At 46.6% G+C, this 68,453-nt stretch overlaps 10 protein-coding genes and 1 pseudogene across 11 annotated transcripts in view; 6 read left to right on the forward strand and 5 right to left on the reverse strand.

The window, feature by feature from the left end:
- The first annotated feature begins 528 nt into the window (after nt 1–528).
- On the forward strand, nt 529–1,961 carry LOC101767120 (annotated as a pseudogene).
- A 6,811-nt stretch (nt 1,962–8,772) lies between these two features.
- Nucleotides 8,773–15,458, forward strand: LOC101767520 (5'-nucleotidase domain-containing protein DDB_G0275467). The gene is made up of 13 exons (XM_004956810.3): nt 8,773–8,996; nt 9,091–9,234; nt 9,347–9,483; nt 9,568–9,717; nt 10,098–10,199; nt 10,517–10,681; nt 10,818–10,928; nt 11,473–11,570; nt 11,859–11,982; nt 13,335–13,424; nt 13,833–13,877; nt 14,374–14,694; nt 14,958–15,458. Exons 1-13 carry the CDS (start codon nt 8,903–8,905, stop codon nt 14,985–14,987), a joined length of 1,611 nt encoding a protein of 536 aa, XP_004956867.1. The 5' UTR covers nt 8,773–8,902; the 3' UTR covers nt 14,988–15,458.
- Nucleotides 15,328–19,916, reverse strand: LOC105913684 (protein GAMETE EXPRESSED 2). Its single transcript, XM_022824685.1, has 12 exons — nt 19,622–19,916; nt 19,403–19,547; nt 18,711–19,028; nt 18,418–18,542; nt 17,613–17,830; nt 17,265–17,492; nt 16,928–17,163; nt 16,574–16,812; nt 16,177–16,333; nt 15,897–16,024; nt 15,677–15,774; nt 15,328–15,564 (listed from the first exon to the last, which is right to left on the reverse strand). The coding sequence occupies exons 1-12, from the start codon at nt 19,667–19,669 to the stop codon at nt 15,462–15,464; spliced, it is 2,043 nt and encodes a 680-aa protein (XP_022680420.1). The 5' UTR covers nt 19,670–19,916; the 3' UTR covers nt 15,328–15,461.
- Nucleotides 19,917–22,682: 2,766 nt separating this feature from the next.
- LOC105913672 (keratin-associated protein 6-2) lies at nt 22,683–23,723 on the reverse strand. The gene has a single exon (XM_012843318.2). The coding sequence runs from the start codon at nt 23,630–23,632 to the stop codon at nt 22,859–22,861; it is 774 nt and encodes a 257-aa protein (XP_012698772.1). The 5' UTR covers nt 23,633–23,723; the 3' UTR covers nt 22,683–22,858.
- Nucleotides 23,724–26,287: 2,564 nt separating this feature from the next.
- Nucleotides 26,288–26,948, forward strand: LOC101776562 (protein TsetseEP-like; the record flags this gene model as incomplete). The annotated part of the gene is made up of 1 exon (XM_022824320.1): nt 26,288–26,948. A coding segment is annotated over one exon (639 nt), but the record flags the coding sequence as incomplete, so codon positions are not given.
- Nucleotides 26,949–29,150: 2,202 nt separating this feature from the next.
- LOC101776984 (cell wall protein IFF6) lies at nt 29,151–29,690 on the forward strand. Its single transcript, XM_004959406.1, has one exon. It carries the CDS (start codon nt 29,151–29,153, stop codon nt 29,688–29,690), a length of 540 nt encoding a protein of 179 aa, XP_004959463.1.
- A 1,536-nt stretch (nt 29,691–31,226) lies between these two features.
- LOC101768327 (tetraspanin-8) lies at nt 31,227–33,206 on the forward strand. Its single transcript, XM_004956812.4, has 2 exons — nt 31,227–31,850; nt 32,595–33,206. The coding sequence occupies exons 1-2, from the start codon at nt 31,344–31,346 to the stop codon at nt 32,907–32,909; spliced, it is 822 nt and encodes a 273-aa protein (XP_004956869.2). The 5' UTR covers nt 31,227–31,343; the 3' UTR covers nt 32,910–33,206.
- Nucleotides 33,207–36,131: 2,925 nt separating this feature from the next.
- LOC101769135 (WAT1-related protein At4g28040) lies at nt 36,132–38,276 on the reverse strand. Of its 2 annotated transcripts, XM_004956814.2 has the most exons (6): nt 37,803–38,276; nt 37,595–37,708; nt 37,123–37,330; nt 36,859–37,020; nt 36,608–36,759; nt 36,132–36,518 (listed from the first exon to the last, which is right to left on the reverse strand). In XM_004956814.2, exons 1-6 carry the CDS (start codon nt 38,063–38,065, stop codon nt 36,302–36,304), a joined length of 1,116 nt encoding a protein of 371 aa, XP_004956871.1. In that variant the 5' UTR covers nt 38,066–38,276; the 3' UTR covers nt 36,132–36,301. The 2 variants fall into 2 exon arrangements, with proteins under 2 accessions (XP_004956871.1, XP_012698799.1); XM_012843345.2 differs by having other exon boundaries at nt 36,859–37,330.
- A 102-nt stretch (nt 38,277–38,378) lies between these two features.
- LOC101768730 (WAT1-related protein At4g28040) lies at nt 38,379–42,671 on the reverse strand. The gene is made up of 7 exons (XM_004956813.3): nt 42,285–42,671; nt 42,083–42,151; nt 41,869–41,985; nt 40,641–40,866; nt 39,199–39,357; nt 38,949–39,100; nt 38,379–38,803 (listed from the first exon to the last, which is right to left on the reverse strand). Exons 1-7 carry the CDS (start codon nt 42,482–42,484, stop codon nt 38,602–38,604), a joined length of 1,125 nt encoding a protein of 374 aa, XP_004956870.1. The 5' UTR covers nt 42,485–42,671; the 3' UTR covers nt 38,379–38,601.
- Nucleotides 42,672–53,215: 10,544 nt separating this feature from the next.
- LOC101769544 (WAT1-related protein At4g30420-like) lies at nt 53,216–61,586 on the reverse strand. The gene is given in 9 exon segments (XM_012843675.3): nt 53,216–54,036; nt 54,134–54,285; nt 54,392–54,461; nt 54,463–54,765; nt 56,602–56,719; nt 56,869–56,945; nt 58,560–58,566; nt 61,349–61,417; nt 61,420–61,586. Coding segments are annotated over 9 exon segments (1,095 nt in total). The 5' UTR covers nt 61,514–61,586; the 3' UTR covers nt 53,216–53,831.
- Nucleotides 61,587–65,437: 3,851 nt separating this feature from the next.
- Nucleotides 65,438–68,453, forward strand: part of LOC101769950 (protein ECERIFERUM 3) — a 4,544-nt gene continuing 1,528 nt past the window's right edge. The window contains exons 1-4 of the mRNA XM_004956815.3: nt 65,438–65,712; nt 65,857–66,077; nt 66,177–66,632; nt 67,319–67,440. Of these exons, the coding sequence (XP_004956872.1) occupies nt 65,659–65,712; nt 65,857–66,077; nt 66,177–66,632; nt 67,319–67,440 (853 nt within the window). The 5' untranslated portion in view covers nt 65,438–65,658. The remainder of the gene's footprint in view (nt 65,713–65,856; nt 66,078–66,176; nt 66,633–67,318; nt 67,441–68,453) is intronic.

The raw sequence follows: 68,453 nt of genomic DNA on the forward strand, positions 1-68,453 counted from the left end.
CAGGAATGCTTTCATGTTGCCTGCCAATCATCCAATTGGAGGATATGTCCCTCCAAGCTACAACAAGATGAGGACGACTCTTCTTGTGCAAGAGAAGACAAATGTTGAGAGATTGCTGCAGCCCATCAAGGCAACATGGAATTCTAAAGGTGTGAGTATTGTATCAGATGGATGGTCAGATGCTCAAAGGTGCCCACTCTTGAATTTCTTGGTTGTGACGGAAGATGGTCCAATGTTTCTTAAAGCAATCAACACTGAAGGAATATCCAAGACCAAGGAATATATTTTAGAGAAAATGCTAGCTGTAATTGATGAGGTTGGGGCATAAAATGTTGTGCAAGTGATCACTGATAATGCTGCCAACTGCAGAGCTGCTGGTATCATTGTTGAGCAGAAGCACCCTCAGATTTTTTGGACCCCATGTGTCGTGCATACTCTGAACCTTGCCTTGAAGAACATATGTGCTCCTAGGGACATTGAGGATGAGCTGCATGATGAATTCCAATGGATCAGTGAGATCATTGGAGATGCTAGCTGTATAAAGAATTTCATCATGAATCACTCCATGAGGCTATCCATGTTCAATGAGTATAGCAAGCTTAAGTTCCTTGCCATTGCCGAGACAAGATTTGCCTCTGCTGTTGTGATGTTGAAGAGGTTTGTGGCTATAAAAGATGCTCTTTCATTGATGGTAGTGAGTGAAAAGTGGACTGCCTACAGGGAGGATAATCCTGGTCCGGCCCAATTTGTGAAGGACAAGATTGTGAATGATGTGTGGTGGGATAAGGTGCGCTATTTCCTCAGTTTCACTGATCCTATCTATTCTATGGTGCGGGCAGCTGATACTGACAAGCCATGCCTCCACTTGATATATGAAATGTGGGACACAATGATAGAGAAGGTGAAGAATGTGATATATCGTTATGAAGGGAAAGAGCCACATGAAGAATCCACCTTTTACTCAGCTGTGCAAGACATCTTGGTGAGCCGTTGGACAAAAAGCAATACCCCCTTGCACTGCTTGGCACACTCACTAAATCCCAAGTACTACACTGAAGCATGGATCAATGAGGTTCCAAACCGACAAGCCCCCCACAATGATGAGGAGATTTCAGAAATGAGAAATGCTTGTTTCAGGAGGAATTTTTCTAGTGAGGAATTAAGAAGGGTCAAGCAATAATATGCTAATTTCTCTTTGTTTGGACCTGAATTCAATTCATTTGATTCACTTGATAGAACTTATATGGATCCAAAGCAATGGTGGGGAATTCATGGTCATTCTGCTCCAGAACTGAAGAAGTTGGCATTTAGATTACTTGGCCAGCCAACATCATCTTCTTGTGCTGAGAGAAATTGGAGTACCTATGGGCTGATTCATAGTTCCTTGAGAAACAGGTTCTAGTTCGATCTTTTATTGCTATTTTTTTCAATCTCAATTGTTTGACAAATGAGACCTCTAGTTCGATTCCTAATTGCAAACTTGCAGTTGACTTCGTAGGCTCAATCCTGCACGTGTTGAGGATCTAGTTTTCACACACCAGAACTTGCGTCTTCTTTCTAGAAAAACTGAGGAATACAACCATAGTCCATCAGCAATGTGGGATATTGGAGCTGATACTTTTGAAGCTGATTTTGAGGGTGGTGCTGATTTCCTTGAGCATGCCGATCTGTCACTTGATGAGCCAGACCTTGAAAGAGTTCTTGAAGATCTTGGGGCACTAGGTCTGACTGAAGATGTTGGATCAAGTGACTGAAAGACTTCTTGATGATTACCAATTTGTCATGGCCAGTTGCCGTGCATGCATCATCACTTTATCTATTATCATTTTATCATTTCATCATGTAGTTGTGTGTATGTTGAACCTAAGTTTGATTGTTTGAATAATGACTTGAACGTTATGCCCTCAACAATATTATGTTATGTAATATTTATGGTCTGTGCAGTGTGCACTAATTTCTAATTTCGGTGGATTTATTTTTTATTTTTTTATATATATTGCCGTATCCCCGTATCTGTATTTTGAGAAAAATGTCGTATCGGAGTATCGTCGTATCGCGTACCGGTATCCGTATCCATGTATCCGTGCAAGATAGTCTCCCGCGGCATCGCCCAGCAATCTGCTCGCCTACTGTACTGTGAGAGAGGAGGATTTTGGTGAGAGAAGAAAGAAAGGGGAGGGAGGGAGGGAAGAACATGGTACGTGGGTCCCATGCCATGTGTCACCCATGTTAGCGAAACCACCAACCAAAACTGCTTGATGGTCAAATGTGAATGGTTTTAACAATTGGATGCTCAAAGATTCCTGATTTTGAAGTTGAATGACCAAAACCAAACTTAAGCGATAGTTGGATGGTCAAAAATGGACTTCTTCCTAATAAATTCTCGCCGAGAGAGTATAGAAATTACCACATTAATAAGAATATACACTGTTGGATTTTATGAAGATCTAACGGCCGAACATTCAACATCCAATACAACTATAATAATTCATTTCGGAATTAAAATATGAAGAATAAGTAGTTTGATTTCTATATATGGAGCGTTTGATTTTTGATGATCTAATGGACATATAAGATTTTAACTAGAGAGTATGTGTAGAAATACAACTATATATATTTGATTTCTTTTCACCTCATCCATATCTCTTTGCGCTCTATTGCTAGAAGTTTTAGGGGGTGTTTGGCACACAGGGGCTAAAATTTAGCCCCTGTCACATCGGATGTTTGAACACTAATTAGGAGTATTAAATATTGGTTAATTACAAAATTAATTGCACAACCCCTAGGCTAAATCGCGAGACGAATCTATTAAGCCTAATTAGTCTATGATTTGACAATGTGGTGCTACAGTAACCAGTCGCTAATGATGGATTAATGAGGCTTAATAGATTCGTCTCGCGATTCAGCCTAGGGGTTCTGCTATTAGTTTTGTAATTAGCTCATTTAGTCACCCTAATTAGCATCCGAACATCCGATGTGACAGGGCTAAAGTTTAGCCCCTGTCTCCCAAACACCCCTTATTAGGAACGGATGATTAAAGACACTAAGACCTAGAAATAAGATATACAAGATTTTAACTCGAGAGTCCATGTAGAAATACAGCTGTATATTTGATTTTTTTTTCATTTCATCCATATCTCTTGCGCTCCATTGCTAGAATCGAAATTTTATTAGGAAAGGATGATTCAAGACGATAAGCCCTAGAAATAATAGCACACAAGAGTGCCCCCCTGTTCCCAATGAGTCCGTGATTTGCATTGGAAGCACAAAATTTTCCTAGAATTCCCCATTATTTCAGCTGCTACAGAGCTTTGAGTGTGTTACTATCATAGCCTCACAGATTTGGCTTATGCAACGTACACGAGTAGATGGATTCTTGGTTCGTGAGGAGTTCGCGGAGTTCATCGAGAAGCAGACTGTAGAACTGAAGCTTGACAGCATTGTTGGCAGCGCTCGTGTTGGCATTGGCGACCAAGCCGATGACTGAGGGCGTCCCCAGCATGGGCAAGGTGGTGAGCAAGCCGTCACCCTCGGCGCTGTGCTGGTGCAAAATTTCATCGAGGGCATCGAGTGACTTGAAAAAGCTTATCTCTGCATGACTCCATGATGGCAAAGCCGAATTAACTGCGAAATGCTAATGTATGCATGCCACCACAAATAAACAACAATATCAAAGTGGCGGATTAAGTTTCGATGGATGATGGCGCAAGCTCTGCAACTAGAAATTCAAAAGGCGGATCAAGCGAGATGAAGAACCTGATTAGTCGCTTGACATGGTCGATGTTACTTCAACCAGCAGCCCGTTCAACTATATTGTGGCTTGATCGGAGGCTTGGTTAGGAGCGCTGTGCAGCTTGCCTGGGTGGCTGGTCATGGCAGCCGTGGTCAGCATTTGTGTGCGCGGCTGCAACAAGCAGGATTGCACGAAGGTAAAGCAATGCAAACACAGTCTAAACGAGATTTCAAGACAAGCAACATTAGAATGTTCCTTAAGCCGCTTTCCATCCTTTTGTTTGGATTTTGCTTCGAACTAGCAATTGGCCATGGCAAGCAGCGCCACTGTAGATTTGGCAATGATTCAATATCAAATTTTGCTATTGTATTTTACAACAGATTCCTCTCTTCATAAATAACACAATCGTTCCAACAAATAAATTATTCTCCTGTTTACGATTACTAATTGTCTTTACCAAGACATCCCTGTAAGATTCTTGCTTCCAATATTTACAGATCCAAAGGAAAATAAAAAATAGATTGACAATACTCACAATGATTATACGGAATTTTTGTACAAATATAAAATGGTGCATTTTACCATCCTGGCTTGAAGGCATGTAAGATAATTTTATTCACATCTATAGAATGCCACAAAAGGTGGATGGGCCAATCTCTAGCTGAGTGGGAAGCATGATGCATGCTAAAAAAGTGACGACAGACTAAGCCTCGGTAACAAGACGAGCCATGTAAATTGCACCAAATACCCTATCAGAGAAGGTGATGTTGAAAGTGGCATCAGAGAAGAGAAAAAGTAGATAAGATTGAAAACTTAAACCAGACCTTCTAGACTCTTCATGGGATCTTCAGGAAGATGTACAACACTAAAGCTGCAGGGCAGCTTAGTTATCAAAGAAGGAAGAAGAATTTGAGGAGAAAAAAGAGAAAATGATGGATAAAACTTTGGGTTCTAGGTTAATGGGCCAAAATAACTATATTGAAGAGAATCAACAAAAAAATATTTGACTACTATCACTAGAAATATATTACAACAATCTTTCCTAAAATAATATAGTACTATTACAACTAGAATTCGATCAGGCTGAGTTAGGGAAAGAAGAGGGGAAGGAGGAAGCCGAATGGAGAAGGAAAAGAAAGGTACCAGTTCAAGGGTGAGTTAGGTACTAGTGATTATCACAAAATTTTAATGGACGGTTTGGTAAAATATCATATTATAATATGAAACAAGTTGGTATGGAGAGCTTACAGAATTATCATAATCTGGGAACTTAGATAATATAATGTAGATTATAATTTGGACTTTTTGTTGACCACTTGAGATTTTATAAACTCGATTATACAATCTAGGGTAAAAAAGGCCATAGTCCATGACATACAACCATTTGCGGCAGACGCAGGGTCAGAGCACAATACGAGCTGAGCCACAACTGGGAGACACACTTGAAGCAGTAAAGTAAGCAATAAGGTACCCACATTAGGACATTGGCGATGAGGACGCTACAGAGGTGGCTATCTTCTTCATTTACAATAAGGGCGGTGGCTCATTGGAACTGATCTGCAAGTGCGGAAGGATTTGATGAAATCAGGGATAAAGTGATAGGTTTGGATGGAAGTGTAGATGAAATCATAGAATTCAATAAGGTCAACCTCTCGACATCACACCACCTGCACAAAAAGTGAAGACGCAACGCTTTGTTGCTGGAAGGGTAGATCGATGAACTTGAAAATGAATTCATTCACCAGTACAAGATCAAAAACATAAGTAAATATATGTGTGTGCACGCGCGGCGACCTGACTACATCTATATTGTTATTTGTAAAAAAGATACTATGAGCTAGCCCAGTTGGACCTAACAATTGAAAGGGCCAGCTCCTCCAAAAAACAGACTACACATAAAAACTACTAACTCACCCATATATCCTGAATAATTTTTTTATGATATCCCTTTCATCTTGAATATATATTTTGCGCCACAAAATATGATGATAAAATAAGTTGATACCTTGGTCTAAATGATGTAGACAACAAATTCACTTGAAGTAAAACAAGAGCAAAATGTTAGTATAAAAAAACTAGCTGCCCGCGCTATTTGCGTGGGCCACCTTGCTAGTTCCTATAACTTGCAAGCATGGAATTGTCATTCGACTAACCAGATAAAGATCATGGAGTCATTAGCTAGCTGCACCGAATATATATAGTACTAATTACGCAAGTGCGCATCGCAATTATTGGCCAATTACGCACGAAAATTTTATTGGGTGCACACGCCGCTACACGGTTGTAGCGAATGGACACGCGTCATAGAAGGATTCGACCCACGTGCCCATCCGTTCCAGTTCCTCCATCTCCTTCTCCAGACGCAGGCGGTGCCGACGAGTGATAGGAGGGCGGGGTGAAGCTGGCCACGGCGGGAGGTAGGCGGAGCGGACGGCGGCGAGTCGCCGTGGGCGGCGGGGTGGAGGGGGATTAGGGTTATGGATTTGGGTTTCTGGGTTTGGGGGTTTGCATGCCCGGTGGCTTTAGAGGATGGCCCTAGTGGCGGTGGTGGGTTGTGGGCGAGCTGGGCGGTGATGGTGCCGCCAGTCGGGTGGTGGAGGATCACAGGTGGGCAGTGCCGATGGCGGGGGCGAGTCACGGCAGTGGTTAGGAAGGGTGGGGTGGTGTGGCGGGCGGAGCGGGCCGCAGGCGGTGGTGGGAGGCCAGCGACGGCGGGATGGCTGAGCGCAGTGCTGTGTGTTCTTGGAAGGAACAAAGAAGAAGAAAGAACAAGGAGGAAGAAGAACAGGGATGGAAGCTCTTCGATCGTCGCTAACTGCTCGCGACGAACGCGCGCCGAGCAGTGGCACCCAATTACGCAAGATGACTACTAATCCCCGATCACGAGTCATCAACTCATCATCTATCCCACGTCGAGGCTGAGCTGGTGTCCACGGCCACTAAGGACTGCAAGCGGCCGGGGCACGCGAGTGTGTGATGGAGACCTTAGCTTGCCAGAATTCTCTGCCATGCCTGATTATTGTAGAGCAATAATGACGCCTCCATGTATGTATGTAATGCGCGGGTTAGTTTTCCGACCACTAATCCACCACCCATGCACACCGTGGCTGGTGCATCAGTGGCTGTTCAACCATGTTCATGTTTAATTATGCTATATCTATGCACGGTCTAAGTGCCATTTGGCACGAGGACGGAGATTCTTCTGATTATCAACGCGAAGAGAAGTTGAGATGGATAGACTTGTAAACCATGTCAACTTTTGTGCCTATTAAAAGGGGATCGGCTAGGCAGTGGGAGCACGCCGCGCGCGTCGCTGGGCCGCGGAATAATTGGAGCCGAGCCGGGGCCGGGAAAGAAAGCGACACGGCGGCGGCGGCGGCAGGCTCGAGGACGGACGCCTCACGCTGTCACGCACGCCGCACGTACTCGCCAACTCGCAAGGCCGCGCGGACGGCCCCGGGGCCGGGCAATTCCGCTCGGCTCGGCAGCTCGGAACGCGAACGCGACAAAGAAAAGAAAAAGGGAGAAAAAGCGAAAGCCTCGGGATCAGCGTAGTTTGCTTGGAGCATCGTCCGGTAGCGCTAGCGATGACCGTGACGACTGGCCCACCTCTGACTTTCTGCGATACGAATCTGCAAAAGCTAGTTCGCGTTTCAAATTACCTACGCCTACGCTTCGCACCAAGGAAAAAGAAAAAGGGAGGAAGGGCAGTAGGGAGAATCTCACTCAGCTCAGACTCACAGGGCATGGGATGAATACGAGAGTGGTGCGCGCGCGAGGACGGGCGGGGTCGGGCCGTCGTGGGGCGGGCAACTAGCGAGAGGACGGCACCCAATGGCCAATCATTCACGGCTCACGCGGCGTGGGCGATGGCCGCGGAGATCGCGTCGTGCGTGCGGCGCTGCAGCGCCCGGGCAGCAGGTGCCAGGTGGACGCGCTCATGTGCTGCATCTCCCGTCAGCGGGGACGCGCGCTTGCCTGCGCTTGGCTCCGCGCGGCCGCGGATCCGCATCGAGATCGCGCGGGCGTGATCACGCGGACGCGACGCGATTCGATTCGTCCGGCCCGGGCGACGACGACACGCCTCCCGTCTCGGCGGTTCGGTCAGGTCTGCCAGACGCCACGGCAGCCTAGCCAAAGCCAGCGCGGGCTTAAGCACGCGTGCGTGGCCGATCGATTCGATTCGGACCTGCTGGAGCTGGAGTGCTGGACGTAAATCCAATCAACGGACGCACGGGCACGCACGCACGCCGCGGCCCCACGTTCTGTCGGGCCTGGGCAGCCTGCTCTGGCAGGCGTTCTCTCTAGCTGCATGCCCCGGCACCTACCCCCGGCCCCGCTCGGTTGCTTATACAGACGATCCAGCACGTACGCCATGACTCCTCAGCACAGAGTTTGTTTGACTTTTGAAGCGCATACATGCATGCATGCATGCATATTCCTCGCAAAAAATACATGTATATGACTCCCGTTCGTCACGTCTGATTGCAAGATTTGGATTTACATGCACGGATGACGGATGCATACGGGCGGCTGGCCCAGGTGATGACGCCTGATCAAGAGAAGAACCCAGCCACAGCCAGCCTCCAACTTGGACGGATCGCTGATGACTGATAAGAGGCAGGGACAGCAGCATTTAGAGAGGAGACAAATTACCACTGATCGAGCCCATCGAACACGCTCTGGGCTGGCGCGCGGACACGTGGCGGGCCCATGGTCGCCCAACTCGCGCGATCGAACTTTGGGAGCCCAGTGTTGTTGATATGGGTCGCTGATGATTTTGATCCGTATCGCGCAGAGAATGGGCCGCTCAGTTACACTGTGGGCCTCAACCGACACACGAGGAGAGCACACGCTTTTATCCATCTTTCTCCCGGGCCTTTTCCGGCGTCGGTGGTCATCAACACAGGCATTTCAGGCCTCGCCGCCTCGGGGATCGCGAAAAAGGAGGCCGCGCCCCACCAGCCCACGAGCTCCCCTGAGGGGCGCCGTACGTATGGCCCCACACATCAGCGAAAGGGCTCCACGTTCCCCGCGTGTCCTTCTCCGTCGCCGCCTAGGAGAAAAACAGCCGTCTCCCGCGCCCCCAGTTCCGTTCTCCCTGCCCTGCCCTGCCCTCCCCTCCCCTCCCAACGCCGGCGACCCACCGACGAACCGAGGCCAGCTCCGATGGCGGCGGCCGCGGCGAGGCGGCTGCGCGTGCTCACTCGCCGCGGCTCCCTCTCGCCGGCGCTCTCCGCGACGGCGCCGCGGTCCTCGAGAGGTTGATCCCGAGCCGTTCGACGGAATGCCGCTGCGGGACTTGGGGTTTGACTGCTGACTGCTTCTCTTGGATTGCGTGTGCTGTTTTTTTCCAGGTCTGTGCACGCTCTCCACCACGCTGCGGTCCGGCGCCGGCGAGGACGAGATCGAGCGCATCCGCCGCGAGTTCGAGGACGCCAAGCGCAACTACCTCAGCATCCCCGCCGCCATCAAGGACATGCCCAAGATGAACCCGCAAGGTCTGGGATTTACGATTGGGCTTCCACTTTCCTAGTCGATTCGTGTTGCTCCGAGCGCCATTATATTCTCCTCAGACTTTAACATTGGTGGGGTCGGGTCGCTGATTTTCAGGCATTTACGTGAACAAGAACGTCAAGCTGGATGACCTGCAGGTCTATGGCTTCGACTACGACTACACGCTCTCGCACTACTCCGAGCACTTGCAGTGCCTCATCTACGATCTCGCCAAGAAGCACTTGGTCAATGAGGTTTGGTTGCTCTCTCTTTATTGGGTTGCACTGATGATGAACGGTGCGCTTATTGTGTCTGAGCGGTGGTGACGTTTGCTGCAGTTGAAATACCCAGAGAGCTGCTTGCGGTACGAGTATGACCGCTCTTTCCCGATCAGGGGCCTTTACTATGACAGACTCAAAGGGTGCCTTCTCAAGCTTGATTTCTTCGGTTCTATTGAACCAGACGGTTGCTTCTTTGGGCGGCGGAAGGTAAGATACTCACTACATTGTCCTTTCTCCATTTCCCTCAAATGGTTGCATCCACTTTCAAACCTAGCTCAATCATACTGAGCTCTTTTTTCACACTATATTTACTTATCTTTGGGATATCCCTTTGTTAATTTGTACTCACGGGTGATCATTGTGTTTGTGATCGATTGCTGTGTACGTATTGAATTCAAAATTTTGGCCGATGTATATAGGTAAACGTCAACAGCTGAACATATATTTACACGTGTTGACTGTTCTAGAGAATTTCTGTACTATTTTTATGCTTGTTCTTTGTCTTCTCCTACAACAATTACATTATGTAAACTATGTCTACCAGCAGCCTATGAATACAATTTCTTATCTGAATCCTTGTTAATCAGCTGAGTTTGAGTGAGATAAAAGAGCTCTATGGCACACGGCATATTGGAAGAGATCAAGCTCGCCAACTTGTTGGACTGATGGATGTCTTCTGTTTTAGTGAGGTACTTTTAAATTGATCAGAGCCTTAGTTCTATCCCCTTCTTTTCATGATGCACCTATTTACTTACAGGATAGTGACTTTCAGTGCCTTAAACTTTTGTGTGTATCTGTTCATCCTTCAAGAGCATTTAGCTGTGCATGTGTTTCTGACCTAGCACATGTGGAGTGACATTTTGCACTTATATATGAGATGTACTATCACATATTGATAGTATCATGTACTGTTTTTATTTTAAGTAATTGCTGTGACATCATATCGTGCAACTAAACTTGCATTTCCTTTGTACTTTCTTACTATGAGATGTTCACTTCTTCACAGGCATGTCTCATCGCTGATATTGTTCAACACTTTATAGATGCCAAACTGGAGTTTGATGCCTCTTACGTATATGAGGATGTAAATCAATCGATCCAGCATGTCCACAGAAGTGGTTTAATTCACAGGCAGATTCTTTCTGAGCCCCAGAAATTTCTGATAAAAAAAGTAAGCAGCACTGATTTTGCTGATTTCAATGTCTGAAGTTTCAAATATCATGATATAACCTGATTCTGCTTCTTTTCTTCTGGCATTCTTTCTGACATGTAACTCTTAAGACTGTTGCCTCATCTGTGACCTGCAGAGCCAGGTGTTTCGTTTCTTAAAGATGCTTAGAGAGAAAGGAAAAAAGTTATTTCTTCTTACCAATTCACCTTTCTACTTCGTGGATGGAGGGATGCGTTATTTGCTGGAGGTTCTTCCTAAATTTAAATCTGCTCTTATGCTTTGTCCATGCTGTTTAGCATTCAAAAGCATGATTTTAAGCCAAAATATTTCTATCCAGTCGATGAATAACATATATATTTTTTATGTGATCTTTTTCTTACTTTCTGAGATTTGACATGAGCTCCTATCTTTTATTTTTTGTGGGTTAGTTTTTGGTTGAGAATGTGAAATCATATTTTAACTGGGCACCTGCAACTTTTTGCCCTGCCTTGTCACACATTCTTGGTACTTAAGGTGAATATTGCAAATACACAATGCAACCTTCCTTTATTTCTAGTTTTCATTAAGATTTGTTGTATTCTACTTAGGCTATTTCTTGTCTACTATTATGGGGACACATTTGTACCGTGCAAGCAACATTCTTTTTATTATCAATTTTTGTGTATTTTTGGTAATGTTCTTGACTAGTACTGTATTCTGAATAGAAAATTATCATGTCAGTATATTATGGCCAGTTAATTTTGCTCACGCACATATTCTCCACTTGACTTTTTCACAATTTGGTTGAGCAGGACCAGCATTTTGATGGAAATTCCTGGCGGGAACTTTTTGATGTTGTGATTGCGCAGGCAAATAAACCCACTTTCTATAACTCAGACCACCCATTCAGGTCCTGTGGAACATCTATGTGTTACTAAAGAAAAAAGATTAAACTTGGATCCTTCCTACTAAGATAGTGTTGTTAATGTGTTCATTTTTTTTTCCTTTGCACTGATTCATTTATGTAGGTCTGTCGCTAAACTTTGAATACTAGAAGAAAGTATGTTTTAATAAGTACAGATGCATAAGGGCGTGAACTTATATTGCCACCAGTTATTGTTTCTTCTCCTGCCTTCTTCTGCACTATTATGTCTACTTTAGTTCACCATTCCTAACTATATTTGGTGGTTACTTCCAGGGTGTATGACACTCAAAAGGACACATTAGCTTTTACTGCAGTTGATAAGTTTCTGCCGGATCAAGTATACTACCACGGCTGTTTAAAATCGTTTCTGCAGATCACAAAGTGGAGAGGCCCAGAGGTTGGTTATTTTGAACCTAAAGAAAAACCGATTTCTTTATGTTGCCCCAGTATTTTCTTTTCTGTCTGAGTAATACAACTTTCACTCTTTTTTCTCCCTTAAATGTAGTTGGTAAAACTGTTGCATAGTGGAAGCTAGCAGTCATGTATTTGCATGTTCTTTGCGCTCATCAGATGCATATTTATTATGTTTCTTGCTCATTGCCTTATTCTGGTATTACTTGTTTGAACATCCTACATATTTCTTTTTCTCGAACAAGCAAGAGATCTGCGTATCTTTGTATTAAGAGAAAACAGAGTAATCCAATACAGAGGCAACCGCATCACCTCATCAACTGAGGCTTTAACAAGTTGCAAAGATAGAATGACATGATCCGAACAACAACATAGACCAAACAGCTAAGACCTAGACCACTAAGGCCCTGTTTGTTTGATCTTCCTGGCAGCTTCTCAGCGTGAAAAGCCAGAAGCTCAAACAAACAGCGAACTTCTCGTGTAGTTTCTGGAAAGCCAGAAGCTCAAAAAAGCTGAATTTATATGGAAAGCTGAAAAAGCTCAGTTTTCTCAGCTTTTCATAGCTTTTTGAGTCCATGAAGCTAAAAACATCTTCTAAAAGCTAGTATTGGCTTTTCAGAACTAAAAAGCCATCAGCAGCTTTTCAGAAAAGCTTAAGGGGTCCTTTGGATTGAAGGAATTTTGTGGGAATACTGTTCATAGAGGAATGCTTCCTATCCTATCCTTTGGTTTGCAGGAAACGTGAATAGTATTCCATAGGAATTTACTCCTTTGCATGCTGATTCCAAAGGAATTTTAACATCCACTCAAACCTCTTGGTAAAATTCCTATGCACGAAGAACTAGAAACTCAATGTTGTTGGTGCTAGTTAATTGCTGTCCTTGTATGTGGAGCTCAATTGTTGGTGTATACTTTAGACATGTCTTATCAATTAGTGGAAAACAACAACTTCATCATGGCTAAAACTCCTTTAGGATTCCTACGTTTTTCCTGTGACCTAAAGGGTCATTCCTTCAAAATTCCTACATTTTCCAATCCTATGTTTTGCATCTACATTCCTACAATATTCCTTTGTTTTTCCTATTTCCATGTTTTTCTTTTCCTTTATTCCAAAGGAGCCCTAAAAGCTGCAGCTCAAACAAACAGGGCCTAAGACCTCTAGCACCTGTGAAACACCTGAAGCGAAACTCTTCTTTGGCATAATGACCCAAAGACCAAAGATATAGCTTTTGACTTGTCTTCACTTGCACTAAAATGTGCACTGCCAAATTATAAATTTAATAAACTTTTCATTTGAATTTCTCATCTTGGATGGATCTTTTTTTGGCAATGTGTTAGGTGATATACTTTGGTGATCATCTTTTGAGTGACTTGAGAGGACCTTCAAAAGCTGGTTGGCGAACAGCTGCTGTAATTCGAGAACTCGAGGTAGATGCTTCTCGTTTTACTTGATTTTACACACGTGAGACATGGCTGCATGAAATTCAAGAACCACCAAATTTAACATTTTTTCATATTTTACCTATTGACTATAATGTCTCAGTCTAAGGTTGCCTTGATCCTATTGGAGTGTTGGCACCTAAGAAGTTTTGAGCTGAGAAAAGATTATAGAGGGGGAGATGTAATGAAATGTTCAAAAAGTAATATCTTGTGCTATCTTGATCTTGAATCTGTTGGATACGCTCCTAGATAACATGAACATGCTTTTACTCTCTTTTTTTAAGACCTGAATGATTCTCTTATTATAGGTTTGTCTTGACTGTATCTGACTGTCTCACACTATTTTGTGGTACAAGATATACCATATTACAATGATCCATGCTTGGTCACTTGCAGGATGAAATAGAAATACAGAACAGTGAGAACTACCGGTTCCAACAGGTGTGTACTGTATCATATGCTTCTCGTGTTTGTGATATGTTACTTGATTTTATGTTCCCCTTAGGCCTTAAGCTCTGTTTGTTCTTAATTGACTTTCAAAAGTACTTTTGAACAAAATTGTGCCCAGCTAAATTTGTAACAAATATTGTGACTCCAATAATGGAATTGAGAGAAGGAAACTACTCATGTTGAATATGATCAGTACTGAAATGCTGACTGGTTCAGGCGACTCACTTAGGCTGTAGGCACTTTTGCAGCTGCTATTGCTTTGTGAAGTGCAGTAGAGCACTGTGGTTGCTAAATCTTACACTCCATCCTCCTGGCTATCAGTTGTTATTGTTACCAAAAATTGATCTAATAGATTGATGATGGCATTTACCTTTTCTATTTGCTATACACGATCTTTATTCCTCTACCACATATGCTGGTTTTTAGCCCCTGATTTTCCATCCACATAAATGCCTATCGATTTACTTTACTATATGCTGCATTGCAGGCAAAATTGAGTATAATACATGATCTACTTGGGAAAGTCCATGCAACCGTGGTTAGCACTGAGAAAGGACAAGTTTACAGAGCATTGCTTGATGAGTTGAATGCAGAAAGGCGACAATGTCAATCTGGGATGCGAGATCTGTTCAATAGCTCTTTTGGCGCTACTTTCCTTACAGACACTGGAAGGGAATCATCATTTGCCTATCACATTCATCAATATGCAGATATTTACACGAGCAAGCTTGAGAACTTCTTATCATATGCCCCTGAATCTTGGCTTCATCCACCTCATGACATAAAGATCATGCCACACAATGCGAAGGTAGTTTAAATCCTCATTGCCAGAATCTAATTTAACCTGTTTAGTTGATTCCAGTAACTGCTTCCTAGAAGCTCAAGATATAATTAGCTGGTTGCTTTACTCTTCTAAGGGGACCAAGCTAGAAATTTCACTGAAACTGAAACACTGCTTATCAGAAAATTGTCTCCACTGTGATAGTTTTTGTGTTTTTTTTTCTTGGAAACGAATGCTGATATTGCAAAATATTGAGTTAAACTAATGATTTTGGACATTTCATGTTGTAGGTCCCAGCAAGCCTGTTCAGTACCTCCTAGTTCATTCTATCCTTTTCCGTTGGAGAACCAAGCGGCAGTACCCACTATGGTTTCTGTGTGAGACTATGCGACCGGACCTTGAACTGCTGCCTTCGCTTGGTTTATGAATAAAGCACCGGATGATGCATCAATCCAGCAGACCAAGCAGCAATTTAGCAGTCATTGGCCTGGCACCCTGGCTTGCCATGGAAATGGCAGCCATGTGAGTAGGCGACTGTTTTGCCTGTATGAGGAAGCTTCTATCTGCCGCTCACAGAAGAAAAAGAAGCTTCCGTCTGAGAAGCCGTTTCCTTTTGTTCAACTTCTATTCTATGGGTATTCTTAATATGCCCAGGAAACCTGAAATCCTAACAATCTGTAATGGCTGTCAATAAGAGTTACATGCAACCCATCTTGTCTTCCAATTTTTATTCCCATTGAACAGAAAAAAAAATACTTTGGGTTCGGAACATTCTAGGGTAAATTATCAAACACCTATTCGTCCTTGTCTGCTACAGGAATGCTATCTTGATTTCCGTTGTTTCTGATCTCGGAGACTGGCTGGAGTTCCAGTTCTTGCTTGCGCGACCGTGAAGACCTAACATCACATGAGTAACAGCCATTAGGGACTAAACGCAAACAAATCCCAGCAGAGATTTCTGATAACTGAATAACAACACAAATTTCTGATAACAAATGACAGTGTTTACCTCTGACGAAAACTTGATCTTCTTGCACCAGATGGGACCGCAGCTGCAGCTGCAGAGCAACGTCCAACGTTCTCAGATTGTGGTGGTGAAGCACCCCTCTTTTTTTTCCCAGAAGTATACAAGCAAACATTAGAAAGGGATGAAAAAAACGTCAAAACGATGGATAAGCAAAAACATTAGAGAGAGAGAGAGAGAGAGAGAGAGAGAGAGAGGCACTCACATGCCGACGAACCCTTCGCTCCCTTCGCTCAACCTTCAAATCCTTAATGCATTTGAAGAGGAAATACAGGAGAGCAACGCCAAGGCATATCATTATGAGGATCTCAGCTATGATCAGCGATCCAAGCACTGAAAATATAATAGAACAGATCAAAGATGAGTTCCTCTATATTATATGGAGCAAGAATTTCAATTTTCAGCACAGGACTTTGTGTAATAAATCACCACCAATGGGAAAAGCGAAAACATAAAACAAGAATATTATGAGTTTTCATACTTACAGGGATCTATTCTTGAGTTCTTTTGTTTTGTTTTGACTAGATGAACGCTCTTTGCAGCGGATAGTGGCGTCCCCATCATCTTTGAACAGTCAGGGTAGCATCCATAGCTTCCCAGGTCGTTTACAGTGATGGATAAGGTTGTTCCATGGCTTGGACCCTGCAACAGAAACGTTTCACACTTTATTCTGAAAGTACATCCTCATGAAGTGAAGAAACAACATGTTCCTATCCATGTTTTTTTGCCAATTAGCTACTTAATCAGTCACCCATTGTCCTGGAGAACATGGGCCCATTTCAAAGTATCAACTTAGCAATTCTTCTAAAAAAAAGATCTATGCAAGGAATGGAGATTCTTGCAATGAACAGCTGAAATGATCCGAGAGGATTGAAGATTTACTTGGTAATGCAGCTGCTGCATTGCATTGTTGCAGTCCTGGACTGTCCCACGGAATCTGATGGCAGTTCCTTTCAGCACAAAGTGATTATCAATGTTCACATATGTCTGAAGAGGCTGCCACTGGTTAACGCCTCCTGTCTTCAGCTCCACAGTGCGAATGGTACTGGCTGGCAAGCTCAGCGTCAAAGTTCCCTCACACAGTTCTAGGGAGAACACTAACGAAAAATGGGATTTGTTTCCTGCAAAATTGGTAAAATCTATCAGTTTAGAAACAACATAGCTTTTTTTTCCTCTAACAATGCATAAAACAGGTTCCTCATTCAGCATCAACAAAATATAATACATACAACGTACCTGGGAAATTACGAATATCGGGTTCAAAAATGGAAAATTGAAATGTATCCCTGCTTTTGTCGTAGATTTGATGTCCTTTCTTTGATTCTTTCCCACCCAAGAAAATTGATCCTGGAGCTAGTATCACTGGACGGTCATTGATTGGCTCAACAAAGATCGGGATCCGAGCATCTTGTACACCATTTCTGCTCATGGCGTGTAACACTATAACATCATTTCCATAGAAGTCTTCATTTCTGCACATGGTGATATGGTTATTATAAGTGAAAAATTGGCAAGATTCTTGTAGAATCAGGGCTTGTACAAGACTAGGGAGAGTCAGATTCTTCATTAGTACCCAAGGTACTGCAAAAATTGTAGCGCTCCATTTATTGCGTCTATTGTTCCTCCCAGTATCAGGTCTTTGCCAGTTCTACCTCCCCTGCTGATCGAAAGTACATCATCTGACGACTGTTGAAGCTTCATTGGCATTACAGCAAGAAACACATTTCCAGACTGCGCTTTCACTGTAACAGATATGTTTTCTGTTATATCCGAATACACTATTTTGATTCCTGAAAATCCACTGCCAAAACATATCAATATTTAGAAAGCGAATAAAATAGGCTAAAACTTTTATGCTTAGATAAACTCAATAAAATAAATACAAGTATGCAGTACTTAGGTAGAAAACAATATGGCTTACCCAAATTGTGGGCCGATGGTATCTTCAGTAACATGCAAATTCTGGGGTAAAGATGTGAACTGAGGTGGTCTGCAGATGACAGATATGAAAACTGTTGCAGTGACGACATTGTCATGATCATCAGATATTGTGTATGAGAATGAGTCATTCCCAAAGAATCCTTCAAAAGGCGTGTAACGATACATGTGGTTGAACTGCAGGACTGATCCATGAAGTGGCTTCGGAGAAAAGGAAAAATTGTCATTAATTCAAAATGTGAAGTGATGAGGAAATAACCTAACTTGGTAATTTGTAATAGCTTGTTTTTTTTCGAACGACGCAGGAGAGTTGCGTATCATTTCATTTAATAAAGAAAAAGTAAAAACAGACCAGAAAGGACCAGACTGAGTACAGAACCCATACACACCCTCAACTAAAAAAGAAAGCTTATAGACGCACCACAGCCAAACACTAGAACATGACTAAAGATCAGGATGTGTGTATCGCCAAGCTGTAGCTAGAGACTGGCTGCGTGCGTCGCTAAGATGCACCACCAAGACAAAGAACTGACATATTTCTCCACTCAAAGTACTCAATAATAATATTGTAAAATTCAAACTGGTTGCAATAGTATGTTTTTTTGGCCACGAGTTCCTTTTTTTGTAGCAGCATGTAGTAGAATTGTTCAGCAATGACATTTCAAAAACTCAGTTTAGATGGTTAGAATGTGCAGCTGCAAGGGCTAATGACAGGTTCACCGAAGTGAAGAGACTGTCCCTATGAGGTGGAGAAATTAAGAATTGCATATTTCACAGCATAAACTTACGGAAGATGAGTTAGCTATTTCAGCTTTACTTCCTGCAATGTGGTCATTTGACAGTACATCAAAGGAAACTGATTCATCCTCCCATACTGAAACAGTATCATTTTTAACATCTGAAAAGTTTTCATCTGCAAAGAGATAGAGTTCATCAGAGTTACTCGACACATGAGCAGAGAATTGGGAACGCCAAGAGGTTTCAGTACATATCAAGACAATTACTTCTCTACCAAGCTTAACGAACATATCTTGTCTGACCAATTTCTTTTCATTTTCGTGTTAGACTGACTAAAAATTACCTGCAAGAACATTGACTTCAAATGGGCATGGAGCTAGCTGCTTATCCTCAAATCGAACACATATGCTATATGGACTCAGGTTCCATGCAGAATAATGAGTAGTATATGATCCATCTCCATTGTCAACAAATTCTTTTGCCACAAAACTTGCAGGGATTCCGATACTTGCAGATGTTAACTGTAATAACAGTTTTGATTCGAAAGATACCACCGGGTTCATGAATGAGTCAACGAGCCGAACATCAACTTCATTTTCAACTGCCATTTTGACTCGGGGGTCAAACTTTACAACACTTGATAATGACAAATTGATTGCACCTAGAAAAAAAGGAAGGTTATGATATGGGAAGTTAGAGGTCAATCTGTGTATCACGCAGACAGAAACCACCCATTAATTGGCTGTATGTGAGCTGCATGACTAGTTGGCATGTTTTAAGGTGATCGTCCTTTATTTCAAATCACTGAAGAATCTTTCATTGAGAGTTCATGAAATTTATGAATTGTTTCAATTGTCAATTGGTTTGATATTTGATTGGAATATAACCCATTCAAATTCTCATATTACACACTGCATGTGAAAAGGCTTTACCATAACAAAAATCAAGAAGTATAATTGGCATTACTGAATGATAGTGAATTCATGCATTATATGAATGTGAAAAGATTGATAGACATGAGAGAGTTAACCAAACCTGGAAAAACTGTCATGTCATAAGGATTTCCACCATTTAGCACTATGTTCCCACAGAGTACCCAAATTTCATATTCCCCAGCAATTTGAGGAGTATATGAAACAGTAAATTGACTTGCTTGCGCAGTTGAGTTTCCAGCAATGATCTAATAACATAATGAATTTCAGTAATCATGCTACTTTCATCTGTAGCAAATTATGCAGAAGAAAGGGTACTTACCTCCTGATGGCCAGCAGGTCCTAAATTGAAAGAACTTTCTCCTTCCATAAATGTCGTCTCTTTAGGCAAGAAGAATTTTCAGATTTAACAGAAGGCTAAACTGCTAAATGATTATAGAGCATTACCTTGTGATATTATTGGGTCTGCATAAGACGTGCCGCTTTTAGCAAAAATCTTCACTTGCAGCCTTGTGGTTTCGACTGGAGAAGGGTTGCTGTACTTATCCTCCAAGAAAACAGCGAAGGATGATGTTGAACCAGCAACAGAATGTTCCAAACCAGAACCATTTGCGAAGCTGTTTGATCTGTCGCAATATCCTGAAAGAAGCCACATATCGGAATCAGTTCCATGATCAGGAATTGATAATATTGAGAAATAATTAAGACATACTTTTAAAACTAAAAGAGTAGCATACCTACAAAAACATCAAACTTGTACACGGTATTGGAAACTCTTCGGTTCATCTTAGCATCAAAAACTGTGAGCACAAATTCTCCAGTCTGTACAACATTGAAAGATAGGAGCTGAACTCCATCAGCTACCGCTTCCATAATAAGGTTTACCGGGATGGACAAATTCGAGGCTGTGTCAACTACTTGAGCATCGAATGGATGTTTCCCTGGAACAATATTTCCAAATGTGTCCTTCTGATATATGAATATCTCCAGCTTGGAAAATACCTGCAAAGTATTGATTCCATGCTTCCAGTTGCATGTGGTTTTTTCTATGTTAAGGAGACCTGCAATATGTAAAAGTACATCACAGGATTATTGACATTTCCACCAAAAGGCACATCCTCATACATAATTAGCACATATATATCTATTCAATAGAAGGTTCACATCACTTAGTATATTTCTATTTCTGTGTCCTTTGTAATGAAAACATCACTGCTATGTACTTGCACATTAAACTGACGCTACCTAATATTATCAGGGAAAATATCAGGGGCAGCATTAATTAGAGCAATGGACATATCTGACGAAACACATCGAAAGGAACTTTGCTGGGAGCAGACAAGACTCTGCAGCAACATGGATGCACAAAGCCATTCACAAGCCAAGCCATTTCGAGTATTCAAGTATTTCTCTAACCTGGATTCACTGTCAGCTTTAGAGGCGAATCACGTAGCTCCCTGTTATCCCCATAAACATGCACCAAGAAGTCCCCGGCGACAGTTGGCACGAACTCGAGGCCGATGCGTCCATCCGCTATCCATCCATTGTAATGAAAATCCAAGAACTCAACGTCTGACCCATTGACGTAAGATCCTGTCACCCTGAAGTAGTCAGGCATGTCGTCGCCGCGCGCGATGCCGTTGCCGAAGGCGTCCCTGGGGGAGACGGACACGAACGCCCTCGACCCCGCGACGAGACGCGCGCCGTCGTCGAACGTCCACGACGCCCGGGACGCGGAAGGGTGCACGGCGGCCGCGGCGACCTTGAAGTAGAGCGACGACTCGCCGACGCTGAGCCGCTCCTCGGCCACGAGCGCGACGAAGTCCCCGGCGCGCAGGGGCACGAAGGTGACGCTCCAGGCGGAGGGGTCGTCGCCGAGGTGCGCGGCGACGTCGGTGATGTAGGTGCTGTTTCCCTTCGCGCCGTTCACTGACACCCAGAAGGATAGCGACGAGCGCTGGCTGGCGGCGTCCGGGAGGTCCAGCGCCCTGACCGTGATCGTCGCGGTCTCGCCGGCGATGAACGCCGACTTGCCCTCGAGCCAGTCGAAGAGGAAGGCCGGCACGGGGCCTGCTTGCTGCGCCAGGGAGGTGGTCAGCTGCGGAATGCAGAGGAGAAGAGAAAGCGACAGGGCTGAGCGCCGCGAGATCGCGGCGGGGTTGGCCATGATTCGGTTGATCTCTCCGGGACGACGAGGCCTGTCTGCGTCGTGGTGCCGGAGACGGCCGAGAAGAGAGGCGGCGGGCGGGCGGTTGTTCAGAACTTAGAAATGGCGAACACGGGCATGCGTCCGCGTGCTTGGGAAGTGGAACCGCAATGTTATATACAGATGGCCAGATGGGCCAGGCCTGCTGGGCAGCTCGAGGCCCGGCCCTAACACAGCCCAGCATGAGGGCAACAGTGCCCAGGCTGGCCCAGCCCTATGCACGGGCCTGGGCCGCAACCTCGGCACGTGGGGCCAGCCCGGGCATGGCACGGTTTTTGGCTAGCTCGACGGTCCGATACTACTATCACAATACAAGAAACCCTAGCATCTCACTCATTTCTCCCCTCCCTCACCCTGCAGCCGCCCCTCTCTTTCCCTGGCTCCCTCCCGCTCCCCCTCAGCCCCTCCATCGCCGAGCACCACCAGGCCCTTCCTTCTTCTTCGGTCGGGATCTCCGCCGACCGCCGCCACCAGGAGTCGCGCCGGCCACCACCGCTAGGGGCAACGGCTGGGGAGCCACACCGGCCGCCGCTGCTAGGAGGCATGGCAGGCGGCCACACGGGCCTCCGCCATGGGGACCCGCCGACCTCCACCACGAGGGCATGGTAGGCAGCCGCGCCGGCCTCTGCCACCACCGGGTGCCATGGCTAGGAGTCACGCCGCCCGTCGCCAATGGAGACACTGATGGGGATTTGTTGTTGTTGGATTTGTGTGATGTGTGTATATTTTTGTGATGGATCCATGAACTTTAGTGATTCCTGTGGTGGTTTTCTTTGAATTTAGCATCTTGATTCGATTGATCCTCTCTGGTTTGTAGTGGCGGCCCCGGCACTAGCATTATAGTCCCAGCCGGGCCATCAGGCGATAGTGCCGGGCCTGGGTAAGCAGTTCGGCACGCAGTGCTAGCCCGGCCCGGCACGAAAAAATCATTGGGCTTGATAGTGCTGGGCCTAACTTGGCTGGGCTAATTTAGGCGAGTGCCGGGCTAGGGCTGAGCGGCCCATCTAGCTATATAACCGCCACCCTCAAGAAACAAAAGTTATATAACCGTGGGTGTGGCGTACAAGCAAGGAAGGCGGTTTTGTTGCAAATTTTGTGATGGAAACAGTAGCTGCAAGCATATGTTTTTTGAAAAGAAGAGGACAGAAATAGAAATTGATTGGACTTCGCTTTGCAATTTGCATCAACAATCAACTCATCAGTTCATCAAGCCTTGGACGAATAAAAAACAGTGAGCATGCATGGTTTGTACATCCATATAGTTCATCACATAGGTTTATTTTGCGGATGCACAGAGAACATCAGCAAACACGTACATAGTGGTTGGTAATACAAAACCCCTTGTTCATCGTCTTATTTGCCGTGTCCAGAACCGTACCCGTAGCCGTGTCCCTCGCCGTAGCCTGAGCCTGAACCATCACCGTATCCTCTGCCCGAACCCTCGCCGTACCCTTCGCCATATCCGGAGCCTTGTCCGTGACCCGAGCCATAGCCTTCGCCGTAACCGGATCCGGATCCTTGGCCAGAGCCTTGGCCATGACCAGAGCCGTGACCTTCGCCATAGCCCGATCCTTGACCGGAGCCACTTCCTTGACCATGACCTTCACCGTACCCCTCACCGTACCCCGAGCCAGACCCTGAACCTTGTCCGTGACCCGAGCCATGACCTTCGCCATACCCGGATCCTTGGCCTTGGCCTTCACCTGCACCTTGCCCTTGACCATAACCAGACCCTGAACCTGCGCCAGAGCCTGCACCAGACCCAGCACCTGATCCCGCACCGGAGCCTGTACCCGAGCCAGCATATGATCCTGCACCAGAGCCTGCACCGGATCCCGCTGATGAGCCTGCACCTGAAGCAGCACCGGACCCGGAACCTGAGGCTGAGCCAGAGCCTGATCCTGACCCAGATGCCGAGCCAGAACCTGATCCCGACCCGGAGCCAGAGCCACTGACACCACCACCTATGCCAATACTAATCCCGGTCCCGATCCCAATGCTTCCACCTCCGCCACCACCAAGGTCGACGCTTAAGTCCTTTCTAGAAATGCGGCCCTCGGAAGTGAGAACAAGGGCAGCTAGCATGGCGATGCCGAACAAAATGGGCATGGTTTGGGGGCGAGACATCCTGGAATAGCCTCTAGGAAGAAGCTAGGAACACAGCTGCTCTGGTTTTGGCTTGCTACTCGGTTCAAATGTGTGTGCATGCTCATGGGCTTGGGATGGATTGGCATTTATAGAAGCCAGAACCAGAAGTGGAGCTTCACAAATAGTGCTTGGCTCATTGCTGGTGGCAGGAAATGTGTGGTGCTGTGGCCATTGGACGGCTGGATTTTGCTTCCGGTGGTGGGTCTTGTCCAGTGTAGTGGAGCGAGGACGGTGCAAAGGAATGAATGGCCTTCCACATTGAGAACATCTGAGTGATACGTTTCAATTCTCATGCATGCTACGAGAAGGAATGTAATCGTCACCGTTGAAAAGTGACGTGGGGTTTTGAGGCTAGCTCTTTCTGATGGAACAGGTCACTGGAAGATTCTGGAAGCTCTTGCTTTTTATCCTTTCAATTTTAGCTAATGGATGCATGTATGATTAGTGGAGGCTTACTTGTAAGCCTATCAAGCTAGTGCTAGTCCTGTTCTTCTGCCTACTTTGTGCTATCAACCTCAGAGTTGACGCCTCCGGATGATATCCCTTCTCCTTTGGCAGTGCCATTCTCCAATTTTTAGCAAGCTAAGACAGTATACTCGCAGCCACATATACAGGCCAGACCGCCAGAGGGTTATCAACCCACTGTTATACACACAGAGAAACCCACTTTTCTTAGTGTTGTTCCTCTTTTCATGCATCCTTTGTTATATGAACCAGTAAATGCATGTTTTTTCTTGTTCCATTCATTATGACTTAGTGGTTTCTCATTCAGTGGCTCTACTTGCTGGAAAAGACTGCTGGGTTTAAGGCTTTGACCACACATTATCGTTTGGTTGAGCGGCTTATGCTTAGTTAATAGGGGCTGCAGCCCATGATCCGGTTTTGAAGGCCTATAATGAAGACTTTAGGTAATATTATATGACATATATATGCTATGAAAGGTAACAATAATATACGTGTTTTCGAGACAAATAAACTGATGGGATATGAGGTAGGCTACGCTAGCGTAAATCAAAATTTCTACCGCGTATAACCAGGAAGAACTGCCGTATAAGGATCACGGGATTACCACTCGACGCACTACTGGTGCGGAAGATGTAGATATGCGTCGGTGCAGTGAAGACGATCACGTAGTCGTACGTAGTCGATCAACGTAGTCGTACGTAGTCGATCACGTCCAGCAGCTCCTCAGCAGCTCGTCCACGTGCACAGCAAGATCGCCTCCGGCGCCGCGGCTCGTCGTCGGCTCGTCGTGGCTCGTCGGCGGCTCGTCGATGGCTCGTCCAAGTGCTGCAGGCGCAACACCTCCAAGGTATCCACACGTGCAGGGAGGAAGCGTCGCAAGCCGGACTGCTAGATCCGCGAGTTGCAACAAGCGAGGGTGTGGGAGGCGCGGCAAGTGTGTTCGGCCAAAAGGTGTGTAACCCTAGGGCGCCCCCACCCCTCTATTTATAGGGGTTCCTGATGGGCCTCTGGATCCGAGGCCCATTAGTACTCCTAAACCTAATCCAACTCGGATCAGATCCGAATTGGGCTTCCAGCCCCTTAAGTGTGTGACCCTATGGGTTCGGATACGTATAGACATGGCCCGAGTACTCCTACTCGGCCCAATAGTCGGTAGCGGCCTCTAGCAAGACGTGCCAACTCCTATACGCATACGAAGATCATATCAGACGAACCATCACAACATAATATACATGCTATTCCCTTTGCCTCATGATATTTGGTCTAGCTTCAAGCCGACCGCTCTTTCTCGATCCTGTGATTCGGAATTCCTTTGTAGGTTAACTCTTAACCGTACGTAGCATGGCCATGCATTTTCTGATTCGATCACTCGAGGGGCCCAGAGATATCACTCTCAATCAGAGAGGGGCAAATCCCATCTTGATTGACCATGCCTCATAGCATGCTTCTTGACAAACCCGAAAGCTACCTTTATAACTACCCTGTTACGGCGTAGCGTCTGATAGCCCCTAAGTAGGTCAATCCACATCTAGAATACATGCGACAATCTCAGGTCTAAGGACAAAGCGTATATGTTGTTTAAAGAGAGAACTACTTCTCGTGTTGGGTCAGTCCTAACACATGTCTCTACATGTGTCCACATTATTAGTTCAACATCTTCATGTCCATGACTTGTGAAACATAGTCATCAACTAATACATGTGCTAGTCTAATATTCATGTGTGTCCTCACATGAACTCCGACTAGGGACAACTTTAGAATAACCATACAAGTAAAAGAGTTTCACATACAATTCACATAATTGCAAATCAATTCAAGTAGCCTTTAATGGATATTCAATGAACACAATATACAAATCATGGATACAAATGGAATATCATCATCTCTATGATTGCCTCTAGGGCATACCTCCAACATAAACAACAGTATAATAGTTTCTTGAAGGTACCTAATACCCATAGCTCTTACATGCGCATCATGCTTAGCCTGCGGGAGTGGTTTTGTCAACGGATCAGAAATGTTCAGATCCGTGTATAGCCAAAATGTACAGATGTAAAAGATTATTGGATTACTAAAATACGCAAAACACATAGTTGCCATTCTTATACATATCCTGTAGCTAATTGTCCATATGATTATTAGAGGGCCAGGTCCTCAAGGTAACACACATATCAATGGTGCTCTTGCCCACTTCGAGATCGTGACCTTGCGCTTGATCCTGCACTGGACCCAGCATTGGAGCCTAAACTAGAACCTGCAGAAGACGAAGCACTTGATCCAGCACCCGAACTACTTGCAGAACCTGACCCAGAGCCAAAAGCTGAAGCTGAGCTTGAACCACCATTACCACCACCAGTGCTACCTAATCCAATACCAACTCCAGCACCGAGTCCAACCCCAAGGCCCCCTCCTGAGCCTGAGCCCGAACCTGAACCTGAACCTGAACCAGATCCCGAGCCTGATCCAGAACCAGAGCCGGAGCCACTGCCACCTAAACCTATACCAACTCCAACACCAAGCCCAAGGCCCAGACCTCCTCCCGACCCTGATCCAGAGCCCGAGCCAGACCCTGACCCTGAGCCTGATCCCGAGCTACCAGAGCCAGACGAAGACGCTGAACCGGAGCCGGAGCCGGAACCCCCGGCACCAACGCCGATCCCGATCCCGATCCCAAGGCCATTCCCGAGGTTGATGCCGAGGTCCTTCCGAGCAGCACGGCTCTCGCCCACCGCCGCCAGCAACGACACGGCGATCGCGAGCACAATTCCTAATGGAATGGCCTTCGTGCAGACCATCGCGCCTTGTTGATCTGGACTGTGTAAAAAACAGGTTGTTATGGGCGATTGATGCAAACTTTGTCAGTCCCATGGGAATTTATAGTTCAATCAGATCAGGGATTCCATGCGTCCTGGTGATAAGGGTGTTCCTGAGTGGTGTGGTTAGTTGAATCTCTCTCGCGTGCTTGATCCGGGGAATTCCGTGCGTACATGTGGCTGCGAGCTGTGCCTTAGCTTTGCAGAGCAAAGTGAGAGTTCTGGCACGGCAGGCCGCCGTGCGTGTGCTCACGGCCATGATGCATGGTGTGGAGTGGGCGGCTGTGGCCTGTGGTCTAGTCGCTGCCGGGCGGCGAGCTGTTGCCTAGCGCTGTGCGACACGTTTGGCGGCCCTGATCTGAAACTTGTGGGATACGTATCGGTGCGGTGGCATGGTTAGTGCGGCTGAAATAAAGCTGGGGATTGGGAGAGAATGGCCAGAGCTTACCTGCCGCATGCAAGTAGAGTGGTGGTGCGACGACTAGCTGCGTGCATGGCTGACGATACCTATCCATCGATGTAAACAGATAGATACCCAAGCACGCGCGTTCCTTTTCTCCATTTATTTGGTTCAGACTTTTGTAGCCGCTGCTGGTCAACTCTACAGCTATTTATTTGCATTGCCTTGCTATAGTCTCACCATCCATACCTGTGCATTTATTTTGAAAAAGAAATGACTCCATAAAATTAATTATTTTTTTGAGGGAGAACATGCTGTATAAGTTCGGCACAGACCAACACCGATAGGGAAACGAACTTCCATCCGGCTACAAAAGTCTCGGTCATTTTGGATCCGGGACTAAAGGAGCTTTAGTCCTTATCAGTAATATCAACCGGGATCAAAGAGTCCCATTTAGTCCCGCTTTTGATGGCTATGAATAACAAGAAAATCTGATGGAGCATTTAGTCCCGGTTGGTAAGACCACGTTTCCAACCGGGACTAGATCTAGTGGTTCCAACCGGAACTAAATGGCGATCTTTAGTCCCGGTTGAAACCAACAATCGGGACTATATCTCTCCGCACCGGCCTGGCGGCCTTTATCACCCCACCGACCTTATATCTCTCCTCACTACCTTATTCTTTCCCCACCACCGGCCTCTCTCTCCCTCCACCGCGTCCTCTTCTCCATCTCCTACTCTCTCTCCTTCCTCCACTAGCGCCTGTCGCTGGCACGCAGGCTGCCGGCGCGTGGGCCTCCCTGACCAGCCTCGTGCACCGGCGGCCTCCCCGGCTGGCGCTGGGTAGTGGCGGCGCGAGCATGGATGGGGGGCCAGTTTTTTTTAACCTTTTAGTTCCGGTTGATAATATCAACCGAGACTAAATAAGGTGTTTAGTCCCGGATGAATGATCTAGGACTAAAGAGGGGGATGAAATGAAACCGAGAAAATGAAGTAAACAAAACATGCAAATTACGGGGAAAATTTTGCCGAGGACAAAATACACGCGCCTCCAGCTTTTGGCCATGGGCCTGACCCGATGGCTCGATCCAACCAAGTCAAAAAGTGGATGATTCAAATCCCAGTGACTTGGAGCCACTATATAGCTATCGTATTCTGACAACCTTGCTAGTGATGAGTAGCGACTGCTCACTGAAACCAACTTAACTTTGACTAACCGTAGTAAATGCAACCTCAGGACCCGATCGATCAAGAGAGCAGAGCATGACATAGTGCAAAACCGTCCGTGAGTGAGTTAACGAATCTACACCGCAACTTGATCTGCCTAACTTTTCCTAACGCGAAAATAATCCATGCATGCGCGATCCCAACCCAAAAAGCTCTATATATCTCCAACTTTTGACATGGCCATACGAGGCAGCCAACCACACCACCCTTTCACCTTTGTGCGTGTGCGCGCGTCGGTCCCGAGACACACCGGACAGACGCTGATCTCCTCCCGGTCCGGCAGACGTGCAGCTGCAGCGCACGCCGTCATCACCAACCACTCCCCGCACTACAGCCCAATCAAGGTCATCGTCGCCTTTTCCGCACAGCGCCACCACCACTCCATGATCGCGGTCGCGCCCCAACCGCCCTAGCTTTGCAGGCGGACGTCGTCTCGCGGCCAAAGTGTCGCCCCCGTCGCGTCCCCTTCCCCTTGGCGTCGCACGCGCGCCCCGCCGCCCCCCTATATAACCGAGCGGCGCGCCAGAGGCTTTTTCTTGCATCGGTGATCACTGATCGCCCAGGTGTTCGAGCCCGCGTGCTGTGCGAGAGGGATGGCGGCGAGCGGCAGGGGCGGCGCGGCGGCAAGTGCTCTGCTAGTAGTGCTGGTGGCGTTCGTGTGCTTGATGTCCTGCGGCCTCGCGCAGGCCCGCGTGGCGAGGAAGGACCTCGGCCTCGGCATCGACCTGGGCGGCGGTGGCGGTGGCGGCGCGGGGCTGGGCCTCGGGCTGGGGCTGGGTGTCGGAGTTGGCACGGGAGGCGTCTCGGCGTCCGGGTCCGGTTCTGGGTCCGGGTCTGTGGCGGGTGTGGGGTCGACGTCCGGGTCGAGGTCCGGGTCGATTTCCGTCGGTGGGGCGAGCTCGTCCGCGGGTTCGAGCGCTGGATCGTCAGCTGGGTCGAATGGATCAGGTGCCGGGTCTTCTGCTGGGTCGGGTGGCGGGCAAGGGTATGGGCAGGGTGGTGGGAGTGGGTTCGGTTCTGGGTATGGTGAGGGTAGTGGGTCTGGGCGTGGGTCGGGTAATGGGGTGGTCGGCGTAGGGTATAGTGAGGGATACGGTCATGGGTCGCCTGCTGGCTCGGGTGGAAACCCTTGATCACCACCCTATCTGAATCTGTATTTTGGAAAAGCTTATCATGCTTACTCTACTATGTATTTAGTCGAACCCTGCTTAATCTTGCCGTGTGGCATAGCCCAGACCCACTACCCTCGCCAAACATGGCCAATATGGTGTGTGTAATGTTAGGTCAAAATCCTTTTATTTAAGTGTATATTTGTGATGCGTATGAAATAAACAAAATTGTTTGTGTTTGGCACTTCATGCCTTTTGACGGTCAATTTCTTGATCATGATCCAAAGAAGCTTTCTTGGTCAGTTTATCTCACATCTAATTAAATGGCTCCCAAATAGCTATTGCTACTAGGACGATTCTTCGGACTACATATCACTCAATTTCAATTTTCATCTGAGTGAGTTTGGAGCCTACGAATTCAGATGATTTTTCGCGAGAGTAGTCCTCTTTTTCTTAGGTGGTGATGAAACCATCCCTTCGTAGGAATCAGGGCCACCGGTTTTGAGAATTTTAGCATCACAATTCACACACGAAGTCTCGCTGCCCTCCCATCCTTGGTGGTCAGCCCATATAGAATTTTTCATGGCCCATAAAAGGACTTTCGAACTCCTCGAGGGTTGGGTTCGAGCATAGGATGTTTCCATGGCCCAAATCTTCCCGTTAGCAACCTTCTTCTGTCAGTAGCTTCTCCTCTCGCGTTAATAGCACAACCATCAGTTGTTGATAGCAGGTCAAGTACCATCACTCTGTTAATAGCAGGTCAAGCAGTGTGACGGAAACGCACGAAATAAAAAGTCCCCAACATGGCCGCGTGCACCCGTGTCAAGTCTCCTCCCGTCGAGATCACGAGACTCCGCGTGAGACCGATCCGCGCTCATGGCCGGTGCTGACAAATCGCGGTAGCTTGACGTGATCAAAAGCACCAGGTACGGTTACTGATGCATGCGATACGATTTGCCAGATCGCTCACGGCCGTGCACTAGTTTTCTACCCTCTCGTGCCTCTCGTCATGTTGTCCTTCCGCGCGTCGAGGCCTTTCGTTTCTCACCGCCAGGGCCGCTGACGCGGTGCGTGTGCTTGTGTTTTCTTCTCTGCCTGCAGGTCGTTACCAACTTGGAAACCGCCAGCGATCATTGACAACGACTCCGAGGGTCGAACGCGTGAGCTCGTAATAACAGGCAGGACGCTGAATGCTCACCCTCATCAGCCTCAGCCACACCGTTTGAATCTTTCAACCATCCGTGTGGATTGCTAACGCTAATTGTTGTCATCGATGGACATGTTTTAAAAGCGAAAACAACGTGAAACCAAGCAGGATCGGAGGAGTTGCCCCGGTCAGTTACGCTTGCGCGTGGGGGTGCGTTCCTCTGACCACCCTGGCCCCGGCGGCAGCCACCCAACGAGCCAAAGGCCATGTCATTCCGTCAACATCCGCCGCACCATTTTCCTCTCCAACTCCCCCTACCCAAAAGCCCACGAACTTTCCCAGGCTCCTTCCGCACACCCAACACGCGGCCAAGCACCCGGCGGCACCCCTACAAATACGCCCCCGCCCACCACGTTCCCGATCGAAAACCATCAAACCCCACCGTGCCCATCCCCCGAAAACCCCACAAACCACCGAGCCCCAGAACGATATCCTCCGATCCCCCAAACCACCGCCTCCCAGTCTCAACCATGGCGTTCCGGCTGAGCAACAACCTGATCGGGATCCTGAACGCGGTGACCTTCCTTCTCTCCATCCCGATCCTGGGCGCGGGCATTTGGCTGGGCCACCGCGCCGACGGCACCGAGTGCGAGCGCTACCTCTCGGCGCCCGTAATCGCGCTGGGGGTCTTCCTCCTCGTCGTCTCCATCGCGGGGCTCGTCGGCGCCTGCTGCCGCGTCACCTGGCTGCTCTGGGTCTACCTCCTCGCTATGTTCGTCCTCATCGTCGCCCTCTTCTGCTTCACCGTCTTCGCCTTCGTCGTCACCAACCGGGGCGCCGGGGAGGCCGTGTCGGGCCGGGGGTACAAGGAGTACAGGCTTGGGGACTACTCCAACTGGCTGCAGAAGCGGGTGGAGAACCACAAGAACTGGAACAGGATCAGGAGCTGCCTCCAGGGCTCCAAGGTCTGCAAGAACCTGCAGGACAAGAAGGAGTCGGTCACCGACTTCATGCGTTCCGACCTCTCCCCGATCGAGGTACTTGCTTAATTACGTGAAAAATGCATTTTTCTTCCCTTAATCTTCAGTCTCAGTTTTTTTTTGACAAATCACCAAGACAGATTCTAAAACAAACTCTATCTATCTGTAGCCGGCGTTTTGTCTTACAGAAAAAGAACACTTCTTTTTCATTCACGTGTCATTCATACTTTAGTGGTCGCGAATTGCGATGTGACTTTGGGAGGATAGTAGTAATGCCAAAAGACTTTGAAGAAACGGTAGCTTGTGAAACGCAAAACCTTATCTTAGGCCCGGCTGATGGTTACTTGTACGGTTGTGCATCTCGATCAGACGTACACAATTTGGAATTCTGTCTAAAAATGCATTGGGCTTAGCGTTGATATTGTCAACGGATTACTCCTATTTTATAGTGACATATCTTCGGTCCATATCAACCTTTACTACCTGCTCTGAAGTCTGAACTGCTCCCGATGCTCTGACCGCTGCATTATTGAAGGAAGAATTTTCGTTCATCGCACATGCTTTCATTTCAACGCTCTGGTGCACTTGCACTCAACTTTTAGGTCGCGTAACCCAATCGTTTCACGAAACGGCTCCACCTGAAACTATCATAAACAACTGAAACTGTTTTATTTACTTGTAGTATTTACCTAAACAACGTCATGTGATGTTGAAAGTTCCCAGTCATGAGTATTGAGTAGTAGCCCTGCATATGTGCTGCTCTGTTTCAAAGGCTCATCGCTGTTCTTGTTGCTCGTGCAGTCTGGGTGCTGCAAGCCCCCCACCAGCTGCGGCTTCACCTACGTCAGCGGCACGGACTGGACCAAGACCACCGCCACCAACTCGTCGTCGGACCCGGACTGCAACACCTGGAGCAACGATGCGCTCTGCTACGACTGCCAGTCGTGCAAGGCCGGCGTGGTGGCCACCGTCAAGCGGGACTGGAAGCGCACCGCCATCGTCTGCATCGTCTTCCTCGTCTTCATCATCATCGTCTACTCCATCGGATGCTGCGCTTTCAGGAATAACCGCAGGGACAACGCCTACCACGGCGGCTGGAAGGGCGGGTACGCCTGATCTGGTCGATCCACCGTCGTTTCGGAGCCTAGCAGACGAGATCCGCTGCTCGATTGGTCGAGCGTGCCAGCTCAGTGCTCTGCTCTCGCTGTCCTGCGGTCGCTTTCGTCCTATATGTTTAGGCTTCATCTAGCTCTGTACAGTCGAGATTGTTACAGCTTCTTATCGTCTGCTAGTCACTTTGTTATGATCTGATCACTGGTCAGCAGTAGGTTTTGTACATGCTGTTCGTTGATTTTGATATACTGCTCTATATTCGTATGTGGATGCCTTTATTCTACATGTTACTTTGGTGAAGGCTTTTCGGTTTTCCACTTTCTTTCCAAAACTTCTTCGCTTGACACGAAACAACGAGATCTTTGCTTGACACGGCAGAGGATTAGCTAGTCCCATTTTTTTAAGAGAGAGAGAGAGGATTAGCTAGCTAATTTCTACTCTTTCCAGCGATCTCTGTCAATCTTTACTCTGTTTTCTTGCCATGATATCACCAACCTGAAGTTGTTGAGCTAATCACCATTTCGGACGGGTTGCACAAAACTATTGCACTTATCCCCGTCCTGCACTGCACACAAAGTAGCACACGGTTCTGCTACTGACCGTCCCCGATGAAGTAATCCAAGAAAGGGTGGGAGACGAAGGCTCCAAGTCTTGAGCCATGACGAAGCGATAGGAAAGCTGTGGTGCCCCATGAGAGGCAAGTCCAGCCTAACGTGCCGTCTGAAAATATCCACCCCTTCCCACTTTCACTGCCCAGGTTCCGAAAACAACTCCGGGCACCACCATCTTGCTTTATCGTCTTCGGTGTACGATTCTTTCCTATCAACCTAATGGCCATGCTTAACACGGGACTATGTCCTTGGCATCTTCCTTGTCAGATGAGAAATATCTTAGCGATGGCAGCAGATATTAGACAGTGATGGATCGATGGATGGTCCAGCCAAAGAAGGCTCGGCAGATTGTTACGGGCACCAATATCAGGTTCCAAAAGGATGCTAAAACTTGAATGGATCGAGAAAGGTGTAACTTCAGTGGAGTCCATGAGCACATGGGCTGATGATTTGATGTAGGCACAAATGTGTAAATCGGTAAATGCGCTTGCTGTTCCTAGTGGAGTTACTGGTTCCAGAAGTGGTGGTGACTATTGCTGGTTCGCCTGGAAATATCCAAGGGGACTGACTGGGGCCAGCGGCTTGGTCCTTTCAGAGAATGAAGTGATAGAGCCGGCATTATATTGCTCGATGGACTATTTCACTAGAAAATGCTCTATGAAATGAATTTGAGAGGAACTTTGCCCACCCAAATTTCTTATTTTGTTTTTCCTTGCAATACTCTTCTATAAGTATTTGTAAACTAGAGAAGACTTGCAGGTTGTGCATTGGACTGTTACCGCAACAGGGCAGCTAGATAGCTTAAAGCCTTAAACATAGCTAATTTTCAATCGCTTTTCAAAGGTTATATGTTAACGTGAAACATTCAACTACCATTAGTACAACTTAAACACGACATTCTCCAGTGTATTATAAAAAAACCCAGCATGTTTGAGTATTTTCATTGATCGCGTTCTTAGATAACAACGGTTCAGAAAGGTTAGTTTGTACTGTGTGATTCGGCATAAAAAAAAGATTAGTTTGGCACTCTAATCTTACACAAACAATCTGCATTTTAGGTCCATTTACGTTTGGAGTTGCTAGAATTGGTAGTCATTATATTGCTTTTTTCCATCTCAGCTTTACATAACGGCACGGCATACAAATCCGACAATTGAGGCCAATGATTCGATTTCTCAGAAAATAAAGTGAGAGATGTGGCATTATATTGTTTGACGGAACATTCTCTAGGAAATGTTCTATGACACCATTATTTTTTTTTAAAAAAAATCTTGCCAACACATGATGCTTTGCCTTTTTGTACTGCAATACTCTTCCAAAAATCATGATTAGCTAGAAGAAGACTTGCAGGTTGTGCATTGGACTATTTTTGGTAATAGGATAGTTGAATAGTATGGAAGCAGATCATTTTTAATTCCTTTGGAAAGCTTGACACTAGCATGAAACATTGCAACTATCGCTAGCATGCCTAAAATGAAATGCAGTTCTCCAGTCTATTCTTGAAAAATAAAATTAGTATTATGCAGATAGAAAAGGATAAAGAAAAAGAAAATCAGCATGTCTGAGTATTAGCATTACCATTGTCAGAAACAGCGAGTCTGAAAGATGGTAAAACTTGAATGAACTGAGAATGGTGTAACTTCAATGGAATCCATGAGCACATGGGCTGATGACTTGATTAGGCCCACATATGTTAATCAGTAAACGCGATTGCTGTTACTAGTGGAGTTACTGACTCCAGAAGTGGTGGTGACTGTTGCTGGTTCGCTTGGAAATATCCAAGGTGACTGGGACGGGACCGACGGTTTGGTCTTTTCAGAAATGAAGTGACAGAGCTGGCATTATATTGCTCGATGGAATATTTCACTAGAAAATGCTCTATGACATCAGTTTGAGAGGAACTTTACCTGCACAAAAGTTTTCTTTTGTGTTCGCTTTGCCATACTTTTCTACTATTATTGTAAACTAGAAAGGCCTGTAGTAGAAGGTTGTGCATTGGACTGTTTCAGCAACAGGCCAGCTAGGTAGCTTAAGCATAGCCAATTGTCAATCCTTTTTTCTTTTTTGAGGAAGCCAATTGTCAATTCTTCCTAAGATTAGCGACTACTAGTATACACCTACCTTTAGTATGCCCAAAAGGATACACTGCTCAGCATATTAGTGTGTCTGAAACAATACACATGAAACATTTAGCGACTACTAGCATGTCTGAATATTTCCATTGATCAGCGTTCAGATAATAATGGTTCTGAAATCTTTTGTGGTGTTGCACTCTACTCTTACACAGATATAACATGCATCTTCGATTCGTTGGTGTTTGCAGTGACTAGAAGCGAGTCTGTCCCCTCACACTTTGCATCATCTGCTTTGCTAACAGCATGGCATACGATCTGAGAAATGAGACGAATTTGTTTGATTTTTTTGGAAAGCGAAGCGAGGGGACCGGCACTATATTGTTTGATGGAACGTTCCACTAGGAAATGTTCTATGACGTCAATATTTAAAAAAACTTTGCCAAGAAACAATGCTTTGTTTTTAAAATACTGAAATTACTCTTGAAAAGTCATTATTAACTAGGGAAGACTTGCAACCTTGCAGGTGATGCCTTGGACCATTTTTGGTAAATGAAAATATACCTCAAATCTTAATTCCTTTGGAAAGCTTTACACTGACATGAAACATCGCAACTATCGCTAGCATATCTAAAATGATATGCCGTTCTCCGGTGTATCTTGAAGAATAGAATTAGCCTTACGTGAAAAGAAAAAAAAAGGAAAAATGTACTCAACGTGTCTGATTATTACTATTACCGTTGTCAGGCTCAGGCAACAATGGTTCTGAAAGATTGGTCCGAGGCTCTATCGAAACACCGATACAGTCTGAATCTACACCTCCTTTGGAACCACTAGAATGGATTGCCAGACTCTCGCTCTTCGCGTCATCTGCTTTGCCCCACAGCACCACATACAAGCCGACAATGATAGTGATAGCTCCTAATACGCTGCACGAAACAAAGTTCACTGTGAAGACGCACAAGAACAGCGATTATCTACTTTCCAAACAGGGTGCTAGTATCAGAATGAAGCATACCTTCCAATATGGAGTTCTTCATGCAGGAAGAGTGTAGATAACATTGCTGTGATCACTGCACTCAGGGGCGTAAAGATTGCGCTGTAAAGGGGGCCTTTCACTGATATGCACCAGGATTGGATGAAAAAGTTTGCGCCGGAGGCAAATACTCCCTGCAAAAATTGTTCGATAATTTCGATTGATGAGTAGCAATTCAAAGTTTCAAACCAGTGTGTAGACGAACGATCAAGAATGGATTCGGCTGAACTTACTCCATATAAGATGCAGGGGAACTCCCAGAACGAGGTGAGCTTCCAAATTTGCAAGTAGTTTGGCTCCAGGAAGAAGGCCATCACCGCGCACTGCAAGGTCGCTAAAAAGCACATCCAGGTCGCCAGAGACAGGGGATCAAGGTACTTTTTGCAGACGGGCACCTGAAACCACACCATCACTTGATCAGTCACCTTAAACCCCAGCAATAGCGCGTTGAATCTTGCCGATGCAGGGCGATTGCAAGCATCGCTGCAATTAGTTACCTGGAAGATGTACCAGATGGCGACGCAGACAGCATTTCCGACGAGATAAACCCCTCCTTTCACCCAGTCGCTAGTCGGCGAGCGAAGAACCGCGCCGAGGAGCTTGGGACCCTTGAAGAACGCCATGAACATTGCTCCAGCGAGGCAGATGGCGGTGCCGACGATCTTGGCGACGTTTCTCAGGTTTCTGATATCCACCTTCTCTAACCTGTGAGCCGAATCGAAGGCGGGAGTAAGAATTTGGGCCGCTGCTGCCTGCTGGGCGAGGTCTAATTTAGAATTTCTAAATGGGCTGTTCTTGACGACATTTATTAATTGGAGGTCTCTTGGCCCACGAAACAAATAAGCCCATATGAAAGAATTTAGCCTAGCCCAGTAGTCCCCCAAAACGCGAAGTGGTGAGCCCAACTTTCCGCTCAGAAAAGGGAAAAACAAAAATAAAATAGAAAGGAAGAAAAAACTGTACACGTACCCGATGACGGCGGCGATGGCGAAGGTGATGCCGGGGGCGAGGTTGGTGGTGGCCCTGGCCATGGACGGAGACGCCAGGAGCAGCCCCTCGAGGTAGAAGTACTGCCCAGTCGCGCTGTCCGATCGAGTCAGAGAGAGTGAACCCAAATTGTACTTATCTGGCCGGAGAGAACAGGGGAGGACGAGGAGCTTTGGTTTTGCGTACTGACGTGGCTAGGGATGCCGCGAAGATGAGCCCGAAGGCCCGCGCGCCGACGGCCATGGGCCGCAGCGTGCAGCCCCTGGCGGCGAAGGAGGCGAGGAGGAGCGTGGCAGCGGCGATCCCCTGGCGGTAGGTGACGAAGACGATGGGCCGCATCCCCACCCGGGACGCCGTCTTGAGCGCCACGTCCACCAGCGCGTAGAACAGCTGCACCAGCACCATCCCCACGCTCGGTCCGTAACGCTCCAGCCACGGACCGCCGCCCGCCATGGCTGGCGAGATCGAGGGAGAGAGGTGGGAGCGAGATTATTGGGGCCTCACTTCGCCAGCTATGTAGGAGCATCCATGTGCGCGCGCCGGCCGGGCGCCGAGCTGAGTCAGCTGCGCCGTCATCACTCTCTGCGTTTTTGTTTATGGTTTGGGCGATTGTTTTCCGTGGTCAACTCAAACCAATCCTTTGAGATAGAAGAATTCGTGGTTATGCAAATTAAGTAACTTATCGAGATGCAGTTCTATATGCATGTACGGGCCATGCCCTGCTGGATCTCATCATGAAATTACTTCCCGTCTTCGTCGCACATGATTGCTAAGCAAACTTGCTCGATTTCTCTTCTTCTACTTGGATCCCGTCACCATTTTGCAGGTAGCATCTCCACCACATGTGCGCACAGTGTACCTGTCGCGCATCAACCCTTCAGTTTATTGCCGACAAATCATATCAGGCAGCAACTTGCAGCAGCAGGAGCAGCAGCAATTTTCATGGCAAAGAAAGACTGCAGAGCTGAAAGGGATCCTCTGTTCCTCGATCAGCTGGGTGCTTGTGAGCGTGCGGCGCCTGCCAGGAGAGGCGCAGCGAGAGTGTGCTCCACGTCGAGCTGAGCGTCAGACCGTGCGGTCCCGTCCGTCGAGTCTTTGCTCTGGTCCGGCCCCCTCCCCTTCCTCGCGTCCTCTGCTTTGCCCCACAGCACGACGTACAGGCCGGCGACGACAGCGACGGCGCCTACCATGCTGGATAAAGAAACAAAAATGATGTCACTCTCGTTATCAGTCTCTGATGATGCAGATGCAAACGGCGCCTGCTCGGTGCTCGCTCGGGGTGGGCATCAGAGAACTGAAGGCATATTCAGGTCTCTCTTTCAGAGAAGGGACGTGCCTTCCGATGTGCAGCTCTTCGTGGAGGACGACGGCGGAGAGCGCGGTGGTGACCACGGTGCAGAGCGGGGTGAACATGGCCGAGTAGAGGGGGCCCCTCACCGAGATGCACCACGACTGCAGGTAGAACACCACGCCTGACCCGAACACGCCCTGCATAATCCCATCGGGTGCGACATGACCCCGTCAGCCAAGACCTCAGATTGCTTCTCCGCCTTCTAGTTTCTCAAGGAAGCTGCGTGTGTACTCACGGCAAAGATGTAGCATGAGAGCTCGAAGAGGGAGTGGATCTTCCACGAGCTACGGTTCGGTAGCAGGAAGAAGGTGACCGCCGCGGATTGCAGCGTGGACAGGAAGCAGGTCCAGGCCGATAGGGTCAGAGGATCCATGTACGATCTGCAGATGGGCGCCTGAAATCCAAAAATGAGCTGCCTATGAGATTGTGCTGCCACTTAATTTAAGTAGAGAATGCAGTGGTGTTTGATCACTAATTCAAGATCCTCTTTGATACCTGGTTAAGTTTAGATGGCTAAATTTAACTGCTAAGAGTTCAAATATGTCCAGCTAAAATTCAGCTAAACTTTATTCAAAATCTAAAAAAAGCTTTAGCCATTAGCTGGCCAGGAGTAGCTAAAACTAGCTAAAAGTAAGCGAAGTCCAAAATACCTCTAAGATTTCTTAAAAATACCCACTACCACAGCATTAACTCCTTTCCCCGCAGCCCTGCCGAGCGCCGCCCGCCACCCATCGACGCGCCGCCGCCCCTCCCATCGGCGCACGACGGAAGTAGTAGAAATCAAACACAAGCTGCTACTAGCTGGCTACTACATTGCTGTGCGCACAAGCTGCTGATGGAGGACAGGATCAGTTCAGTGGGAACCGCACAATCAAACATCGGAACATGAAAGTTCTCCAATTTGCCTCTCGTGGAACCGATTTAAGTCTCCCCTGTGCTTGGTCTAGGCATGAAATCAGCACGTCAAAAAAATCAAGCAGAAGCAAGAAACATCGAATCAAAGTGTCATGCGTACTCCAATTAAAAATAAAGCCTACAGAGCTTGAGTATGCACAACCTAAAAATATTTGACAAACATTTCGCATTGAATATATTGTTCACTAATACGGGAAATCAATGGCGATGTGAATGCTTGCTCATATACATTGCCTTGGGAAAAAAACCCACTAAATATATTTCTTATTAGGCTATTTATTAGTCAAACTTGACAAAGTTCGAATTTTTTTTACGAAACACGGTACAGACTCAAATGCTCACAAACACGCACGCACACTCACTTTACTGATGTCTCGTTATCGACATGTATATCGCCTACTATTGAATGAATAGCGCCGGTTAAATCCAGCAAAATGCGAGGACTCGAGCCTGATGGGCAAGTTCCATCATAGAAATCTTAACAGCTGAGTTACACTCAGTTCGCGACAAAGTCCGAATCTTCACACACATATGTGAATGTTTTTCTTATCATTACAGCTTTAATAATCCCTTATTTGCCACTATGCATGGATCAATAACATATATAGGTATGCGCACATACGGTACTGGCACATGAAAGATCAATAAGGAATTGCAAATTTTCAGTGAAAAAAAATCCCTACCTATAATTTTGAGAAAAGGATTCTACAGCTAAGAGAAAAGGATTACATGCTAATGAAAATGGTTGCTTAGCACACTGACCTGCAAGATGAGCCAAAGGGACCAACAGGAGCTGCTGCCGATGAGGAAGAGCGCTCCCATCACCCAATCGCTGCTTGACGGGGTAAGCATGTACGAATCATGGAGAGAGAGCTTCAGCAGCTTTGGGCCTTTGAAGAATGCAATCGTGATAGCTCCTCCGATGCAGACTGCAGTGCCGAGGACCTTCGCAATGCTAGCTACTTCTTTGATGTTTACTCTTTCTTGCCTGTTGATGAATTAGATGCATGAAGCGATAATGACAGCGATGCAACATTTCAGAATCTTACCAAAGAAACTGAACTCAACCTATCATGTACAGTAGCAGTTTTCTACAAAACTATTAGCTAATTTTCTGTCAGCCATCAATTTTTTTTTCGCCAGGAAAGTACAGGTAGGAAAATATGTTGATAGATTTTTGGAAGAAAATATGTCGAATTTTTTGCAAATGTCGTCATTTGATATTGCAAACATTATTTTTCGATGTTTTAAAATATTTCGTGATTTTAGGGGAGGAAATATGGCAGATTCTCCTGATATTACACATGCTATTTACTATGTTTCAATATATTATTCTCGCATGTTTCAGTCATATGTAACATGAGAGAATAACATCTGCAACATCAAAAAACAATATATGTAACATCATAAAATTTGATAGATTTTACCCTTAAAAATTTGTCGACAGATAAACAGACACTTCTAGCTGTACCTGAACTCGACTTTTCAAGACGTCTGCAAGAAGAGTTGGATGAACGAACATCATGCAGCTTTAGGTGCCAACAAGGCTAGTTACAAGAGATGGAAATCAAACACATTGCATGATCGTAAAAGACAAAAGAGCAGGCATGCATGTCATGTGACGAGCTAGGTGATATACCATCCCATGTCGTTATACAACGTGTTCGGCTGGCTGCTTTGCAGCGAAGCCAGCCGAACAACTACTTCAGATATCGTAAGAGGCTCTGCTTGCTACTGCACCAGCATCCGAGCAGCAGCAGCCAGCCGAACACGCTGATAGACTAATGTAACACGCAACTAGAGAAGGAAATTGACGTGTCTCGTGATTGTTAGTGGCCTCACTTAATCATTGACACATCTTCGAGGTCTGTAAGCATCGAACGATTAGCGAAATTTCTAGCCGTCTAGGGCATCTGGTCACTTTATGCTCAACACTGGTATTTTTTTTTTCAAAAATGAAATACAGCAGGCCTGTTTTCTGGGTACTCACCCAACGGCTACTGCCATGGCGAAGGTGATCGCCGGTATCAAGTTCGTCATGGTCGTGGCCAGCGATGAGGTCCCTAAGTGCAGCCCGTGGTAGCACAGATTCTGGTTCACCGTTGCTCTGTTGCACAAAATGGATACATAGTTGTTGATTGAAAACAGAGGAAGCAAAATGTTGGCACGCTACCACTTCATTTCCCATGAGTAAGAATTTGTACCCAAACAAAGCTGCCATGAACACCAAGAAGAAGCCTTTCATCCCAAGCCTCATGTCCTTCAGCATGCTCCTGACCAGTTCAGATTCCAGAAAGAATCACAACAAAGATTACAACAGGCTGAAGCAGAGTGTGTGCGGGGTTATAAGAAACGCTGGAGGAAAGAGGAGCAGCGTCACTGATCGATCAGAATATCAGATCCTACCGGTTGGAGACGATGGCGATGGGAGCGAGGACGAGGGTGGCGACGGCCTGCCTGTAGACGACGAAGACCGTGGGGCTCATGCCGCCGGCGAACGCCGCCTTGACCCACAGCGTCATGGCCGCGAAGATGCACTGCGTGGCAACCATCGCCGCGCACGGCCTGTACCCCTCCACGACCGCGCGGATGTGGCCGCCGGCCATGTGTCCGGCTAGGCACCGGAGTGGACGGAGAGGGAGAGAGAATTGCGAGCTCGGAATCTACGGCACCGCGCGGAAGAGAGCTGTGTGTACTGACGAGCTCGCGCCTGTGCTCTGCTCCCTCACTGACTCGCGCTTGTGTACGCCTGGGAAGGGAGCAGCGGGCGAATCCGGCTGCGGGCGGTCGGCGTTCGATTGGCGGATAGCCCATAGCCACGCGCACCACGTCTTTGCATCCGCCTGTTGGTGCGAGAAATACAAATGTTATACTCCATGCTCTCTAGCAATTCTAATAGAATGTTTTAGGGTACGGTATGCAAGAATTTGTTCATTTCAAAATTTATTTATTCATTAACTTTTATCCATTTTCTAACACAATATTCGTATATAGATATTTCTGAATCTTTTTCAAATTGCGGTGGAACCCAGTTACCAATTATTCTATATTGTTTGAGGTTTCCATCTATATTCGTAGTGTTTCCCCTTACGCTGAACTTCCGTATGTGTTCAACAATCAACACGTACTGTATTAGCTAAAACCTTGAGCTTTAGCTGTGTCAGCTCATGTTGTAGCTCATCTATCATTACTTCATGAATATATAATTTATCTTCCAATTTATATCTTGTTATTATTTGTAAGAAAAACGTATTTCCTCCACAAATCCATCTCTTTGAAATTTAGTAAAAGGCTTGATTACATGTCTTCAGTTACACTTTTAGCTACTATAATGGCATATTAATTCATTTTAGCCTGCACTGCAATGCCCATTATGTAAAATGTCATACCCGGTTTTAAGGACAAAATCAAGTGCTACCTATATGTATGCCAGGATCAAGTTTCATACATATAGTGACATCATAAGTGAATAATAGTAACAATATCACGTAAAAAGATTCAAATAAAGACTTACGAAACCATCAGAGATACATAGCTTAAATACTTGAAATTGAGGCTCCAAACTTCACAGGCAATTGACTGGGCGTTGCGTACGCCTAGAACTCAGCATCATCTTCGGAATACTTCACACACCTTCTTCTTCTGAGCAGCAGTAAGCAAGGGTGAGTACACTTATGGTTGGTACTCAGCAAGGCCACTAGATTAACCAGAATAACAATTTAAGTCCATCTTTAAGTTTAATTAATCATGTGAGGGTCCAGGCCGTTCTTGACCGTGAGCACGGCTGATCAATCAGTTTTACACTCTGCAGAGGTTGCACATCTTTACCCATAAGTCACGTAAAAGTTCACAAGAACTTTGGACCCAACCATGCGATGCTAGCTAGGCATCCTACCACACTTCCGAGGTGTGATTGCATAGGAACGCTACGAGGCCTTTACAAAGATTCGCTAGTATGTGGTAACCCGCTAAGGTTTCCAGATCAGTAGCAGAGCATAACAGTCCCCTAGTGGGTACAGTGTCTTAGCAAAGCCCACTTCCTAAGAGAGCGAGTGCTATACCCCATCTGCCGCCGCCCTTCTTGCCCTTTCGGTAAGATTACCCCAGACTAGAGTTTCTAATTATTCAGCCAAGACCAGAGCCATTTAGTCTTGTGGTAGCACTGTTTTCCTGGGTGGTTCTCCATGTTCCCATTAACTTTATCATGATATTATTAACAAAGCATAGGTAGAAGGATGGTTAGGGATACTTGCCTTTCTCCAACAAAAAGTTACTCTTACTGCTCTTCAGAAACTCTTACTCTTCAAATCTTCCGAACAACAAATCTTCTACTCGAAGCAAACACCGACACAAACATACAAGCAAACAAAAAAAGTACAACTAAGAACAATACACCAAAACAAAAGAAAAGCTTTAAAAGAGCGTACTAAAGGATAGGGCTCGATTCTAAGATTACGCGAACGGAAGAGACGCTGAGAATAGAGCTATGATCGATAAGGCAAAACTATCGGGAGATTTTGGATTATAAAAGAAAAGACAAGAGCTACAAGCTTCATTTATTTTAGTTGAGAAAAACAATGTAAAGATATTTTAGAGAAATATCCTTAGTTAGTATTAATCAAGTCATATTTATATTTTCATAAGAAAAGGCGGTGTAAAGTTTAGTCCAATTTTATTTATAAATTTTTATTTATAAATATTTGAGTACAATTTATGCAAATTAAACATTTAATTTAAAAATAAGATACATGTAGACATCTAAGCGTATAGCTTTACATTTCGAGTTCAACTAAGAAGATTAAATTAAAAACACATTTATATTTATATTAGCTAAATTAATATTTAATTATGAAAACTCGAGATATAACCTAATTGTATTTTATTTAGAAAATAATATGAAGTAGGCATTAATCAAGTTAACATTTAATTATGAAAAACGATATATAACACTAAATAGATTTTATTTAGAGAAGAACTCGTTTGTTAGGCATTTAATCAATTTTAATATAAATTTTATTTTCAAAAATGTGTGTGAAGGAAAACATTACCACTAACGTGTAATTTATGTCATTATGAATCTAACGCAACTTCAACGGACAAAAACGAAATTAAAACGTAGAATCTATGGGTTAAACGAGTTGCAAGGGCCCAAACGCAATTAACCGTACACCTCAGGGGTTAGCAAGGAAGAATTGCAAGACACCAGGAATAGTCTCAAAATTTGAGTTTTCCTCAGGAGCCTAATAGCAAAATCACCATCTCATCTTCAACCTTCCAACGCACTCCAACTGGTAACACGATGGCCGTCGGCCGCAGGCCGGCCCTGCCGGCGGCGACGGCCGGGGCCGGGGCGGCTCGCGCGAGCGGCGGGTGACGGCGCCATCAGGGAGGCCTGGCCGGCGGCTCCGGTGGCGCATAGGCGGCGGCGCAACGAGCAGGGGCGACGGCCGGCGCGTGAGCCACGGGCGGCGGTGGTGCGGCGCGATGCGCAGGCAAGGAGGCAACAGTGCGCGTGCGGTGACGGCACAAGCAAGCAGGAGGTGGCTGGGCGAGCAGGACGAACGGACCAGGCGGTGGCCATGGTTACGGACGGTTTAGTTGCGTACAGAAACAGAGAAACAAAGAGAGAGGAAGATGGAAAGCTGGAAACGAAGTCCGATCTCGCGCATGAATGGTAAAATGGAACGATAACGACGAGACGAACGAGATGGTGTGCTCACCTTCGGCCGATGACTGATGGTTTCGTCGGATTTGCTCGCCGGAGTTTCGTGGGTAACCGGATTTGACTTCAGATCTACGGAGCTCGGAGCCTCAACTCACGAAAATAATTTTAAACTAAAATTCTCGCGTCGAGACGAACGCGGTGATAAATATATATATAGGCCGGGCACAAAAAAAAGATATTTTCGAGTTAATTTTTTATTTTTTGAATTTCTGATTTTATTTATCTGCGCGAAAATAATTTTAGAAATAGCCGGACTCATTTTCTAAAGCGAGAAAAATACCTAGAAAATTCCGAAAAATCTGAGATAAATCTCAGAGATGGATTGGGACACAAAGAATCCAAATAAAATACTTAAAGCTCGTGAAAATGATTCTAGAGCCTTCCAAAAATTGGATTTAACTTTAGGAAAAGGAGAATAATTTCCAGAAAAAGTTGGAAAATTCTCAAAAGGATCTAGACAACGTCTAAATGCATTTTTAAAACTTTTTCCACTCAAGAAACACCAAGATGCATCATCATGAATGCACAGACATAAAATATCATTATTTAATTTAGAAAAATGAACAATTAGTTTCCTATACTAAATTTCCTGTAAAGAAAAATAAAGGTGGGGAAAATTTTAAAATTATGAGAAAATTATTATTTATTTATTCTTTTTATTCACATCCTGAAATTCGAAAATTTCAGGGTGCGACATAAAATTTCCTCTATTAAAAAACTACAAGCACAATATGACCCTTTTACAAAAATGTAAGGTGAATCTTTATCTTTAAAGACCAAAACCTGGCAGAATTACGCTAATTTCGTTGCTCCACGTCACGCTGACGTCGTAGCCATCCGTTTTGAGCTCCTCTCAATTCTCAGCCGTTCGATCTCGTACGGACGGCACAACTTCTCTGGACTTGACCCGACGTAGCTAGGTGTGTCCCCTTTTGAACTTAGCATGTGTTTGGTTCCAGGCATGGGATGGGACGGGATGGGACAGTCCATAAATGTCCTAGTGTTTGGTTGTGAATCGTAGGGGACAGGGACATCCCGAATCGGGAATATACCCCAAATATGCGGGACAACCCCGTCCGGCAAAAACGAGCGGACGGGGTCATCCCGGTTCCTCGTCGCCCGTGCACGTGACCCGCGCGTGAAAAACGCTTCACCGCCCACCGCTCCCCTCCTCCCGTTCGCAGAAAAAAAACAGTGCCCGCTCCTCGAGCGGAAAAAAGCGGCGGCGCCGCGCACTGGCCATCTAGACGGCGTCCGCAGATCCGGGTCACCGGCCACCGCTCCGGATCCTCCTGGCTGCTCCGACTCCTCCTAGCTGGCACGCGCACTCCGCGGAGGTCTCGTACGCGACCATACACGCGGAGGCCTCGTACGCGGCCATACGTGCGGCGGCCGGCCTGGCTTATGTCGTCACGGTCGGTTAGTTGCCGCTGCTGGGAGCGAGAAGGCCGGGATCTGACGCGGCTGACTTGCTCCGTACTCGTCGCTACGCATAACGCCGGGTAGGTGACGGGCAGCTGTGAGATTTGTTTTGGTGCGACCATATTTATGCCCTCTTGAAACTCATGTTCAGATCCTGCTGTATTGGTAGCAACGATTGTGTTTGGATTTAGCGGAGTCTGCCAAGGAAAATCACGGGTGTGCCAAATATGTGTGCATTTCACAACTCAATTCATATGCAATATCACACAAATCCACCTTGTGCTATGCTCCTTGTATCTTGAAAGTAATATTACTCTCCTCTGTCTTTCTATCTTTTCTTGCTCCCTTACTGGATTATCTTAATTACCACCAATATGAAGCTAGCTTCTGCCATCGCAACCACAATTTCTGAATGAATACATTTGTGCAATAATGTCGGTATTGGTTACATGTGTGTGTGCAGTAGGATTCAATGTATTTTTGTGATGTGCTGGTAGTGGTTGGTGGTATATATATATATATATATAGTCCTAAATTCTTTGGTTTTTTGTGCTATAGATGGATCAACAAACCAAGGTTGTTACTTGTACTGCTGCTGCATATATGTTGTTGTCAATGATGGCCATGGTTATTATTGAGTCTAGAAAACGTAAGCGAGCTGCAAGGAGAGAAGGTATTACTTATGGGCCTATCGATGAAAGGGATAGGATGAGACTTGAATATCTAAACAACAAAATTTGGAAGGATGATATAGTTTGTGTAAACATGCTAAGACTCAATAGAGCCAAGTTCTTTCGATTTTGCAACCTATTTAGGGATCGTGGTTTGCTTGGAGATACCATCCATTGTTCTGTTGAGCAGCAAGTGGCAATGTTTCTAAATACTGTGGGGCACAACCTTAGGAACAGATTGGTTGGGACTAATTTTGATAGATCTGGAGAAATGGTCAGCCGTTATTTTAACAAGGTTCTTCGTGCTGTTGGTGAGCTACGAGGGGAATTAATTAGGACACCGTCATTGGAAACTCCTACCAAAATTCTAGGAAACCACAGATGGGATCCTTACTTTAAGGATTGTATTGGAGCCGTCGATGGTACACATGTAAGAGCCTCTGTTCCTAAGGATATGGAGTTATCCTTTCGTGGTAGGAAGTCATATGCCTCTCAAAATGTAATGGCTGCCGTAGATTTTGATCTCCGGTTCACCTATGTATTAGCTGGTTGGGAGGGGACAGCACATGATGCACTAGTATTACGAGATGCTTTGGAGCGTGAGAATGGACTTCGAGTGCCACAAGGTAATACACTAATAGCATATCAAATTCTCCATATGAATCGTTGATATAATAGAAATATGATCAAATTTCCATCACATTTTAGGGAAATTCTACCTAGTTGATGCCGGATATGGAGCAAAACCAGGATTCTTGCCCCTTTTCGTGGTGTTTGTTACCACTTGAATGAGTGGGGGAATAATCCTGTACAAAATGAGAAGGAGCTATTCAACCTTAGGCACTCATCTCTTCGTATCACAGTAGAGCGTGCATTTGGGTGTCTAAAGAGAAGATTCAAAATTCTAGATGATGCCACTCCTTTCTTTCCTTTCCCGACTCAAGTAGATATTGTTGTTGCTTGCTGCATCATTCACAATTGGGTCATACAAGATGGAATTGATGAGTTCTTCATGGAAGAAAATAATTTGCCAAGTTATAACCATGCTACAACATACAGTGGACAAGCAAGTGAGCATACCGAGATGGTTAATTTTAGACAAAGCATTGCTGATCAGATGTGGGCAGACCGTCAAAACAACAATATTAATTAGTACCCACTAGTTTGTTGATGTATTTCAGTTTTGCAAGTATTTTTCTTGTTTTATTTGTGTTGTATGGACATATTGTTGCTATATTTCAGTTGTACGGACATGATAATATTTTTCATATTGATTATTGAGGAGGATGGAGTTGGGTATAGTGTACTGACTTCTATAGTGTACTGGTTTGTGACTTCTTGTTTTCAAAGAAAAAAACATTCAGAAGTGTTGTGATTGTGCTATGCTTGGTGGTTCCTGTTTATTAGCTCTTAGTTCTTCTTTGCAGCTTATTGTGATTGTGTTGTGCTTGGTGGTTAGTTTTTGTTATGTCAAAAAACTGTATGGCAAAAAATTGGACCAGAAGTGTTGTGCTTGCTAGCTGCATTTTAATTGATCTTTACATTTCTGAGGTGCTGTAAAATGTAAAATTTCAGAGGTTACTGCTGCATGCTTGTTATTGTCATTTGCATTATCAAATCTTAAGGATGTGTGATAAGCTTATTTACAATTGTATACCGTATATCGGTTGCTTTTCTGCTATATATCGTGAAGCTTTTTACTTTTGACGTGTATTGCTAAATTGCTTGCCACTTATAATTTTTCTGATGCTCCAGAGAATATAGCTATGCTAACTGAAATGTACCACATGTGGCTTTGGTTATTTCAGGATTACGTACCACCAGCATCCTTCTCATGTGGCTATTGTTTATTGTGCAGTTGTAGTTCTCCTACTGATCTCGTTTCTTTTTTCATGATCTTTTTTATTGTGCCCTGGAATCATGGAAATATATGCAGCGAGCCAAGTGGTTTGTGCTGATTTGGACAGTATCATTCATGTGGGCTCTTTTGCATGAACAGATTGCAGTAAAAAGGCTCAAGAGTTGGACAACCATGTCGAGGGACTGACATACGATACTTGCTGTTTTTTTTGTTCATGGCAGGCAATGGACGGCCATGTCGAGGGACTTGGGAGAGGTACTAGTGTGGCTGCCTGGACAGCGCCAATGTCCACTTTCATGCTGAAAAATCTTGCCAATGTGGTTGCTAGTGGTGTTAAAACAGGAAAGGGCTTCAAAAAGGTCTATTTTAATGCATGTGCTAGAGCTGTCAATGAAAAATTCAACACTACACTCAATGGTGAGCAGATTAAGAATCATCTAAAGACATGGCAAAGAAAGTGGGCCAAGATAACAAGACTCAAGAGTTTGAGTGCATCTGGATTTGATGAAGATAACTACATCATCACCCTTGACGAGGAGCACTACAATGGCCATGTGCACGTAATCTAGTTTCTATCGTTTTGTGGTCTTGTTCTTATCATATTTTTCGTACTGATTTCTATTGCATTATAGGATCACAAGACTGATGCTGAGTATTTAAACAAGCCTCTTGAGAACTATGCTGAGATGGAAACAATCTTTGGGAAGGATATGACTACAGGCAAGTTTGCAAAGGATTCAAGTGCTCCTCTTGGTACAGAAGATGATGACACTGAAGATGGAGCTGCAAATGGTACAGGAGATGATCCTAGCAGTGCTTTTGAGGAAGGGGTAACATCTAATGCAAGACCTAACAAGAGGGCCAAGATTGTTGAAAGTGAAGAGGATGGACTGATTGGTGCGTTCAACAAAGTTGGTGACAAGCTTGCCATAGCTATAATGCAGGTTGCTAAATCAAACAATGAGCTGCCAGAAGATCTCTTTGCTAAAGTGAATAGCCTTTCAGTTTCAGGCTTTAATGATCTTCAGATATCCACGTACTATGCTCATCTGGTGGCCAATCCTCTCACTGGTAAAGCTTTCTATGGCTTGCCATTTGAGCACCAGTTACATTGGATGGCTATGTTTGTTAGTGAGAGGTTCCCTGGACAGTAGGGTGCTTTTGGAACATACAACTAGTGATAGTGGTAAAGCTTTCTTTTGCTAACTAGGCCATGTTTGTTACACGTGATAGTTGTAACATCTCTTTTGTCATATTTCTTTTGCTAACTGTGGCCTATCTTGTATGCCTTGAACTTTCTATTTTGTGTAAGGCATGAATTTGATGTAATGGAAGTATGGTAAATACCATCTGTATATGAATGTCATTTGATGGTAATGAATTATATATGATTCGGACTATATATATTGTGTAACCAAAAAATTGAAAGTTGTATTTATATCAAAAGGAAAGCTGCAATTATTGTTAGAAAGAAGGTATGAGAGGTAGGAGGTGAGGTAGGAGGTAATGTCACTGTATTTGTGCGGGAGGTTATCATAACCGGTTGTCCCTCGATCCAAACAGAAAACAGGATCGTCCCATCCCACGTTTATCCCTCAAATCAAACAAAAAATAGGGACGCCCCTGTCCCTCTAACCAAACATGAAATAGTATCATCCCATCCTAGAAAACTGAAACGGGACCATCCCGTTCTACATTGTCTCCCATCAAACGCATACTTAGACAAGGGCTACTTCCACCGTGCGACTGCTCCACCGCCGGTTGCAGGGCTGGACGCCAAGCGCCGCGGCCTACGGTCTTGGCGGCTCGCTAACAGGGCCAGGCATGAGGAGTGCAGCCTGTACAACCGTACAGGGCCTCCATTTCCTTAGGCCTCTATTTTTTTCTACTCTACAAGCCTACAGCTCATCAAACACAGCAATAGCTGGTTCAAACCAGGCATGACGCACTCTAGAAGGTCTGAGGTTGAGGCGTGAATCATTTTCTCATGCAGCAGGTGCAGATTAGGAGGCAACAGCCCAAGGTCAGGACGCTGGACTATTGGAGTCTCGAACTTTGGATGCGCTGCAGGCCAGAGTGCAGTGTGCACCTCAAGGCTCGGCCTTGCACATCAAAACCGGGTTAAGGACTCATGGAAATCTTTTATTCTTCAATTCTACTTTCTATCTTGCGCATATGAACAATTAATCTATTATATTACTAGCTCTAAATTCTTTATTACTTCTTATTACTTGACATACATCCTTTAATAATGTAATTCATCTTTTGTACACATGTGTATGAATTGGTCTAGGGGTCTATTGTTCCAAGACTGAAGCCATGTTTTATACAATCCTCTAGAAAATATGATTGCGGGAGTCAAAATCGTAAAAAAGACAAAGAATAGAGGAATTAATTCAATTTTATTGCCGCGTGAGTGTAATATATTTTAGCTTAAACACTCGTATTGCTCATATTTCTTAGACAAGAGGGGCCGTTTCAGAGTTTGGACAGGGCCCTGAATTTTGCCGGCCCGACCCTGCTCGCTAAGGTCCACTGCTCACCGCCATAGGACTCTAGCTTGAGGAGGTCCGCCTACCACCGCCACGAGCTTGGGAAGGTGTAGGGTTGGACATGAATGTCTGGAAATCCGAATTATCCGAATTCATATCCACTAAAAATACTAATATGGATATCCGTATTCATATTTGTTTTTAATGTGGATGTCAAATGGATGTATCTGGATTTGATTTTTAGTGTTTTTCTCTATCCGGTTCCATATTCGTATTCGATAAAAATGTGAAATATCCGACATTATCCGTATCCGCAAAGAATAAAGTACCAATGAAGCCATCTAAAACTTATTTATATTACTAAATACTAATTACAAATGATGTTAACTTTAATATTACTAATAAAATAATTATTTACACCATTTAAACTATTAAAAATTATCTATATGACAAATGACTAATTATGTTAACCTAATATTACTAGGGATATATAATGATAAATTTTAATTAAATTTAATATAACTAATCATATTAAGTTAAATACATTTATTATTTATTAAATGAATAAATAATATTTAAATGTATTAATGAACTTATTTTTATTATTAAATGATATATATTTATGGAAATACTTATTTTTATATTTATTTGATATATTTAAGGATCATCTCCTTCAGCTTTCTCCTGAATGATTTGGCTTCCATGATTAGGTGGTTCTGAAGAAGTGAAAGTAGCCAGTGTTGCTGATGATCACTGGCCGCTCGGACCTTTTGGCCATGATGGCGATGGGGCGAGGGCAAGGGTGGTGGCGAAGCCCTGCCTGTAGACGACGAAGACGATCCCGGGAGAACGCCGCCTTGGCCCAGAGCGTCAAGGCCGCGTAGATGCACTGCGTCGCCACCATGGCCGCGCACGGCTTGCACCCCTCCGCGACCGCGCGGATGCCACCGGCCATGGCTGCTGCGTCCCGCGCGCCGGGCAGAAATGGCTAGTACCTGAGATGAATATCTCCTCAGCCGGCGCGGCGAGCAACTAGTACTTATCGGCCTGCTCCCTTTCGTGTATGGCGTATGCGCATAGCACTACAAGTCTACAACTGCCCAGTGACCAATTAGCTGTTATCACACGTCTCTCTACTATCAGACACCCCCGCCCATACGAGCGCATTTCCAAAAATATTATAAACCATGTGTCAACAAGCCGAGCTTAATCCAGTAGCTCAAGCTCTTGACCTAGTTTGAAAGGTCGCCCTGATATTGATCGGACCACACGGGCTGACAGGCGTCCTTTTTGTGAGCTAGGGAAGGTATGCTAGGCTTGTGATGTCAGCCGCTAGTAGTAGTAGGCCCAAACGCTACAGACCCAAACACGCCATAGCACGCACGAATGCCACAAAGCTGCTCTGGAGTGGACAGTCAACGTGGACGCCGCGGCGGTGGGCCGGTGGCGGGCGGCGAAGGAGCGGATCTAGGATCCGGGCTGGGGGCTGCATCCCAGGTCCATCCCAAGATCGTCCGTATGACTATGTAGGCTAGATCTCAGCTCAAGGCAAATAAAAGGCACAAGAAGCTAGCGCTAGCCTAGTTCCCCTGCAGCAGCCCGGGCCTGGACCATCTCTGGGTCCGCCCCTAAGCGGCTCGGCACATTTTGATAAGCATGCAGGTCAAACGTGACCACCCAAACTCCATGACAAAAAATGGGAGTGCACCGCACTGCACCAATGGTACAATCACCCCGAATCTGCTGACGCAACCGTGTGGTGATCCTTGAGACAGGGCATCTCTACTTCTCCACTGGACCGGCGGCGTCCGCCAGCAGGAGCGGCTCGACGATGCCGTTGCCGGCGTCGAGCATCGAATCCGACCGGGTCATCGTCTTCTCCAGATCGTCCGCTTGCTCCGGCTCCCTCCCTCTCTTGACCCCGTCGCCCGCCTTGCCCCACAGCACGACGTACAACCCCGCGATGACGGCGAACGCCCCCAACAAGCTCAATAGACAAATATCAGAAAAGGATCACAAAACTCCTGCAGGTTAATAACTCTCTTCGAAGTGGACAGTCGTCCAAGCGCTGAAGCGCAACAGACCTGCCGACGTGCAGCTCTTCCCGGAGCACGACCGCCGCGAACACGGTGGTGATGACGGTGCAGAGCGGGTTGAACATGGCCGAGTAGAGCGGGCCCCTCACCGAGATGCACCACGACTGCAGGTAGAACGTCACGCCCGACCCGAACACGCCCTGCGCACAACACAGTTCACGCCGCCACCGCGACATCGATCACCTCCAAGCTAGGTTACATGGAAACGGCACAGGAAGCTAGCAAGTCATGGCGAAGAATGGTTACCGAGAAGAGGTAGCAGGAGAGCTCGAAGAGCGAGTGGGTCCGCCAGGCGGCCGGGTCCGGCTGGAGGAAGCAGCGCGTACTGCAGCGTGGACAGGAGGCACATCCACGCCGACAGCGCCAGAGGGTCCACGTAGGACTTGCAGATGGGCACCTGCAGGATGAGCCAGAGCGACGAGCAGGAGCTGCTGCCCACGAGGAACAGCGCGCCCACCACACACCTGTTGCTTCCCGCCGGCAAGTGGAGAAGAACCTGCAGGTCGCCGAGCAGCTTCGGGCCCTTGAAGAAGGCCATGGCCATGGCGCCGCCGACGCAGACGCACGTGCCGAATATCTTGGCCAGGCTCCTCGGTCTCCTCGCTTCCACCTTCTCAAGGCTGTCGTGTGAATCAGAAAGAGGGGCATCACCAACGTTTTCCGGACGAATTTATAGCATCAGAAACAAAGTTTCAGACAAATCGAGATAATACCGGATACACCCTCCTAAAGATTAGTCCTAAAATGGGTCCTAAAAGTGGACTCCTAATCTTGAGGAGGGTGTATCCAAATAGGACCTAAGGCCAATCTCAGTGGAGGTTTCATCAGGAGTTTCATGATCATTAAATAACATTCCACATCAGCAATTTTACTGACGTGATAAGGTCATTATGAGAAGAAAGAGGAGAGAAAGTTTCATCATATGTGAGGTTTCATCACCATGAAACCTAGCAGGCAAAGTTACCAAGTTCTCAATCTTGATAACTATGCCATGAAACTATGCATTGAGACTGGCCTAATTAGGCCAGCCTCAGTAGGTGTCATGGAGGGTTTCATGGGTATTAAATTCTATGTCATATCAGCAGTTTTGCTGACTTGGCAATCTAATCATGAGGAGAATGGAGAGGAGAGTTTCTCCAATGAAACCCACTTGGCATAGTTACAAGCCCATGAAACCCAATGAAAATTGCACAGAAGATGTTATAGTTTCATTGTATGACACATTGATCATAACTCTATGAAAAATTAAATGTTGTCGATTGTCTATAAAATTTTACACTGAAAGTGACAATTTTATTTTATTGAAAAGATGACACGGTAGTGCAGCGAGTCTCACAGAACCAGGGACAGATCACTGAAACCATGCAGCGAGTCTCACAGAACCAGGGACAGATCTGATTGAAGACGACGATCCATTGCATGAGTGACATATTCTGGGAGCTAGTGAATGTGTCAACATAATTTAACATGCATGCAAATTAAAGTGTGCGTGAACCTACAATCATTTTGTCCTAACTGAAAACTACGAAGCAACAAGCTGGAAAGTGTTCTGCATGGAACGAAGAAACATGATGTTTCTGGATGCTGACAAAGAGTCAGACTGTCAAAGTAGTATGCTTGCTGCATGCATGACCTGGAGCTCTGTTCCAAATGAATAACCGCCCAGAAGGAATGATGTGAGTATGTGACTAGACGCCATGGAAGCTACTAGCGTATCGTGTTATGCCGGGACTCCATGCCTCCCGTGACATCTCCTGGTTTTGGACTCGACCTCCGACCTCGCATAACAGAGAAACAGATAGATCGTCGATTTGTTCAGTGTTCACTACTGCAAGTTTCCGATTTTTTCTTTGGAGCTCATGTAGATTTCTTTGTTGGTTTTTGAGTCCTAATTTGGATTTTGGAACGAATGAATTGCACAGAAATAATCAGTTAAAAAGCGGCCTGAGATCTAGTGATATATCCCCATCCAAGAAAGGGAGTGATCTGATCTGTTACCCCGGTAGCTAAGCAAGATTAAGCATCATGTGTTCATGCGGTCATGTTTGGAACAGATTAAATCCAACTTATGGCTAAAATAAATCGAAACTAGAAGTCAAACAATATATTTTTTCAGCTTATTTTTAGCCGCGCTTCTCCCCACCACCTCCATTTGTACTGAAACGCAGAAGCCAGTTCAGATCCGCTTCTCAAATAAATATTATTTCAATATTTATACAACTTATTTAAGAAGCGCTTCTTCCTGCCGCGGTTCCGAACAAGACCTATGGTCCAGGTGCGAATGCATTATTGAGTGAGGTGGCACGTTGGTCCCGGCTCAAACAGGTGCAGGGCGTGCAGCCACAAGGAGCCAAACTAATGCAGCAGTATTAGACGACAGTGGAGGGCAGATCAGAAACAGTGTCCTGCTAGTACTTCGCTAGTGCACTGAAACGGATTCTCTGTCAGGTACTCACCCGACTGATGCTGCCATGACGAAGGTGATGGCAGGAATCAAGTTGGTCATGGCCGTCGCCATGGATGACGAACCCAGATGCACCCCTTGGTAGTACAGACACTGATTCACCGTTGCCCTGTCGCATGCGTAGAGCAAAAGAGATCTAAAATCTCATAGATAAGAAACCGAAAAGGTTCCACTATGCTGGAAACGAATATTGGTGTTGTTGATCGTCGATGATCGCGATCTTCCAAGCGTGTGTTATATAGTTTTGCTATTGCATATCCGATAAGAGACGCGATGAAGACCAACGACGAGAATCCTACGATTCCAAGGCCCGTCATCGTCTCCGTCATCTTCTTCCTGCAGAGCACCAGTCACGACCGACGATCAAAATCATCAGTGAAACATGTATACTATACAGGAAGAACTCTGGAAGTTCTATTGGAACAGATTTAAAGATATATTTAACTGGATCATTAACTAACAGATTTAAAGATATATTTAACTGGATCATTAACTCCTATGAGTTAAGGGATCTTGTATTGAACGGAGGGTTGTAAACATGGAGTAATAATCATGTTGATCCCACCTTAGAGAAACTGGATAGGGTCTTGATAAGCGAAGATTGGGGAAAGGAATTCCCCATAACAAATCTCAGGAAAATTCCTACATACATGTCAGATCACAACCCTATGTTGTTGTGTACTGACCAAAAGAAAATCAGGAAAACAAAGCAATTTTGCTTTGAGACTTCCTGGATCAAGCACAAAGACTACCTTCCTAGAATTTAGAAGATCTGAGGTGAAAGGGTGGTTGTTAAAAATGTTGTAGAAAAATGGTACATTAAAGTCAACAGAGTCAAAAAGTTCTTGAAAGGCTGGGATATAAACTTGAGAGGTCAAAATAGAAGATACAAACATATTCTCCAAACTAAATTAATGGAATTAGAAAAGAAAGAAGAAGAGGGCATGTTGTCAAGAGAACTTCTAAATAGGAAAATTTTTATCCAAACTGAACTGTCGAGAATGCTACAAGAAGAGGAGCTATATTGGCACAAAAGATCCAATACTAAGTGGCTTCTAAAAGGAGACAATAATACTGACTTCTTTCACAGAGTTGCTAACGGAAAAAAAAAGGAAAACTGCCATATATTGTTTACAACATAATGGCACAAACATTGAGGGAGATGAAGAAATTATCAAACACGCTACTCAATATTACAAGGAATTGTTTGGACCCTCTGTTAGTCCAATGTTCAAATTAGACCCGGACTGCTGGGATCAATCAGAGAAAATAACCAGTGAGGAAAATGGTATGCTCTCTAGACCATTCACAGAGGAAGAAATTAAAAAAAGTGATTTTCTTAATGGAGAAAAACACAGCCCCAGGTCCAGACAATGTGCCGGTAGAATTCTATCAGTCTAGCTGGGAAATTATCAAAATAGACATGATGGACATGATTAGGGAATTTGGTGATCACAAGCTGGATGTTGGGAGACTGAATTATGGAGTGATTACTCTAATTCCGAAAACAAAGGAAGCCAATACGATACAAAAATACAGGCCTATTTGCCTACTCAATGTGAGCTTTAAAATCATAATCAAAGCGATGATGTTGAGATTCGAAGACTGCATGAGCAGGATTATTGGCAGATGTCAGACATCATTCATAAAAGGAAGGAACGTAATGGATGGGGTGCTCAGCTTACATGAGATTCTACATGATACAAAAATCAGAAACAAGGATGGTGTGGTATTGAAATTGGATTTTGAAAAAGCTTATGATAAAATAAGCTGGGACTTCCTATTTGAATGTCTGAAGCAAAGAGGATTCAGTGAGATCTGGTGTAAATGGATTCAAGAAGTAGTTACATGTGGATCTCTTAGTGTTAAAGCAAATGACATTAAGGGGGGTACTTTAAAAGCGGCAAGGGTGTAAGACAAGGGTAGCCTCTGTCTCCCCTGTTCTTTAACCTGGCAGCTGATACCCTGGCAAAAATGATCAGCAAATCTCAAAAAAATGGGCTAATAAAATGTTTAGTCCCTGAATACATACCCAATGGAGTGGCAATCCTACAGTACGCCAATAACACAATTCTTTGTATGCAAGACAGTGAAGAGACCGCGAGAAACATGAAACTTTTGCTATGCATATTTGAAAAGATGTCCAGCCTCAGAATTAATTTCAATAAAAGTGAGATTGTCATGATTACCCAAGATGAACAAAAATTAATTATGTATTCAGAAATGATGAATTGTGCAATAGGATTGTGGCCAATAAGATATCTAGGTGTCCCTGTATCTGGTGCCAGACTTCATATAATGGACTAGTTACTGCTAGATGAGAAGTTGCTTAAGTGGTTAGATGGATGGCAGGGGAGCTCAATGTCAATTGGAGGGAGAGGAACCCTAATAAACTCCTGTTTAAGTAGCATCCCAACATATAGCATGTCTATGTATCTACTCCCAAAGATAATTTTGAAAAGAATGGACAGGACTAGGAAAAGATTCTTCTTGCAGGGTGGAGGAACTAAAAAGAAATATCCTCTGGTCAAATGGGTCAAAATCACCAAACCAAAAAAGAAAGGGGGTATAGGTATCAAAGATCCGAGGAAGATGAATGTGAATTTATTGTGCAAATGGTGGTGGAAACTTGAAACAGGAGAAGGCTTGTGGCAGGAAATTGTCAGAAAGAAATACATGGCTGAAGGTGGGGGTCACTCAACTGAAAACAAAGCCATATAATTCCCCTGTGTGGAAGGATCTGTTAAAGGTTACAGATATATATATATATATATCTAAAGTGTAGAATAGTGCTAATCGGAGATGGGAAGAATACTAATTTTTGGAGAGATCCATGGTGTGGTTCTGTCTCGCTTAAGGACAAATTTCAGGAGCTGTTTTGATATCTGTAATGAGCAATCAGGGAGAGGATGGGGGCTGACCTTTCGAAGGTGGTTAGATGAGAGAGTGCAAACAAGCCTAAGGCGACTGAGAGACATGATTTCCATGAGAGCTTTATCAGCTAACAAAGATAGGCTGAGATGGATTTGGGAAAAATCAGGGGCATTCTCAGTGAAATCTCTGTACTCCCATCTGTGTAGCTCCGAGAGGGAGGAGCCTCACAAGATGATCTTGAAGTCAAAGCTTCCCTTAAAAATTTAAATTTTTATGTGGTTAATCCATCAAAAGGCCATCCTGACAAAGGATAACCTTTCAAAACGTAATTGGCTCAGTGATAAAAGCTGCAGCTTTTGTCCTTTGGATGAAACTATAGACCACATGTTCTTTGAATGTTCCCTGACTAAGGGGGTGTTTGGGAGGAGTGGGCTAAACTTTAGCCCTGTCATATCGGATGTTCGGATACTCATTAGGAGGACTAAACATAAGCTAATTACAAAACTAATTGCAGAACCCCTAGGCTAAATCGCGAGACGAATCTATTAAGCCTAATTAATCCATCATTAGTGAATGGTTACTGTAGCACCACATTGTCAAATCATGACCTAATTAGGCTTAATAGATTCGTCTCGCGATTTAGCCTAGGGGTTGTGTAATTAATTTTGTAATTAGTCTAGATTTAATACTCCTAATTAGTGTCCAAACATTCGATAGGATGGGGGCTAAAATTTAGCCCCCTCCTCCCAAACACCCCCTAAATACGTCTGGAGTTTAACAGCCATGGTGATAGGAGCAACTTGTAGACCGACATCTTTTGAGCAATATTGGGAATGGGCTAAAACATTCATGCCAAATAAAGGGAAGTTGTATATGGTTGGCCTACCAGCAATATGCTGGGTCCTATGGAAATCTAGAAACTCTGTGTGCTTTGATGGGAAAAAATCAAATCCTCTACTAAAATTATTTGCTTGGCATCTTCCTTTATCTCGTACTGGGCAGGTCTACAGAAGCTGGAGGACAAGATGGACTTGGAGGTGGGAGCAGAAGCCCTGAAGGAAACAGTGCTGCAATTCCACCCTCACGAAGCGACGCCAGAAGACGCAGGAATGGTGCTAGTTTAGTAGATGACTGCGAAAAAAGAGTTTCAAGGAAAAACGACGACGTCTACTCCTTGCTGTTTAGAACTATTAGATGGCTGGCGATGGCCGTTAACATGTTGCGGTCTGTTTGCTCATGTAATAATTAGAGACTGTTTGCAGCTTTAGCTAGCGGGGCCTCTGTTCCTCATTTCTGAAGATTGTCTTCCCTTGAAGTTTAGCGTGAACTTTGTAATTTCATTGCTTTTAAGTAACTCTGGAAGTTCTGTCATAGTGGAAAAAAGGACTAGAAGTTCTGGCAAAATATACATGCCACGAAGAAATGCACCTGCTAGCCGCGGTGACTATCGGGGATAGATCCACAGTACCCGCAAGGAAGGAAGAAGACGGACTCCTACTAGGATTTTTCTGTAATTCTACTAGGATTCATACCTTGTAATCCTAGGACTCCTCCTTGTAACCGACTAGTAATCCCGCCCATTGGAGTATATAAAGGAGGACAGGGGTCCCTAGATCGGTAGGCAAAGACCTCATAGAATCACAACAGAGGACCAAATCCTCAACACCGAAAAACATACAAGCACAGGGCGCAATATACAACACCCTAAACAGGATGTAGGGTATTACGCTACTCTGGCGGCCTGAACCTGTATAAATCCGTGTCTTGTGCCCTCGCTTTTACCTTCGAGTTCCAGGTCCGACGATCCCCCAACAACCAATCTACTACCTCGGGATACCCTCGCTAGGTTGCCAGGTATAAAACACCGACAATAACGATAGGGATGAGGACGACGGTGGTGACAGCCTGCCTGTAGATGACGAACACTAGGGGCTCATGCCGCCGGTGAATGCCGCCTTGGACCACAGCGCCAGGGCCACGTAGATGCACTGCATCACCACCATGGCCGCGAACGGCTTGTACTCATCCATGGCGGCTACAGTTGCAACACACGCTGGGCGGTGGGCGCTGCAGGTTGGTTTCGCTCAGTGGCTGGATCTGGCACGGCGGTGCGTGCTCTCAGGAGCTACGCAGGCGGCACATATATATAGCAACGGGAAGGAGTTGCAGATTACTAGCACAAAAAGTACAAAGAGTCACATAGGGTGTGTTTGGTTGGGTGGCACACAAAGTATTAGGAGGTTCCTGCATGTGCGTGTGTTTAGTTGAGTGGCACACAAAGTACTGGGAGGCTCCTGCATGTGCGTGCTCACAAGGTAGCATACTGTTTGGACGTACGTGTTTGCTATCATAAGGGTGGGTGGTTAACTGGTTGCATATCACAAAAGTTTCTACGGACATGTGCTCACATGCTACTAGCTAGCACTTAGCAGACTTATTATGGAACATGGAAAGTTGGAATGGTGATCTTAGGGACTTCTTCGGAACAGTGTAGCCAAGTTTAACGTGCTTTTGGTTCCCACCTGAATCTTGGCACCAAAACCCCCATCAACATCAGTCCGGAAACCAGCAGTATCGATTGTCTCAATTTTTGAAATAGGCACATGATGTAGCGGTCAACTAGCACCAGCCATTTCTGGCATCTCTGTAAAAGCGTATGCTAATTTCATCTCTGTAATATGCGATTGATTTAGGGTACCACTAACATTCCCCCTTCCTCTTTAATCTTTCCTAAAAAAATTATAAAAGTACTTAAATTTATGGATGGAGTAAGTATTTGTACATCTAAATTGTATTAAATATAATGGAGAAGTTCTCGATTAAAAGGCTGTGAATCTATGTAAGAGGTATAATTTCCTATGATGTCTTTATCCGATTTCATATTAAAAAGTTTCGAATTTCCAAAACTCATGCTACAAACTTAGGGTCAACACTAGTTCTAGTTTGGAACCGACATAGAGAGTCGCCTATTAACGACATTACCTAGCCACCTAGGAGGCTCTGACCCTGGGCAGTAGCTATTCAGCAACATTATTAGTCGGGGTTCAGTGATCAAAGGTAACCATGCCATAGATTTGTTTATATTATCTTCTGGATATTCTTAATTTCTACTGTTATCAGAAACTGTGAGCAGCCAATCTTGATATTCTTTTCTATGTGTTCATGTGAACCTGAGCTGGACATGAAAAGGCCAGTACAACTTTACAACAATTTGACCACTGGAATGATGCATGTAGGTTTGGTTGAACAAATGGGAGCGTATTAACAAGACTGTTTAGTACCTGATCATGTTAATCGGTCTGGCCCATTTGTACAAATCTAAACATATTTCCTTTCCTGGGGTCGGAGAAGATGCGCATATGTAACAGAGGGAGTATCAATCAATCAATCAATCCTATTATTTACCTAAAAACTCGCCGGGTCCTACACATTAGACCTAATCCACTTTAGGGTTTTCAAGCGACGACGCATCACAAAGCAAACAAGCAGCTCTCTTCTTCCCTTCCATCTTGTCACACAAAAATGACACGCAACGCCCCATCGAGACATACACCCCTTCGTCGTTGTCGGAATATACCTATGGCTCTGGCCAAGTGGCCGCGTGCGGGTGCACGTAGTGGTCACGCACGGCTCAATTATAATGGCACGGATCCAATTAATCCTAAGATGGAGAGAGGCACCTAGGGGCTGATAAAGTCGTCGTGTTGGCAGCGACGCGTCATCAAACAAAAGCATCCATCAATCAATCCTATTGTTTACCAAAAACTCGCCAGATCCTACGCATTATATCCAACCCACTTCAGGGATTTCAAGCGACGGCGCATCACCGAGCAAACAAGCAGCTCTCTTCTTCCCTGCCATCTCGTCACAAAATAATGGCTCCAGGACAGCCAAGTGGCCGGGCCGTGAAAGCCCTGAAATCCACGGACGGAGAGCGAAAGCGTGCGGGTGCACGTAGCGCTCACGCACGGCTCTCTCACGGCGCAGCTAGCGGTAGCGCCGGCCGTTGCGAGACGAGAGAGGACGAGTAATGGGAGGTGGTTCTGCGCTGTTTTCGTGGCAGTTGATCGCGGACAGGAACCCCGGCCTTCCAGACGAATAACGCACGGGATTTTTGAGTTGATTGTGAGGAGGAAGAGGAGCGCTGATGGGTTCTCGTAGATGTGTTCGTCGTCCTGGCCACGATCTTCCTCTCTTAATTGTTTTGATTCGATTAAATCCATACTGTGGTTCTATTACGTTAAAGGTTGCCTACAGCTAACACGAATTTTTCGTGTCGCAGGCTTCCCCTGCGTGGCACTGGTCCAATCACTAACAAGTTTTTTTTTTCCTTAAAACATAATTTGGGAAACGAATTCCTGTCATGCTACTCGAAACGAAAAGGAAAGGTTTCGGTCACCATTCGACGACCTAGAACAAATAGAATGAATGAATGATCGCGACGGAACTGCATGTGCTACTCCCTGTTGCCACAAATATGAACTGTGTACGACATTTAGTTCGGTCGGAAGTCGGAACGCAACCATGACACTATTCCTGCTTCTTCTTCTTCTTTTGAAAAGAAAGGAAAAAACAACAGTGATTGTTTCAGCTGTTCAGCATGCTGTTGCTGTGTGCCAGGCATACCTGATGCGATCGGCAGCGGGAAGCGTACGCTCATTTTTATGGGTGTCACGGAGGAAGGCAACGCGAAGCGAGAGATGCGCAGCTGGGCGGGCGGCCTATCAGCTGCCGGGGATCTCCGCGCGCCCGCATCTTAACATCCAACTTTTCGCCGACGTCGTCCTTGGTCCGGTGCTCCGGTCCCCTGTGGCTGTACCTGTACCCGGCGGGGGGGAAACGTACGCGACTGCCGTGTGCGGCGCGCCCGCCGACCAGGCGTGAGCACAAAGGCATGACGACCGCGCGGTGCGCCAAAAGGGTCCCGGCGCGGCGGCGCCAGCAGCAGCAGGGACGGAAAGCATGGCCATTTCAAGCGGCCACCGCTGGGCCAGGGCCCACTAGTAGTAGTACTATAAGTCTATACTAGTACAGTAGAAGAGTAGTAACGCGGGAAAGTTCCGCCCCGCGCCGCGGCCTTCAATGCCGATACGAACCGTGCGCGCCCCGCGACCCGCCCGCCACCGGTGCAGCCTCTGATAGGCCCGGTGCCCCCGGGCAGCTTAGCCTGGCTTGGCTTCTCTCTCGATCGGTCTCTCCATGACTCCATCCGCCTGCCTGCATGCCGAATTAATGCCGGCGAATGCTGCATGCAACCACGGGCGCCCCAGCCGACCCCGACCGCCCGGCCGGCCGGCCGGCGGGAGAGTGGCTGGCCTCTCACCGTCGCCCTGCTGCCCCCTCACTCCCTCAGGCCCTCGGCCGCACGTGCCACGTGCTCTCGGACTTGGTGTACCCCCCATCCGTCATCCGCCGACGACTTGGCTGCCCGCACGCGGTGACGGCACGGGCACCTGCGCGCGCGCGAACGAACCGAGGGCGATGCACGGACGGCCCCGCGACACGGACGCGTGACTGCGGCGCGCGGCTACGACGCATGGGAGTCGCGTGCGCTGCGGCCTGTGGTTGCTGGCGCACCGCCGCAACGGCAACCGCCCAACCTGCTGCTGGTTCATGTGCGCGCCGCGTGCGCACGCCGGATTCGGAAACTAAAGGGCACGGGCAAGCTTGTTTCGCGTGCCCCTACTACCTCCCAGAGTACCAGTTTCTTCGTTCAGTTACCTCCTGTGCCAGTCCCAGGAATTGACATGACGCGACGCGACGCGACAACCGTTGCGATCCCGTCTGGTTTCCAGCCGGTGGAGCTCGACGCCATAACTTCACAGCTGAAGGTTGGGGGAGCCGCGGGCCGGTGGCGCGGCTGGCTAGACTGGAGGTCTGGAGCGAGCGGTCCTCGACGTCCCTGTTCCCCCGCGTCCTTCCTGCCGCACGCCCTCCCAAGTTACGTGTATAAAGCCATGCCGGGCCGATGCAGCGCGCATGACCAGAACCACACCACCGAAACCGCTCGTGCCTCCCATCCCCCCACGTCTCCACCACCCAGCTCCGCTCCCTCAGCAGCTTCGTGCAGGACAAGCACTCCACGCCGCAGGACAGAACAGAGCAGGACTGACTACTGAGACGAAGAAGACAGACAGAGGATAAACCCAGCCAGCAGGGAACAGAACACTCCGACATGGGTGCCGCGTTCCTGGCGTCCTGGCCGTGGGACAACCTCGGCTTCTACAAGGTACGCCCCCATGCCCGGCCGCGAGGTTTTTGTTTCCTCTTCGATCTCCCCGCTCGGGGGTGCAGCAGTGCAACGGCGTCGTGTGCTGCCCGACCCCATGTGCTGATCGAGCTGTGCCGATCGATCGGCTCCTCTCTCGCGCAGTACGTGCTGTACGGGCCGCTGGTGGGCAAGGCGGCGGCGTCGCGGGCGTGGGAGGCCGCGAGCCCCGACCGGTGGATCCTCCTCCTGCTCGTGCTCTTCGGCCTCCGCGCGCTCACCTACCAGCTCTGGAGCTCCTTCAGCAACATGCTCTTCGCCACGCGGCGCCGCCGCATCGTCCGCGACGGCGTCGACTTCGAACAGATCGACAAGGAGTGGGACTGGTACGATACACGAGTTCAATCCACTACTCGCGCATGACTGCCACCGCACGGATCGTTCGCCCACCGGCCACCACTAAACCACCGAACCCGCCTGCGCAGGGACAACTTCTTGATGCTGCAGGTCCTAATGACGGCCACGGCGTTCTACGCGTTCCCGTCGCTGCGCCACCTCCCGCTCTGGGACGCCCGTGGCTTCGCCGTCGCGCTCCTCATCCACGCCGCGGCCACCGAGCCGCTCTTCTACGCGGCGCACCGTGCCTTCCACGCCAGCAGCCGCCTCTACGCCCGCTACCACTCGCTGCACCACTCGAGCAGGGTGCCCCAGCCGTTCACGGCCGGGTCCGCGACCCCGCTGGAGGGCATCGTCCTGGCCGCGGCCATGGCGCTGCCCCTCGCGGGCGCGTGCGCCGCGGGTTGCGGCTCCGTCGCGCTGGCCTTCGCCTACGTGCTCGCGTTCGACTCCCTCCGCGCCATGGGACACTGCAACGTCGAGGTCTTCCCCAGCTCCCTCTTCCAAGCGATCCCGGTCCTCAGATACCTTATCTACACCCCTACGTACGTGACTCTCCCTCCCCGATACTTCCAATTAATCTCTGTTTCTTTATCGCGCACGATAGTTTCCGCCTTGGTCTCCGATGGTCGCAAGTCGCAACTGCAAACCATGCATCCCCGTCGCTGGAGCCGACGAAGAAGAAGAAATATCTTGATGGCGGTCGCATTCGACTGCATGCAGCTATGAAGGAGTGGTGCCACCAGCTAACTGATACGTACATGCAACCGCACACACGTGATGAATAGTGCAAAGCAATCCTCTGTCCTGTCTTATTCGCCCCTGAACTCATCGTTAGCGACTCGTGCTTTTGGCTAATTGTTGCATCATTTCGGGCAAGCTCTGCCTGGACAACAAGCTAAGCATGCGTATGGAGCACTCCAAGCGAACATAATACACGACGAAACGTAGTTGTCAGCCAACGACGACTTGCAACTGCTTGAAATGTACATGAACCCGTACCGGACAGGCTAGGCAGCTCTGCAGCTAGCTTTAGCGGCTCAGCGCGGCCAGTTTCACCTTGCCCCATAATACTTCGTAGTTCGTACTACATCTCCGGAATCACGTGCTCAAAGTGCTCAAAGATAACTGGATGCGTGCTCGACAGCTATAGCTTTTTGGTTTGTTTGTGTCTGATTCCTCCCATCTTCCTGAGCTATCGTCCTGATGATGCCGTGTCGCTCTCGTGCAGATACCACACGATCCACCACACCAAGAGGGAGGCCAATTTCTGCCTGTTCATGCCGCTGTTTGATCTGCTGGGTGGCACGCTCGACGACCAGTCGTGGGAGATGCAGAAGCAGACGAGCGCAGGTACGTATTGTAAAACAAGTCATACGAATACGGCACAGTGCCTATTGTACGCAGCCAGAAAGGACATCACAACAAACTCATGCAGTTAATAAGGTAATAGGACTAGTACGACTTCCTGACCACCTGAATACCTGATTCAACTGAGAGTTCACACCAGCAGAAGCTTCTAGTTCGACGACGTGAGAATGGAAATCCTCAGTAGGTAAGTAGCACCGGCACGTTATGATTGCGCGAGGACGCAGCCCGTCGGTCGATTCCTCGCCGGAGAAAACCACTCGACGGCCAATATCCGTGGAGGATGACAGCGCCAGCGCCGATCGAGAGGGAGACGTGCTCGATCCTCCTCTCCGGCCAGAAGACAGGAGCCACTGCTGCTGCGCGTTCCTCAATCAATCCAATAATCCCCGGTCAATGTCCGGCGGATCGGATGGGACGCGCCATCGGCCGCTCATTCAAGGCGCTAGCCTAGCCTGGTGAGTGACCTGACTCGCGCGCGCGTCGGCGTCCTCGCTGCCGTGCGCCACCTGCGCGACCCACCCAACAACAATCAGTTCGTCCCCTGATTCCCTCCTGTCCCGTCTCTCTCTCTGGACCTGCCGACCTGGTATGGCCACGGCCGGGTAGTTGTGTTGGCGGCTGGGGACGGCCGGCGAGCACGCGTACCTTTCGGGCAGCGCGGCGACGTGGCTGGATTCCTGGATGGGATGGTGAGGTCCATCAACCAAACAGCAGCTGCTATGATGCCTTGTTGGCAAGTGGCAACCAGCGGCCAACCGTCGGGCTAGCGACGTGCGTGCGCCCGTACGTCGTCGTCGTCGTGCAGGTGTCGCCGCCGGAGCGGCGGGGCTGGCATGCTGGCGACATTGCGAGGTCGCCGCCACTCCTGTAGCTAGTAGCAGTAGCTGCCATGTCACAGCAGAGTCGGTTAGGAGAGCGAGCCGGCAAGGCAATAGGACGGAACGGAATAATCATTAAATCAAACCCGCAACGCTCGCCGGCCGGTGATCCGTCCC

Source organism: Setaria italica, chromosome II, assembly GCF_000263155.2.
Source record: "Setaria italica strain Yugu1 chromosome II, Setaria_italica_v2.0, whole genome shotgun sequence".
In the NCBI taxonomy this organism is placed as follows: domain Eukaryota; kingdom Viridiplantae; phylum Streptophyta; class Magnoliopsida; order Poales; family Poaceae; genus Setaria; species Setaria italica.

What these genes read in the sequence shown, in the direction of transcription:
- LOC101767520 (XM_004956810.3), top strand. Translation starts at nt 8,903, where the DNA reads ATGGCGGCGGCCGCGGCGAGGCGGCTGCGCGTGCTCACTCGCCGCGGC. An exon ending in AGAAATTTCTGATAAAAAAA is followed by an intron (nt 10,682 to 10,817) that starts GTAAGCAGCACT and finishes TGTGACCTGCAG; the next exon opens with AGCCAGGTGTTTCGTTTCTT. An exon ending in TCATGCCACACAATGCGAAG is followed by an intron (nt 14,695 to 14,957) that starts GTAGTTTAAATC and finishes TTCATGTTGTAG; the next exon opens with GTCCCAGCAAGCCTGTTCAG.
- LOC105913684 (XM_022824685.1), bottom strand. Translation starts at nt 19,669, where the DNA reads ATGGAAGGAGAAAGTTCTTTCAATTTAGGACCTGCTGGCCATCAGGAG. An exon ending in GACCTGCTGGCCATCAGGAG is followed by an intron (nt 19,548 to 19,621) that starts GTAAGTACCCTT and finishes TTATGTTATTAG; the next exon opens with ATCATTGCTGGAAACTCAAC. An exon ending in CGATATTCGTAATTTCCCAG is followed by an intron (nt 16,813 to 16,927) that starts GTACGTTGTATG and finishes CCAATTTTGCAG; the next exon opens with GAAACAAATCCCATTTTTCG.
- LOC105913672 (XM_012843318.2), bottom strand. Translation starts at nt 23,632, where the DNA reads ATGTCTCGCCCCCAAACCATGCCCATTTTGTTCGGCATCGCCATGCTA.
- LOC101776984 (XM_004959406.1), top strand. Translation starts at nt 29,151, where the DNA reads ATGGCGGCGAGCGGCAGGGGCGGCGCGGCGGCAAGTGCTCTGCTAGTA.
- LOC101768327 (XM_004956812.4), top strand. Translation starts at nt 31,344, where the DNA reads ATGGCGTTCCGGCTGAGCAACAACCTGATCGGGATCCTGAACGCGGTG. An exon ending in CCGACCTCTCCCCGATCGAG is followed by an intron (nt 31,851 to 32,594) that starts GTACTTGCTTAA and finishes TTGCTCGTGCAG; the next exon opens with TCTGGGTGCTGCAAGCCCCC.
- LOC101769135 (XM_012843345.2), bottom strand. Translation starts at nt 38,065, where the DNA reads ATGGCGGGCGGCGGTCCGTGGCTGGAGCGTTACGGACCGAGCGTGGGG. An exon ending in TTCGCGGCATCCCTAGCCAC is followed by an intron (nt 37,709 to 37,802) that starts GTCAGTACGCAA and finishes TCGATCGGACAG; the next exon opens with CGCGACTGGGCAGTACTTCT. An exon ending in GAAGAACTCCATATTGGAAG is followed by an intron (nt 36,519 to 36,607) that starts GTATGCTTCATT and finishes TGTTTCGTGCAG; the next exon opens with CGTATTAGGAGCTATCACTA.
- LOC101768730 (XM_004956813.3), bottom strand. Translation starts at nt 42,484, where the DNA reads ATGGCCGGCGGCCACATCCGCGCGGTCGTGGAGGGGTACAGGCCGTGC. An exon ending in ATCGCCATCGTCTCCAACCG is followed by an intron (nt 42,152 to 42,284) that starts GTAGGATCTGAT and finishes TGAACTGGTCAG; the next exon opens with GAGCATGCTGAAGGACATGA. An exon ending in GCCATGGCAGTAGCCGTTGG is followed by an intron (nt 40,867 to 41,868) that starts GTGAGTACCCAG and finishes ATTCATCAACAG; the next exon opens with GCAAGAAAGAGTAAACATCA.